This window comes from Salvia hispanica, chromosome 5, assembly GCF_023119035.1.
Source record: "Salvia hispanica cultivar TCC Black 2014 chromosome 5, UniMelb_Shisp_WGS_1.0, whole genome shotgun sequence".
In the NCBI taxonomy this organism is placed as follows: Eukaryota; Viridiplantae; Streptophyta; class Magnoliopsida; order Lamiales; family Lamiaceae; genus Salvia; species Salvia hispanica.
The window spans coordinates 21,739,772-21,811,860 of record NC_062969.1 but is presented as its reverse complement, the minus strand read 5'-3'; the positions used below and the strand labels follow the sequence as shown (position 1 = coordinate 21,811,860).

The 72,089-nt window shown below is 37.8% G+C and overlaps 3 protein-coding genes, 2 long non-coding RNA genes and 1 pseudogene across 5 annotated transcripts in view; 5 read left to right on the top strand and 1 right to left on the bottom strand.

Annotated features, from left to right (window-relative positions):
- The first annotated feature begins 19,751 nt into the window (after positions 1–19,751).
- LOC125190841 lies at positions 19,752–20,201 on the top strand. Its single transcript, XR_007170971.1, has 2 exons — positions 19,752–19,889; positions 20,032–20,201. It is a non-coding gene; the product is annotated as an uncharacterized LOC125190841 (long non-coding RNA).
- Positions 20,202–22,409: 2,208 nt separating this feature from the next.
- LOC125186077 lies at positions 22,410–24,016 on the top strand (annotated as a pseudogene).
- A 3,384-nt stretch (positions 24,017–27,400) lies between these two features.
- LOC125191011 (cytochrome P450 71A6-like) lies at positions 27,401–29,072 on the top strand. Its single transcript, XM_048088466.1, has 2 exons — positions 27,401–28,294; positions 28,411–29,072. The coding sequence occupies exons 1-2, from the start codon at positions 27,401–27,403 to the stop codon at positions 29,023–29,025; spliced, it is 1,509 nt and encodes a 502-aa protein (XP_047944423.1). The 3' UTR covers positions 29,026–29,072.
- A 14,281-nt stretch (positions 29,073–43,353) lies between these two features.
- LOC125186105 (cytochrome P450 71A6-like) lies at positions 43,354–45,105 on the top strand. The gene is made up of 2 exons (XM_048082420.1): positions 43,354–44,247; positions 44,494–45,105. The coding sequence occupies exons 1-2, from the start codon at positions 43,354–43,356 to the stop codon at positions 45,103–45,105; spliced, it is 1,506 nt and encodes a 501-aa protein (XP_047938377.1).
- Positions 45,106–48,015: 2,910 nt separating this feature from the next.
- On the top strand, positions 48,016–49,241 carry LOC125186938. Its single transcript, XR_007170534.1, has 2 exons — positions 48,016–48,847; positions 48,927–49,241. It is a non-coding gene; the product is annotated as an uncharacterized LOC125186938 (long non-coding RNA).
- Positions 49,242–70,747: 21,506 nt separating this feature from the next.
- LOC125189633 overlaps positions 70,748–72,089 on the bottom strand; it is a 2,505-nt gene continuing 1,163 nt past the window's right edge. The window contains exon 1 of the mRNA XM_048086891.1: positions 70,748–72,089. This exon is cut by the window's right edge and continues 1,163 nt beyond it. Coding sequence (XP_047942848.1) covers positions 70,748–72,089 — 1,342 coding nt within the window.

Genomic DNA, 72,089 nt, shown 5'->3' with positions numbered 1-72,089 from the left:
ACACGTTTTGGTGTTAAAGGAAAATTGAAACCACGTTTTATCGGGCCTTACGAAATTCTAGAAGGAATAGGACCCGTAGCCTATCGATTGGCGCTACCGCCAAGTCTTGGAAACGTGCACAACGTCTTTCACGTATCGCAGTTGCGAAAATATGTGTTCAATCCAAAGCACGTGATTCACTACGAAGAAGTCGCGTTGAATTCCGACTTGAGCTACGAAGAGAGACCCCAAATGATCTTAGACCGAAAGGTTCAGAATTTGAGAAATAAATCCATCGCTAGCGTGAAAGTACTATGGAGGAACCACGAATATGAAGAAGCCACGTGGGAGCTTGAAGACAAGATGATGGAACTGTACCCGGAACTTTTTCCATGAGGTACCAAATTTCGGGACGAAATTTCTTTTAAGGGTGGTGGAATGTAACGCCCCACTTTTTCAAACCCTAATTTTCGGGTTATAAAATTTTTGCATTAAATGCCTTAAATGCTATGATATGTGGATTAATTGATGAGTGATTAATTACATAATGTCTTTGTGACCTAATTGCGTATGAGAGTTGAGATTGAGTTGAATAGTCAACTTGTTGATAATATGACATGGCGTTGAAAAGTCAAAGATGTGGAAAATATGACATGGCCGCGGAATGGTCAAAGTCGTGGAAAATGTGAAGTGGAAGTGAAATTCGAATATGTGAATATTTGATGCGGAGTAATATAATTGTGGTGAATTATTTTCCCAAGGGTTGAGTGAGATTAAATAGGATTTTCATAAATATCCTACCCAATTATTTGAAATATTCGACCATCACTATTATTGGAGAAGGAATCATATTTTTCTTAGATTTAATTATTTGTTTGGGATAATTATCCGAATTAAATCCAAATTCCAATTATACTTTAATTCCACCTTGGAATTTTCGAAAACTCCACCTTTGATTATCATGAGATTTTCGAAACTCTCATATAATAAGGAAAAAGGAATTGTTTATTATATTATTTGATCCCTTATTTATTCTCTTTCATGAATAAATGTAAATATGCTCGAATATCTTACCATATCTTGTCATATCTAAGAAGATATTGCCATATCCAAATTAAATTAGGATTTGAATTTAAATTCCTTGTGGGAGAGGCATAAAAATCGCCTACTACTATTATTTGGGGAGGATTTTATTATTTTATTCTGCTCCGTGATATATTATTCTACTCCGTGAAATATCCAAATTAAATCATAGGCTAATTAAATAGCCTAAGAAATTCGAAATCCTCCCTTTTCTCAACGGTTTTAACGCCAGTTACACCAACAAATCTTTCCAAATCTTTATTTATTTAATTATTGGATTATATCTTGCACTCTATAAATACATGAGAGATCCTAAACCCTAGCAACACAAATCACGCCTCCCCCACTCCCAAAATTTCGAAACCTCTCTCTCCCACTCTCTCCAAAAATTTCTTCTACTTTCTTCAAGATTTCTTCATCAATTGAGAAGAATCCAAGTTGAAATTCAAGAGTTTATTGAAGAATCAAGGCTATAACTTGTTTCTACCATTCGTTCTTTGGAAAAGGTACTTCAATTTTGATCTTCTTTTCTTCTACCGATTAATCGGTGTTCTTGAGTCCACATGCATTTAGATTGAGTGAAGGGGAATTAAATTGATGAACTTGGGATGCATGTGATAAGTGTGTGTGTGTGACCGAGTGTGTGTGTGCGCGTGCATGCCTCGGAAGGCGTGCACATGTGTGTGTTCGTGTGCGTGTGTTGTGTGTGTGTAGAGCACTCATGCGCGACACGATTTAATGGTGAATTTGGAGTTGTTATTCGAATAAAAATGATATGCTAATCGTACCTTGATTTTGGATGATGATATTAAAGATTTATCGATGGGAAAAAGGGAAACGTGAGAACATGCATGATTTGAAATCAATGTTCAAAACTGATTTATGATACGCCTAATTTAAAGGTGATACTTCGCGCTCTCAGCGTGATAAACGAGGATAAGAGAATACTTTCGAGCTAAGCCGACGAGGTGGGCTTTCTTTTAAAATAAGGACATTGTCCTAAACTGATATTGATGAGAATGAGATATGTGTTATCATGCCTTGATTTGTTTTGTCGTGCCTATCCCTCGTGGCTATGCCACTATTGATTTAATCGAATTCGGATCCTTGTAGAGCCGCAAACTCTACTTGGGTTAGTGTACACCAATGTTAGACCGAGTGCTGGCGTACGGGTCGGCCGGTCTAGTGACCTGGATTGCGGCCGCATTCCTTGTCATGTAGAATGAGGATATAGTAAACGTCGATGTGAAAAATGTTTGCGCGACCGTGATATTTGATAAAGATTATATATTGTGGTGCCTCGGGCCTTTCTAAAGATAAAACCCCGATGGACACTTGAAAATGGCATGATAACTATTTTTGTGATAAAACTGTTTTCGGCAATGAGTCCACTGAGTATGATTATAGTACTCAGCCCTGCATGTGTTTTCCCTATGTGCAGGTTGAGTGGTGACGAGCGGGCGACGGTGTTGAGTAGGAAATAATAACATGATCTGTTGAAACTTTAAGTGTCGTTGTGTCTCCATACATAGCTTCACTTCTCTCTTAGTCACTTCCGCTATATTATAAAAACTTGTGATCTATTGGTTGGGTTAAATTCTTTTATTTCATGGGAATATTTTGGATATGGAACAGTTGAAATTATTTTGGAAACTTTGATAAGCATTTATTGCGATAGCCTTTTTGTTGGATTCCTTTGCTAAGGCATTATTCTTCTCCCATTTAATTGTTGGTGGATGAGCTTGGCTTAGCCAAGTTGGTGAACAAGTTCAATTTTAGATTGCCTAATGGAAAGAAAATGAAGGAGTCAGATGTAAGTGAATCTAGTGGAGTCACACCCCATAAAAAGTGTCCTTTGATTGTTGTAGCTACTCCACGTGATTGTTAGGTCCTTCCATTTTAATGTGATAATAATATTTTCGGGTTTTCTTCTTGATTCTTTCCCGAATCGTAGAGTCGAATCAAGCAGGGTTGTGATTCTATATATTATAGGATCCATTAAAGAGTCAAAAATCAAGAGAATTAGAAATAAAAGGTCTTTTCTCGTGAAACCCTTTTGTTCTTCACCGCCTCTGTTTTGTTCTTTGTTCATAATTTGCCAAAGCAAGTGCTCAAGCTTTTGTGATTGGATCAATGGCCTATCACTTCAGGAAACTAATAGGACTTTAAGAAAGTGAAATATTTCTATAAAGAGTTTGACCAAAATATTTAATATTCCAATAACAGAGGGAAAATCATAGCAATTTCTTAAATCCAATGACAAACGGTTACTATTTCATAATTTATGATCCAAGAGTAGAAGGGGTTCAAAATATAATTGCGAAAAATAGTATTATCTCAGCGGAAGCATCCAAGAGTAAGGGTGACGCCGGGTATGAAGACACGACGACCCTCAGAGTCCAAAATAAAATCCAACAACAATTCAGGTTCGACTCAGCACCATCCCAAGCTCGTCGCCACTCAACATGCACATAGGGAAAATACATGCAGGGCTGCTCAGTGGACTCATGTCGAAAACAAGTTATCAAAAATATTTATATTTATCATGCTCTTTCAGGTAACCATCGGGGTTTTAGCTTTTGAAAGGCCCGAGGCACCAAAATATTCCATTGTTCAAAATCGCGATTGCGCAACCAATTTTTCATAGACGTTTACCATATCTGCTAATACATGACTTAGAATGTGGCCACAAGCCAAGTCACTAGACCAGCCAACCCGTACGCTGACACACGGTCCAGCATAGGTTTACACTAATCCAAGTAGGGTTTGCGGCCCAACGAGGACCCAAATTCGATTTAAATAATAATGGCAAAAGCCACATCAGATAGTCACGTTAAAATTCAAAACACAGTATGATAAACACAATTTCACTTCCATCGATAAGATATTTAGGATATTGTCCCTGTTTAAAAGAAGTATTTTCTTCCCCTTGGTATCACGTTTTACGTGCGAGTTAGCACCTTTAGATAACACATATATCAACAATCAGTTTCAACAACCAACCTAAAAATCATGCATGCCTTGAACGTTCCTTTCCCCACTCACTCGCTTTATCTACCCTTACAACCAAGGTATGCTCACCATATCAATTTATTCATTGTGCTTTCACACATACATATTTATACTTCCAAATCCAGATCTATAAATAAATCCATAGTTATGCCCCAAACGTGCGCACACTCACACACATCACACGCACACACGCACATACACACACATGCTTTATATTCATCAATCAATTCCCTTTTCGCTAGATCTATATGCATGAGGGTTTCAAAATTTACCAACTAATTGGTTAGACATGAAAAGGTGGATCAAAAGTACCTTTTCTTGATGAAAACGAAAAGTAGCACAAATACTAGTTTGGGTTTTTCAACGATTCTTGAGTTTTCAACTTCAATTCTATCAATAGATGAAGAATTCTTGAAGATGAATGTAAGGCAAATTGAGAGAGAGTGGAAGAGAGAGTGGGCGTGAGGGAGAGAGGGAGAGAAGGAGAGAGGCGTGAGGTGTGGGGGCTAGGGTTAGGGTTAGCCACCTATATATAGATATCTCCAAGATTTGATTTCACAAAATAAAATAATTAAATATTGTGGGATTAGACGAAGAAAAGAAAAATAGCGTGAAGTTGAGGGAGAGTAGAAATAGGTGATTTTTGCCTATTAAAAATGTGTAGGATTTAATTTGAATTTTATTGGAGAGAAAGATACCATAGAATGGAAGAAAAATAATAAATCGTAACATTAAAATAGGGAGGGGTGATTTTTATGCTTCTCCCACAAGGATTAAATTCAAATCCTAATAAGATATGGAAAGATTTGCCTAGATATGGCAAGATTTGCTAGGATTATATTGAATTTAAATTCATGGAAAGAATTAAACAATTAATCAATTATATCCACAAAATAATTCATTCTCCTAATTCATAGGAGATTTCGAAATATAGAGAAGATAGAGAATAATTTGGTTTGGATTTAACTTGGATAAATATCCCGAGCAATTAATTAAATCGAAGAAAATAGAATTCCTCTTCAACAATTGATGTTGGTCGAATATTTCAAAAGGCTAGGGTAAATAGTGATGAACCTATTTAGTTTCACTCACCCTTAGAAAAATAAATCCCAACAATTAATTTCACCCCGCATCAACTATTCAAAATAGCCACGTCACATATTCAACGGAGTTGACTCAGTCAATCCAAATCTCAACTCCAAATCCACGTCACATATTCAACGGAGTTATTGAATTGACTCAGTCAATCCAAATCTCAACTCCAAATCAAAATAAGGTCACCAAAGAATTCACATAATAATTCCACCCATCATTTAATTCACAGACTTCGCTGCATTAAAAACATTAAATATAAAAATTTCAGGGTTCGAAAATTAGGGTTCAAAAAGTGGAGCCTTACAGATTTGCTGGAGAAAAGCTTCATGTGATACTGGGCTTCCGTGTTACAAACTGTGTTTGTGATTTTCGGCTTTTCTTTCATTTAATTGGACTTCATTTTTTATAGATGGGCCTAAAATGGATTGGGCCATGCTATATATAGGGGGAGCGAGTGTCAAAGAAATATTTTTTGTTATTCTAATAACTACATGCGGCATACCAGTCAACGAGATTGATCTTTGTACAAAAAATATTACTTAAAGATATCTAAAAATAATTGTTTTTGCATACATTTTTTAATAATAAAATATGAATGAGATGTATTAGTAGAATATGAAAAATAGTTATATTGAAATTGGTAGAAAAAGTTCCTTTCTATGGCGTCTCCTACCTACTTTGATCCCTCTCTTTTATGTACTCAAAATACAGTTTTTCTAATATATATTGATATGACGTGCGAACCCTAAAACGAAAAAAGGAATTAACAAGTGTAAATAGGCAACTAAATTTGGTAATTCGTACGTAATATGTGTTTCTATTTAAATTGAGAAAGTGGGGAGATTGTTTTGATCTATGCAATTATTTTGTGATACTCGATTATATTCTTTTTCTTAATGCAAACACAGTTGGAATCGTAGCCCGGTTAACGCAATTTGATGGGTCATACAAAAGTGACGAATAATTTAATTTTTAAACAATTAAATAATTTATAATCGATCCACGCTCCGAGTAGATGATTGTGGTATATTCACTTTCTCTAAGCCAATTCCCGGTGAGTAAGAAATAATATATTAAAATATGTCATGATATATAGAGATATGAAATTAATTAATTAATTTATCTATTTTGGACACGTAGACAAAACAATGTGGCAAATGAGCATACGGAGAAAGCTTCATAGAATGCGTGCACATTGATCAGGTCGTCCAGAATGCGTGCACATTGATCTAGGTACATCCATCTATTTTCATGCTCCATGATTGATTTGTAACGTTCGTAACTGCCGACCATTACAATTAGCCTTAATGGCTACCTTGAATCCTCTACATGCATTGGACTTGGCCTATAAATAGGCATGCATCTCTTGCATTCTACACCAATTCATAAGCACACAAAGAATAAGCTCTTTCCTTCTCTTGCATTGTTCTTCTGTCGAAGCTCTGCCTTCACCTCCATTCAGTTTGTCAGAGCTTTGTTGGTAGCGGTTCTGTCGAAGCTCTGCCTTCACCTCCATTCAGTCTGCCTTCACCTCCATTCTCTTTGATGGAGCCGTTTTATCTTTAGGGACGACACGCCAATCCGAGAGCACTACTGGGGCGTATCTCGTCTTGCGGAAAGAGGTCTCCTCGACTGAGCTTACACTATTTTATGGTTTATTATTTCGAATTCTTCTTTGTAGTTATGTTTCGGTTTACTTTTCTTTATTTTTGCTTTTAGGTTGTATTACGCCCGACTAGTGTTTATCTTGTAATCCAGAAAACCAACAAAAACTCGAGTTCATTATGGTATGGATGGCATAACTATTAAAATATTTTCAGCATAATTCCATTGAGTATTTTATAGTACCCAGCCTTGCATGTGTTTTCTTTATGTGCAGGTTAAGCGGCGACGAGCTTGGATGGTGTTGAGTCGAACCTTAATTTTTGTTGGATTTATTTTGAACTCCGAGGGGCGTCGTGTCTTCATACATGGCGTTATTCTTACTCTTTAATGCTTCCGTTGAATTATGACTATTTTTCTCCATTATGTTTTGAACGTCTGAATTATTAATGATGATAAGTTGTTGTCATTGAATTTGATGGTTAAGATATTGCTCTGAGTTTTCCTGTGTTACTTGAAAATTAATTATCTTGGTCATACTCTTTATCGAAACGTAGAAAATTATTCCTTTTTAAAGTCACATTAGTCTCATTATTCCCACGTAATATTTTTTTTGTCTCGGTATAAATTCCTGTCTTCGTCCTTACCCGACCACATGACGAAGGCCAATTCAGTCGGCACTTATGGTTGCTGAATTTTGATTTGTTTCCTTGTACTTTGTGACCACCTAGCTAACTGTAGAGCGATCGTAACTGCATGGAAGGATCTAGCATGTAGGGGCCATTCAATATCCTCACATATGAATAAATCATTTATTATAACATTTAATATATCTTTTTTTATAAAATATCCTCCCTAAACTCTTAAATTTTTCCATGTAATATTTTTGTTTGTCTCGGTATAAATTCCTGCCTTCGTCCTTACGTGACCACATGATGAAGGCCAATCTAGTCATGCCATGTAGCACTTATGAAGTTCAACTACGGATCAACATGTGTGATCCAACTACGGATTTATGAAGTTTTGAAGCCAAATGTTGTTTTGTGTTCAATACACCTTATAGGTCATGCATTACATATTAGTTTGAAATTATTAATTTCATAGCATGGAAAATGAAACATCAATTATGGAACACCATTTGAAACAACAATTGTACGAACGAATCGGGCTAGTGCACCTTATAGGTCATGCATTACATATGTTTCATGAAAAATAAAACATATCAAAATATTTGCAGTCGACTTTCTAATCAAATTATTAATTTCATTTGACTTTCTAATCGAATGCATCTACAAAACACCCTTTGCCATTTGCTTCTCCTCACACATTAGTCTCTCCAAACCTAAAATGATTTCCCTCTCACATTTGTTGGCTGTGCACCACATCTCGCTTTCTCTTCTTCCTCCAAAAATGGCGCCGAAGTCATTCTCCAGGGGCCCGGAAACGCCTGCCTATGTCTCCACCAAAGCTCCCGTTAATCGGAAACCTCCGCCAGCTGGGCTTAACCCCCCACAGATCTCTCCAGTCACTCTCCCACCGCCACAGTTTCCTCACACTAGAAAAAAAACTCACGATTTAGTGACAGGTCAGCGAAATTTAGGCAATTAACATATTTAGTGACAGATTAATTACTGACAGCTCCGTCAATAATAAGCTTGTCTGTAAAAAACAATTAGTGACGGATTTCCGTCACTAAAGTTACATGACAGAAATCAAAGGCTGCAACCATGGCAGATTCTGACGGACTCTTCTTTCACGAATTAGTGACAAACATTTTTCAGTTGCTAATCCGTCACTAATTCCTGAATTTCCGCTGCGACAGTAATTTCTGTCACTAATCTGCATTTTTTTGTAGTTTCATGCTGCTCCACTTTGGCAAAGTCCCCGTTCTTATCGCCTCCTCGGCTGAGATCTTGAAAAACCAGGACCTGATCTTCTAAAACGGGTGTGCAAGTTGGAAAATAAAATTAGATTAATTGTACGACCAAATTTGACTATACGGTCGTATACCCAAAAATTTGGGGCCAGCCAAACATATGGGTCATCTGCTGGGGATTGGTGCCCCTTGCATAGTGGAAGACATCCACAAACAAATAAATCAAATCTACAGATCTATTTGACTGATTATTAGATTAATTATCTACAAGTTAAACAATCAAATTGCATTCAAGAACACAAATAATTCATGTAAAAGGAATTAAAACCCTAATTCATGAATTTCCTACGGTTTAGAATTACCGATCTGATTCTTCAAAGAATCGACGATTGCTTGCGCCTTCTTCACGTGATGTTCTTCGTACTCAACCACAAATCTTCTAATCTATATCCCGAACTCAGAATCTTACCTTTGTGTGGGCAAAGCTTGTCAGAATCGAAAAGGGCTTGATTAGAAAGAAGACATAATATCAGTTTTGTCAAAAACTGATTTTTCGTCCACTCCTAGAGGGGAGCACGAAAATTAATGAGTTAATTCACTGTAAATCTCCTTTCTAATCTCCTTTTATATAGAGTTATGATGGGCCAGATTAGGGATCCATGGAGGCTGGACTTGGGACAAATCTGTTGGACTTTTACTAATTAAATTGAGCCCCAATTTAATACAAGTCCGACAGAATATTATTATCAGCCACTACAGTAAAATAATATTGACTGCCCGTCCAATCCCAAATTACGAGTAATCCGGGCTTTACCTCTTTAATTTATTATTTCCCGTGTTTAAGATATAAATATTCATTAATTAATTTTAAGTCTGCTATTTGACTTTAATTAATTAATATCTTTTTTCCAAGAGTTGTCTAGTTCAAAATCTTTATTTATTATTCTGGAAAGAATTCCAACCGGCCGGGTTTCTGAATAATAAAACCTTTTTCGAACACCTCTTGAGGATATTATCAAACTGGACTCACCCATCACACGATTCATTGCAATAACAATACTAGCACCTCTAGACATTGATCACCACTACCCAAGATATCAAGATTCTTGGATTGCGAAAAATCCGAACCATTTGATAAATCAAAGTAGTGCATAATCAATATCGTATGCTCAATGTTATGTCAACAATGATTAAGCAATAACAATCACCGAGACCACGTCTTTCAGTAAATAGCAAGAAAGACTCATCTCAACTGTTAGATCCTTTAGTGCTATACCGCACCAGTGTCGTTTATTTCCTAAGGTAAGGAAACATGCGGACTGACACTGCAACCTTTCACGATAGGTAGAAAAATGTGAAATTCTATTTCTCTTCTACAATGGACTGACTGCGTCACCTTCTGTGAACATTGTTCACGACCAGTCCACTATGCAGAAGAATTAGACTTGTTTGCTTCTTATACATTTAAATGTTTGAGAAACGTCTTATAAATGCACAAACAAACACCAATGCGATAAAATTACTTCTTCTCACTTTGGGTTAAAAGTGGATTATAGAATATATTGTATACAAGCAATTTTATCCGTGCAACATGCTCGAAATATGCTTTTCAGTATACCAATCCTAACATCATCATATTCACACAAGAATATAAGATAATGATATCTAAGATGAGTAATTACAACGGCGCCAAACAATGCGGCTGTTGAAGAGTGAGGCAGGCTACAGGCGTGCTTGTCGACAACATAGATAACTGTAGAGCGATCCTAACTTCATGGAAGGATCTATCATGTAGGCGCCATTCAATATCCTCACATATGAATAAATCATTTATTATACAATTTAATAATTCTTATTTTTTATAAAATGTCCCTGATAAACTCTTAAATTTTCCCATGTAATATATTTGTTTGTCTCGGTATAAATTCCTACCTTCGTCCTTACCTAACCACATGATGAAGGCCAATTCAGTCGTGCCATGTGGTATTTATGGTTGCTGAATTTTGATTTGTTTCCTTGTACTTTGTGATTTTTAATGCTTCTAATTTCATTATTATTTTTTATTTTTTCTCAAAGAGTTGTTAGTGGCAAAAAATGAATTCCGAGAATATTAAAAAAAACACATTTACCCTCGTAAATAATGAGTTTAGGCTAACTCCAACATGTCTCATTGAAGAAATTCAGCACACTTCTCCTCTTTTGTAATTTTAATTAAGTGATGGTGTTTTTTCTTTATGCAATTTCTTATTTTAATTTAAAATTATTAATTTTAGATTTGGCAATGGTAAATCAAACATCAATTATGGAACACTAAATCTCATCTATATAATACAAGCCTAACCCTATTTCTGAAAATATCAAGATATTTTCGGTGGAGTTTCTAACCTGAGCTTCTCAAACAGGCCTCAACTCAGCATCGCGAGCAGGCTGTTCTACAACAACCGGGATGTGGCGTTCGCACGGTATGTGGAGAGTACTGGCGGGATGTGATTTCTAGGGTGGCTCTGGGAAAGAAGTATAGTTTGGGGAGTGATTATGTTAAGGATGAAGTTCCTTAACTCGGATAATTCGCGTCGAACGTCGCGGGAGCTGTTGCCCGACGATCAATCCGGCGTCAAATTTAGGGATAAACGGTAGTCGCGGCAGCTTTGTCCGTCGATCAAACCAAACAAAGAAATTAAAATACGATAAACAGAAAATAAGATAAATTGATATTTCTTAATTGATCGAATGAAGAACAATGTCCACTATTTATAATGGTGGATACCCTAACTTAAAGAACAAGAAAATAATCCTAATAAATATGAAAGGATATAGTAGATCAATAACTAACTAAATAATAATATATGGGGAATATTTTAGGAGATATGCTCGTATCAACTTGTCACGCCCGCATTTTCTAAGGATAGAAAACACGGTTGATCGCGACTAGGGGTGGGTTAAAGAAGCGGGGAAGAAAGGGGAAAACAACAAAACTCGACCAAAGCTTGATATAATAGAAATAAGTCGAATAAAATCAGAGTATCGTTTCAATAATCAACAACTCCAAATGAAACTATCTCAGCAATACACGAACTCAAAAGAAACAACATTCAGCGGAAGCATTTCGAGAATAGAATAATACTATGTATGAAGACACAACATATTCTGAACATTTGATAGACATTCTTCACTTTTATGCTCAACACCCACCGCGCTCGTCGCCGCTCAACCTGCACATATGGAAAACACATGCAGGGCTGAGTACTTGATGTACTCAGTGAACAAATGCCAAAACAATTTGTAAAAACAGTTATGTCATGCCGCCATTGAGTGACCTCGAGGTTTTAATTTGAAAAGGCCCGAGACACTAAAAATCTCAAGCAGAAACTTTCAACGCATCCTCAAATCCTTTTCCTCATCATATTAAAACACAACCATTTCTCCTTGACTTATTTAAGAAACTGCCATATATGTTCTTTAGGGTACCGTGTAAGGTGCCCACTTTCCACGAGCACGAAAACCGGCCAACCCATTCGATGACTCACAGTCCTCATCGTGTACACTAGTCCGAGTAGGGACACACCCTTTCTAGGACCCGAATTCGATTAAACTCATAGTAGGGACTCACTCCCCACTAAGCAATCGTCAACATCATCATCTCAACAACCTAAACATCAACATCTCAAAAACCTCAACATCAACCTCAATAACATGTGAAATGAGAATGTGGTCGCAAACTCGATCACCGGACCGGCCGACCCGAAAGACGGCTCACGATCCCCAATGGTGTACACTAGTCTAACTAGGGACTCACTCCCTAGTCAGAACCGAATTCGATTTCAATAGGTCTAGTAGGGACAACTCCCTTGCTAAACAACACATAGGCATTTCTCAAAACAAAAACATGGCATGACATACCCTTTTGCAACCTCCGGTTTTCTCATAAACCGTATTTGAAACACAAATCATTTTCTCTCAAGTTCGAGCATCACATCATATCAACAAAATCGAGAAATTCACAACCACTCAAAAAGCTATACTTCGCAATAAACCACAATCACTTTCACTTCAAGCATACATATCACATCATCACGGAATAAAATTATAATTGCAATCACAGGCACTTCGTCACATAAAATGATGCTCGAAAAGATATGTTAAAACTAAAGCTCTTGAAAATATTTAGTTCGAAAGCCCACCTTGTTCGGTGAACACCTTATTTATCCTCCTGCTCCATCCTTGAAAAACGTGCATGAACAGCCCAAGATTTAATTCAGCCCATCCTTTACTTTCTCTTTTATCTTACGTGACCAGTGAACTCCCAAAATCAGAGAGCTCCAATTCCTCTTTTCTCTCCATCTAATCGACTCTCTCCAATTCCTCTTTTCTCTCTTTCGATTCTCAATCTCGTCACTTCTCTCTCTAATTCGCTGCTGCTGTCACAGTCTGCCGTCATCACCTTGCAGTCGCTGCTGAGGTCGCTCCCTGTCATCGCGTTCCAGCCGTGAGTCCATCGCCGTCACAGTCAGCCTTTGCTGCCCGTTGCTGATGCTGCAGCTCTCTTCTCCACGGCGCCGCTACCCGCCTGGTCTCTCCGTCGCCATTGCCTCCAAACTCGTCTCTTTCTCTCTCTCGGTCGAACGTAAGGCTGCACTTCCCTCGGACAGAACGCAGCGCCGTTGCTGTCACGGTGCATTGCAGCACTGTTGTTCGCACCCGATGCCTGCACCATCATCCTCCTCATCTCCTCCTTCTCTCTCTGTCGAAAATCACGGTGGCTTCAGCGCCGTTGCCGGTATCCACTCACGCCGCTGCTCTGACCCGCTCGGAGCCATGCCGCCATCGCTATCCATCGTCGTTGCTGATCATTCAGCGCTGCCGCTGCTGTCCGGTAGATGCAGCGCCGCCTCTGTGTCTCCTTTTTCATCACTGTTCGGTCAAGGAACGCCACCGCCGGTGAGCGCCAGCCACCCTCTTCCATTTCACTCTCTTCTTTCTCTCTTTCTCTCAAACTCTATCTCGCTCAATTTCGATTCTCTCTGCACTCTATCTTTCTCAATTGTTTGAAACAGAATGAATGTGGTGTCAAAAAGTGTGAACGTGAGGGTGAGGAAGACGTGTTTATACTCTATTCCATATTTTTAGAGGGTGCCGATTTTGTGGAAACAGATTTGTGAAATATAACGACAGATTTAGGGTAAGCTAATTTGCAGAAAAATAATTAAGATGAATTGAGGCTCAAAAAGAATAAGTGGGCTTCCTTAAGAAAAATAATTGGACTTGCAAAAGAATAATTGTATAAAGCCTTAATTGTAAAATCATTCTCTCGACAAAAGAAACAAAGGCGGAAATTTTTTTTCAAGTGCACAAACGACGTCCTTTCAAGAACAAATAAAAAAGACAAAAAAGTCGGGGTGTTACACAACTCCCCCATGGTTGAAATCCACCTTGTCCTCAAGGTGGAAACCACGAAACCACGAAGCCACGAAGAGTTTCAATGAGGATTGTTTTGCGAGGGGTCCCCTCGATCCTGGATCAAAAATCATGTGCTTAAGATCCGAATGCTCTGCCTCATCTAATGTAGGAATTCTGCAATTATGTAGATTCATTTTCTTTTTTGTGGACAAATCCCTCCCTTGCACCATTAGAACTCCCTGAACTAGAAGGAATTTTTGAAGAAAAACATAACCTCCTGGATCAAATATGCATGATCTTCTTTTTGCACCAAATAGAAGAATTGTACATCTCCTTTCACCATCTTCATCAATAACATCCTTGTATGCTTCACCAACCTTAAGATTCCTGAGTCCTCCTACAGCAAATTCGGCAATCCATTTAATTTCAGACCTAGCCACAACCTTCGCAATCTTAGCATTTATTTCCAAATTTGCAATAGCCTTCTGATCATCTAAACTCGATGGATTAAGCATCCTTTGGTCTTGTTCCCTCAAATCATGCCCATCTCCACCGTAAAAGCTATCTGGACTGTCGTCAAGTGTTGGAAACTGTGCGTGGGTAAGATAATCTTCCTCATCAAGACTTGCAATGCAAATATGCAGTGTTGAGTTTTGTTGGCTGTGAGGAGTACCGGACTCTCTGCCTTCGTTGACACCCGCATCTCCATTTTTCAATTCATTGAGAAGGTCTCTCATAGTAAATGCCTGATTCCCTTCCACCTTGGAATCGGTCTCCACGTCCTGGTTTGAGTGCACCACGCGGGAATCCGCATCACTTAATTCGCTGGAGATTTCTCCTTTCGACGCAGAATTCGACAACTCGGGGTTCTCCGGCCACAATTCCCTTGATCTCTCAGCATCAGGTGGCTGTCCATCAGTGTCGCTGGGGTTAGGCTTCTGGAGATCTGTCGAAGGTTGCTGATTGTGACCCATGTACGACGGCCAGTTGTGCGACATCGGGTAACACACCAGGGTGGGCGGTTCGTAGGTCGCAAATCCCGTGTTGATGAACGACGGGTGGCTGTATGTTGATGCCGGTTCCGAATCAGGCTGATGTAACAAAGGCAGCTGGTACTTGAAGTAGGGTTCTGGCTGGTTGTCGAAGTGGGGATCAACCGGCGCCGGATATTGCAGTGGCACAGGTGCAGTTGGTGGTGGTGGCCAGCTGGTGTTTTTAACCCCTGAATTGAAGCTCGCATATGGCGGATGTTCATATGCTACTGCCAGTGGCTGATGGTGGTTGTATGGCTGCTCACGTTCGTCCATCGTGTCAAATCTCTTGTTTAATCTGTCACAGATAGCCATTATCCGGTCACATAGGGAAGACAAAACGATTTCCTCGTTGGTGTGAGCCATGAGTTGCGAAGATGAAAGCACCAAATTGTTAAGGATGAAGTTCCTTAACTCGGATAATTCGCGTCGAACGTCGCGGGAGCTGTTGCCCAACGATCAATCCGGCGTCAAATTTAGGGATAAACAGTAGTCGCGGGAGCTTTGTCCGTCGATCAAACCAAACAAAGAAATTAAAATACGATAAACGGAAAATAAGATAAATTGATATTTCTTAATTGATCGAATGAAGAACAATGTCCATTATCTATAATGGTGGATACCCTAACTTAAAGAACAAGAAAATTATCCTAATAAATATGAAAAAAGATACGATAGATCAATAACTAAATAATAATATATGGGGAATATTTTAGGAGATATGCTCGTATCAGATTTTAAGGAGATTTTTGGTGAGTTTGTGGAGCTGCTGGGCATTTTACTTTTGTGGGAGTACATTCCATAGCTGAGATTGATGAGAAGGTTTGGATAAGAGAGTAGAATGAGCTGTTGAAATCAAGAACATAGAGTTAGGGAGAGGAGAGAGGGAGATGGTGGTGAGCTGGATTTTGTGGACATATTGCTTGATTTTCAGAGAGAGAATGCAAGTCATACCCCTATTGAAAATGACACTATCAAAGTTATCGTTTTGGTATGAATTTGTTAAAAGTGCTATGACCCAATTTTGTAAAGATAATGGCATGATTCATCAAACCTCTTGTGCCTATACACCTGAACATAATGGGGTAGCAGAAAGAAAAAATAGGGTTATTCTAAAGATGACCCGGGCTCTTATGATCGAATCCAAAGTTCCCAAAAAATTTTGGCCTGAAGCCATTGCGACATCCATCTATCTCATCAATCGTCTTCCATCCAAAATCTTGAACATGAAAACCCATCTCGATATCCTATCCAAACAAGAAAAAATACCCGAATACCTTAGCCTCCCTCCAAAAGTCTTTGGTTGTACTGTTTACACCCATATACCTAAACATGAAAGAACAAAACTCTCACCTTGTGCTATCAAATGTGTTTTTGTGGGGTATGGGGTGAACCAAAAGGGGTACAGATGCTTTGATCCTAACACCAAAAAAATCACTACCACTATGAACTGTAATTTTTTGGAAACCGAATTCTTCTACTACACCCACCTTAGTAGTCAGGGGGAAGAGTGATCCAGGTAGTTCCGCGGACTATCTAAGTTGGGTCATGCCAGTTCCAAGCATCTCGATTGAGGAACCAACAGATCCAGTTGTCACTTCCGCCGAGCAGGTCTGACCACAAGAGCCATCTCACCCAAGTCCTTGTAATCCTTCTCCGACGATATCCGAGGTAATCTCTAAACCGAGTACAGTTGAGATTCCAGTTATCACTGACCCCGTTGAAACAGAACCTCAAGACTATACAGTTGATAGAGACACAGGGAGATATGTGCTCCTTATCGGAGCACAAGGGGAATTCCACCAAAAAGATACTCCCCAGAGAAGATTGGAAAGAAGAGTCGTTATGGGGTGACAAACTTTGTGCAAGGTAATATGACCAAAATGGCTCGAGCTATTGAGGCTGCACTGTATGAAGAGGAGGAAATTCCACAGTCAACTGAAGAGGCAATGAAACATAAAAAGTGGAGGGAAGCAATGTTCGTTGAGATGAAGGCGTTGATGAAAAACAATACATGGGTACAGAGCAAGTTACCCGAAGGGGTAAAGACTGTCGGCTGCAGATGGGTGTTCATGATAAAAAGGAGACCGGATGGTACGATTGACAGGTACAAGACTCGTCTCGTGACGAAAGGATACACTCAGACTTATGGTGTAGATTATGATGATACTTTCTCACCAGTGGCAAAACTCAACACCGTCAGGGTACTATTCTTAGTCGCCGCTAATAAGGATTGACCACTTCATCAGTTTGATGTGACCAATGCATTCCTACACGGAGTTGCCAAAACCAGTGTACATGGACCCTCCACCGGGATTCTCAGGAGACTTTTTATATGGGGAAGTAAGCCAACTCAAGAAGACATTGTATGGGCTAAAATAATCCCCAAGGGCATGGTTTGGAAGGTTTATGGAAGTGATGAAGAAGTATGGCTACAAGCAGAGCAACTCGGACCACACGTTATTCATCAAGAAAAGGGGTGGCAAGATAACGTGTTTGATTATATACGTGGATGACATGATCATTACTGGAGATGATGAGGAGGAGATAGCCGAACTAAAGAAGAATCTATTTTATGAATTTGAGATGAAGGATCTCGGTCTTCTCAAGTATTTTTTAGGAATTGAAGTGCTAAGGTCAAAGAAGGGGATTTTCATATATCAGAAGAAGTATGTTCTTGATCTATTGACAGAAGTTAGGATGATCGACTGCAAATCCGTGGACATCCCGATGGTGCAAAATCACGGACTACAGATAAGGGAAGGGGCAAGGCAGACCGACAGGGGGAGATACCAGAGACTAGTCGAAAAGCTTATCTACCTATCCCACACAAGACCACATATTGCATGCGCAGTAGGAGTGGTTAACCAATTCATGCATGCACCTCAAGAAGAACATTGGGAAGCAGTCTTGAGAATTGTTCGATACTTGAAGGGAACGGCGGAACATGGACTTATGTTTGAAAAAAACGGACACATGAAAATACATGGCTTCACCGACGCTGACTGGGCAGGGAACCCAAATAATAGAAAGTCAACCGCCGGGTATTTTACCTTTGTAGGAGGAAATCTTGTAATGTGGACGAGCAAGAAGCAGAAGGTAGTGGCACTGTCTAGCGCAGAGGTAGAATTTAGAGAAATCAAAAGTGGACTGTGTAACATCGCGAGTCTTTCTTATCTTTTTAGTTGATCTTGAAAAGACATCAAATGGATGTCCGAATTTTTATTATTTTCGTTTAATCTTCATTCCTTTTTCGAAAATTAAAGGAGTATCTCATGTTTGCAATCGATCGAGAGGAGGCGTAATTTATGTTTAGTACTTAGCATGCCACTAAAGTACTAATTGTAAATTTTATGTAATAAATTTAAATTCAAGAAATAAAGCATATTATAAATAAAAGAATTTATTTCTTATGGGCCTAAATTTAAAAAAAAAACTACATTATTTTAGAGCCCATTCTTGAAAAACCCAAATCACTAAAAGAATTTCTTCTTGAAGCCCAAATGTCCCTCTTTACATAAGTTGCAATAGCTTTCCTCCACCTTTCTCCTGCTTGATTACTCTCCTCCCATTCAAGCCACGTAGCCATCCTCTACCACCTCTTGCTTGAATACCCTCACCTCCACCTCCCGCTTGATCATCTCTTCCAACTCCTGCTTGATTACACACGTAGCTCCTCCACCTCCACCTCCACCTCCTGCTTGATTACACTCCACCTCCTGCACACTAACTCACAAGGGTAATCCCAATCAATTCCAAATTCTCAGTTTGTGCCTCATGATATCCACGGTATACTCATTCCCATCTTTCACAAACTGCAAACCTTTAGCAAATTGAGAGAGGAAGCCGAGAGGGTCAGAGAGTAGGAGAACAGTAATTCTTGCTCCAATTATCCAAGTTCATAGTTTAATTTGGGCCTCCTTCCTTTTGCTTTGGGTGTTTGGGCTCAATTCTTTTAATTGTGGAGAAATAAGGTGGGCCAAGTAAAATAATTAAGTCTTGGACCTTTAATAATTCTTTGGGCCAATAATTTAATTTAAATCATGGGGAATTATTAAATTAAATCCCGGAATAATTTTCGAAGTACAAAAGAAATATAAATGCGAAAGGAAATAACTACGATAATTTAACTATGAGCTTGAATAATTTTTGGGAATTTATTTCGATATTGTGGTAGAAATTACAAGGCGCCAACAGAGAAATATGGGCGTGTACGGCAGACCGGCGTTGCACGCAACACCTTGGGCGGCCGCCGAATAATCGAAAATATGCGAAACATGAGAAGCGAGATAAAAGGCTTTAATTAGGAGGCATGCATTCCTATTAAATTCTAAGAAATTCTTGCAGTCTGATTAGTATTTTATGCTTTATTGTTTTTCTTTTCCTTGAAAAAGGATTTCTCCGCAAGTTAAGGTTGGAACGAGAAAATCAAGTTAAGGAAATTAAACAAACGGGGTGAACTCTTCTATCCTACATACTAATGTGGATGAAAATATAACCTTATGTTTGTTATTTGTGCAAATGATGTTGTCTTGCCATAAATGATTTGTTTTATGCCTATCTGTTTGGTTGGAACGTAAGAATCGAATTCGGGTTCGAGTGAGGGTGGTGTCCCTACTCGGACTAGTGTACACATGTGACCGTGGAAGGTGGCCACCTTCCACGGCACAAGTGGAGGCCGTTGGGAGGTGGCCACCTCCCCGGCTGGAGAAAGATGTAGGTGACCGTGGGAGAGCACCATCTCCACGGCACTTGGTGTTCAGATATGGCAAAGTATGAAAGAACTTAGACTGCGCAGTCGAACAAAGATTTTAGTAAGCTTGGGCCTTTTAAGAGAAAACTCTCGAGTGTTACTATGATGGCATGATAATATTTTCATTTTATGTATGTATATTCCGGTACTGTGTTCACTGAGTATTTTTATACTCAGCCCTGCATATATTTCTAAATGTGCAGGTTGAGCAGTGACGGTGGGGAATGCTGAGCAGAGTTTATAATTTTCTTTATATTTTAAGTAGAGACTCTCAGAGGTGCATGTCTCCATACATGTGACCGTGTTCATTCCGCTGCGTATTGTTCTTCTATAATCTGATAAATATTTATTGAAGAATAAAATTTCCATTCAAGCTTTGGTGATTAAGAGTTTGTTTGAGTTGTTTTCCCCTTTATTTCTAAGTGAATAAAAGTCATTAGTAATCCCCTTTCTATTCCCCTCCTCTTATTTTTCCACCCCTAGTCACGGTTTCCCGGCTTTACTATCCTTAGCAAAGTGCGGTCATGACAGACTGACAGAGATATTATGGCTGCGAAGACTGATGACGGAATTGGATCTCCAACCGGCCCTTCCGTGTAGATTGTTTTGTGACAACAAGACAACCATTAGTATCTCCGAAAATCCGGTACAACATGATAGAACCAAACATGTGGAGGTAGACAGACACTTCATCAAGGAGAATATTGAAGCCAAAGTAGTAGAAATGCCTTATGTTATACCCGAAGATCAATTGGCGGATATTTTGACAAAGGCAGTGAACTCTAAGTCATTTCAAGAGGTACTATAAAAGCTAAGTATCGGGAATCCCATTACCTAGCTTGAGGGGGAGTGTCAGAATAATATCGCACAAAATCGGGAGGATTATATGCAATTGATATGGGAATATATTGTGCCATTAATTATTGTAAATTAGGTTTACCATATATGTAGAGATACTCTAGCCTATATAATATTGTAATATCTGTATTCACGATACAATGAAAAGAAAGATGATTTCTCCTATGGATTTCTAACATCTCCGTTCACCAATACTTGTAGCCAGTATCCTTTTTGGTCTTTTCGCCAAAACGTGTTACTCTTAATTTGTTACAAGTTTTGATAATGCCCATACTTTTTTCACTAACTATTTTCACTCACATTATAATATAAAATTAATACTCCCTCTGTCCCATTATAAATGCAACGTTTTCCTTTTCTGGTTGTCCCATTAAAAATGAAACGTTTCCTTAAATGGAAACAACTCTATCTCTACTTTTTCATCTCTCTTACTTTACTCTCTCTTCATTAACTCACAAAACAACACTACATAAAATCTCGTGCCGATTCTCAAATGTTGCATTTTAAATGGGACGGAGGGAGTATATAAAAGTAAGATTCACATTTTACTAATTTTTTCATTTTACTTTTAATTATATTTCTAAAAATTCGTGCGAATCAAAGTATGTCAATTAATGACAGACGGAGGGAGTATTGATTAAAAAAAAGAGTATTGATTACAAAAAAAATCCTATGTTAAATAGCAAGATAGAGTGGACTTTCTAATAAAATTAATATTCTCAATTGACTTTCTCATGAAATCATTATTTTAAACTCATCCATATATTAATTATGAGAGATTTAAAAAAAAATTAAATTCACTGGAATTTTAAAATATAGGACTAATGCATGCGATTTTATTAGAAAAATGGTTCTTTAGTTATTCTCTTTATTTTTATTTTTTTCTTATTATTTCTCCTACTACAATTAAGAATTGACAAAACTAGCCCTAATATATTTACCCCAACAGATCCTGTAAACTAAACTGGGGCAAAAAAATGAGTTAGCGAATTATGCATGCCATAACTATAAGTGGTTTTAATTCAGAATTGTATGGTTAGCGAATTCTTGTAGATTGAAAAAAAAGCATCATGGAGCAAGGAGTGAAAACAAAACTAGGTAAATGTACTACTACTATAACAAGTAGTCATAAGGGAGAGAAAGAGAGATTCCATACAAATTTGAAACAACCCTAAAATTTCGACTTCCTCTCTAGGTTTGATTGCTATCCTATTCCAAACAGTCAGTTGCCACAAATCCACGCCCCTTTGGAATGCAAGGATGAAGACAACAAGGTTACGAAATGGGAGCTGTTAGCTATAGATACAAGGAGGGTGGAGCGGCGAAGGGGGTGATTTCAGATACGCAATGTGTCAGAATTGAGGGTGAAAACGATAAGGTAAAAAATATTAGAATTGAGGTGAAAATATTAAGGATAGTTTGGTCAATTTAAATATTGGAGGAGAATAATAAAAATAAAGAAAAACAAAAATGCAAAAACAAAAAATACCTTATTATCTTGATCCCATCTCTGAACGTCAACTAATAATCCCAAAATTTAAATAGTCAGCCAATTAAATCCTTCTTTTTGAAATCTCTCATTAATTACAAGGCCAATCCTAATTTTAAAAATAACAAGGTATCTCTAAAGAAATTATTGTCTCAGTGACTTTCTCATCAATTATTATTTAAAGGCATCTAGGAAACCATTTCTTTCTTACACAACAGTATCTCTAAACCAAAAATGATTTCTATCTCATATTTCTTTGTTGTGCTACTCTCCTCATCTCTCTTCCTCTTCTTCCTCCACAAATGGCGCCGAAGTCATTCTCCAGAGCCCCGGAAACGCCTGCCTCCGTCTCCACCAAAGCTCCCGTTAATTGGAAACCTCCACCAGCTGGGCTCAGCCACCCACAGATCCCTCCAGACACTCTCCTGCCGCCACGGCCCCCTCATGCTGCTCCACTTCGGCAAGGTTCCCACTCTAATTGCCTCCTCGGCTGAGGCGGCGCGTGAGATCATGAAAAACCAGGACCTGATCTTCTCAAACAGGCCCCAACTCAGCATCGCGGGCCGGTTGGTGTACAACAACCGGGATGTGGCATTCGCACCGTATGGAGAGTACTGGCGGCAGATTCGCAGCATATGCGTGCTTCATCTTCTGAGCAACAAAAGGGTTCAGTCCTATCGCGGCGTGAGGGAAGAAGAGACTTCCGTCATGGTCGACAAGATCAGAATGTTGGGTGCTTCTTCAAAGCCCGTGAACTTGAGCGACGTCATTCAGTGTATGACGAACGATGTGATTTCTAGAGTGGCTCTGGGAAAGAAGTATGGAGCAGAGAGTGATTTCAAGGAGACGTTTACTGAGTTTGGGGTGCTGCTGGGGATTTTTCCTTTGTGGGAGTACATTCCTTGCCTGAGATGGATGAGAAGGATTGATGGTTTGGATAAGAGAGTAGAGAGAGGTGTTAAGAAGATGGATAGGTTTTTGGAGAGCGTGATTCAAGAACATAGAGTTAGGGAGAGGAGAGAGGGAGATGGTGGTGAGCTGGATTTTGTGGACATATTGCTTGATTTTCAGAGAGAAAATGCAAGTCGCACCCCTATTGAAGATGACACTATCAAAGCTATCGTTTTGGTATGAATGCTTTTCTTCTTAAACCCCAGTATCTTCTTTTTATGCCTGCCCCATTTTGATTGGATATTTCTTTTGCAGGATATGATAGGTGCTGGAACTGATACTACATTTACAGTTCTTGAGTGGGTGATGACGGAGCTGATACGAAATCCAGAAACTCTGAAAACTTTGCAAAATGAAGTGAGAGAAGTAGCGGGTAGTAAGGATGTAATTGATGAGCAAGACTTAGAGAAAATGCTCTATCTGAAAGCAGTACTGAAGGAGAGTTTAAGGTTGCATTCACCGCTCCCATTGTTGATACCTCGTGAATTAAATCAAGACACAAAAGTATTGGGTTATGACGTTGCATCTGGTACGCGTGTGATGATTAATGTTTGGGCAATTGCTAGGGACCCGTCATTGTGGAAAAATCCTGAGGAATTTTGTCCAGAGAGATTCCTTGAATTGAGCATAGACATTAGAGGCTTGCATTTTGAGTTGACTCCGTTTGGGGCAGGCAGGAGGGGGTCCCTGGTTACATGTTCGCAGGGGCGGTGGATGAGATCGCATTAGCCAAGTTGGTACACAAGTTCGATTTCAGATTGCCTAATGGAGCGAAAGTGAATGAGTTAGATGTGAGTGAATCTAGTGGACTCTCAATCCATAAAAAATATCCTTTGCTTGTTGTAGCTACTTCACATGCTTAATAGGTAACGCAATGTCAGTATTTTAAAAATCGGATTGGATCAATCGGTTTACAATTATGAACTGATGTGTTGCCCAGTCCGATCTAGACATGAAGTCTGCCTAATAAATAATTCACCAGCTTGTACCAGAATAACTGCTATTGCAATTATATTGTATATGCAATTATTCCTTATTATCCATGCACTTTTATTTTATAATGCAATGCAGTAATATTACATATGTAAACATTGGTTCCATATACTTAGAGGTCTGTTCCATGTTTAATTAGTAAGGATAAATCAAATGACACAGGAACTGAAGATAATATAAAATTTCATTAAATTCTCGTGTCACTCAAGTTAGAGTAATCCTTTTTGGAACAAAGGGAATAAAAGAATATTCCCACTTCTGAAAATAACAAGACAAAGTAGACTTTCTAGCTAATCAAATTAATCTCAGTTGAATTTTTCATAAAATCATTATTTTAAGCCCACCATTATACTCCCTCCGTCTCATGTTAATTGAGACGTTTCTTTTGGATACGAGATTTAAGAAAGTTGTGTTTAAATAAAGTAAAATAAAGTAGAGGATAGAATAAAGTAAGAAAGAGTAAAGTAAAAGAAAGAATAAAGTAGATGTGATAATATGTTTTGTTTTTAGCCAAAAGGAGAAATGACTCAACTAATTTGGGATAACCCAAAATGGAATACGACTCAAGTAACTTGGGACGGATGGAGTATTAATTTGAGAGATTTTAAAAAAATGAATTAAATTCGCAACCTATTGACCATGAAATTAGATGATTTTTTGAAATATGGCGCTGAGATATGCGAATTTTTCATAATAAAGGATTTTTAAATTTTTATTTTTATCTTTTTTTCTTTTTTCTTATAATTTCACCTACAGTTGTTGAGATTTAACCGAACTGCCGCAAATATTTTTACCCTAAAATTTTGTAAATTGGGGCAAAATTGAGTTAGCGAATTATACATGTCATAACTACGTTGGACCATTCTTGCTAATTATACATGCCATAACTATAATTGGTTTTCATTAAGCATTACGTGGTTAGCGAATTCCGGTAGATTGAAAAAAAAGGCATCTTGGAGATAGGAGGCGTGGAACAACAATATCTCCTTAATATAAATACATTATTTTCTCTTTCCACCTAATCCACAAAATATCTCCTAAAATACCGTGTTGTTCCAAAAATATGTCATCTATTATGGGACACTGATGCACTATTTTTTAGCATTATAAATACCTGCAAATATACAAAGTAGGAATAATATAGCTAAAGGTCAGTATCGGATATCGAACACGAGGAAAACAAACACAAAGTGTCTATCTTCTACTAAAACTCAATTACTATCTGGAGAATAGAAAGTTTTTTGAAATTTCGAAAATTGAAAACAATAGAGCAAATAACAACTAATTGCAGATAAATCACGAAGATAAAAGTATAGAGATAAGGGGAATTCCAGGGATGTGCGTTCACAGTTATGGTTATACAAATTCCAAACTACAATACCCTAGCACAATTATTACTTTGATAGAACGAGTCACATAGCTTATGCTCATGCGATGCAAACGTTGATTACTAACATTAGGGTTGTCAATTCTAACACGTAACTCCAAAAAGCTCCTAAGACCCTTGAAAAGTCCTTACTCTCAATTAACAGTGCCGTTTGAAAGGAAGCTAACTGTAGCGTCTACTAAGTGGACCTAACTCGCTAGAACTCTCTCACAGTTATGAAGCAAGTTATATTAAATCATTTATGATTGTGTCACTCAATCATGAAGCATCAAGATTAACTTAGGTAAGAAACAAAGTAAAAACAAAATGGATATTAAATAGAAAAAATGGAACTTGTATAACCAAAGTCGTTACTAACACATCCCTAGAATCCTATGAGTTTAGTTACACGTAGTGGAATAAGATAAACACATATATTGAAGGGAAAACAATTGGAACATAAAACTAAAGCAAATAAAACCCGTAGGTTGAATCCTTGTCGTTCTTGATATTCTTGAAATCCTTATTTAACTCCTTGCACAATGACGTACTCTAACTTTTGATCTATGAGAATTTATGTTGCAAAGAGAAGCTCTCATTTGATGAAGTTTGAGGTCCTATTTATAGGGGAAAGTCATTCCTCATCCTCTGGAGCGGAATCTAGGTCAAATCGGATTCGCCGCTTTCAACGGTGGGCCGCCGCACATCCTCTGGAGGTCGCCGCATTGCAGTCCAGAGTCTCTGTCTCTTCGGCAGCGGGCCACCGCACATCCTCGGGCGGTCGCCAGACGAGACTCTTTTCCAAGCATGAATTTCTGAGGCGGGTCGCTACACTTCACTGGCCGCCCGGCGTCGGCGGTCTCCGTACTCCTTGCGGCGGTCGCTGGTCACCGTCTGACCTCCAGACCTCCAGACTTTGCATTTTGACTGCCTTTTTCGGCACAATTATACACATTTATCACAAAACACGTAAAAATACCAAAATGTATAAAATATGTAATTAGTGGACATGTAGAGTGACTTTGACATAAAAACGGACCAAATAATGGCCTTAAAACAGTGCAATATCCGAGCGTATCAGACACACCTGAAATTTCAACTTTATGACTAGGTTTGATTATTAGCCTATTCCACACGGTCAGTTTCCACAGTTCCATGACCCTTTGGAATGCAAGGATGAAGACAACAAGATTACGAAATGGGAGCTTTCAGATACGAGGAGGGTGGAGCAGCGAATAGGAGGAGGATGGAGACGGTGATTTCAGATAAGCAATATATCAGAATTGGGGTGAAAATGAAAAAGATAAGATGAAAAATAGTACTCCCTCCGTCCACAAAAAATAGATCACTTTGTGTATTTCACGGGTTTTAATGTAGAATTGGTAAAGTAAGAGAGAGGGGGAGAAAAAGTAGGTAAAGTAAGAGAGATAGGGAGAAAAAGTGAGTAAAGTATGAGAGAGGGAAGAAAAAGTGGAAAAAGTATGAGAGATAAACTTTCCATTTTAAGAAAGTGATCTGCTTTTTGTGGACGTCCTAAAATGGCAAAAATGATCTATTGTTTGTGGACGGAAGAAGTACTTAGTATTAAAATTAGGATGAAAATATTAGGGATAGTTTAGTCAATGCATAAATATTGAAGGAAAAATAAAAAAATAAAAAAAAGAGAGAGATAGAAAAAAGAGAAAAACTCAAAAAATTAGCATATAATCTTTATCCAATATTCTAGAAGATTAGAAAATTTAATCCTAAATTTAAAAAAATAAACGAATATAATCCCTCTTTATAAAAATAACAAGATATATTCAATGGGCTCTCTGACGAAATTATTATTCTCAGTTGACTTTCTCATCAAATTATTATTTAAGGGCATCTAGGAAACCCTTTCTCCTTACACATCAGTCTCTCCTAACCAAAAATGGTTACTCTCTCACTTTTCTTGGCTGTGCTACTCTCCGCATCCATCTTCCTCTTCTTCCTCCACAAATGGCGCCGCAGCAACTCTCTGAAGCCCCGAGGAAGGCTGCCACCTTCTCCACCAAAGTTCCCGCTCCTCGGAAACCTCCACCAGCTGGGCCCACTCCCCCACAGATCTCTCCAGTCACTCTCCCACCGCTACGGCCCCCTCATGCTGCTCCACTTCGGCAAGGTTCCAGTTCTCATCGCCTCCTCGGCTGAGGCGGCTCGTGAGATCATGAAAAACCAGGACCTGATCTTCTCAAACAGGCCCCAACTCAGCATCCCCAGCCGGCTTTTCAACAACAGCCGAGATGTGGCGTTTGCACCCTATGGAGAGTACTGGCGGCAGATCCGCAGCATATGCGTGCTTCATCTGCTGAGCAACAAAAGGGTTCAGTCCTATAGTGGCGTGAGGGAGGAAGAGACTTCCCTCATGGTCGACAAGATCAGAATGTTGGGTGCTTCTTCAAAACCTGTGAACTTGAGCGACGTCATTCAGTGTATGACGAACGGCGTGATTTGCAGGGTGGCGTTGGGGAAGAAGTACGGTTTAGAGAGTGATTTCAAGAAGACGTTTGCTGACTTTGGGGTGCTGCTGGGGATTCTACCTTTGTGGGAGTACATTCCTTGCCTGAGATGGATGAGAAGGTTTGATGGTTTGGATAAGAGAGTAGAAAGAGCTGTTGAGAAGATGGATAGGTTTTTGGAGGTTGTGATTCAAGAACATAGGGTTAGGGAGAGGAGAGAGAGTGATGGTTGTGAGTTGGATTTTGTAGATATATTGCTGGATTTGCAGAGAGAGAATGGGAGTCGCTCACCTATTGATGATGACACTATCAAAGCTATCGTCTTGGTATGCATACTTTTCTTTTACAATATGAAGTATGTTTTTTCGTTTTCCTATAGAAATTCTCATGTGTTTTCTTATAGTAATACTCTGATCTGTTTCACCGATTTATACTTTTGCAGGATATGTTTAATGCAGGAACTGATACTATATCTACAGCTCTTGAGTGGGCGATGACGGAGCTGATACGAAATCCTGAAACCATGAAAACTTTGCAAAATGAAGTGAGAGAAGTAGCTAGAAATAAGGATGAGATTGATGAGCAGGACTTGGAGAAAATGCCTTATCTGAAAGCAGTGATGAAGGAGAGTCTAAGATTGCATTCGCCGGGCCCATTGTTGGTCCCTCGTGAATTAACTCAAGACACAAGAGTATTGGGCTATGACGTCGCATCTGGTACGCGTGTGATGATTAATGTTTGGGCGATTTCTAGGGACCCTTCATTGTGGAAAAATCCTGAGGAATTTCATCCAGAGAGATTCCTTGAAACAAGCATAGACTTTAGAGGTCTGCATTTTGAGTTGACTCCGTTTGGGGCAGGAAGGAGAGGTTGCCCTGGTATTACATTCTCGGTGGCGGTGGATGAGCTTGCATTAGCCAAGTTGGTACACAAGTTCGATTTTAGATTGCCTAATGGAGAGAAAATGAAGGAGTTAGATGTTAGTGAATCTAGTGGAATCACAATCCATAAAAAGTGTCCTTTGTTTGTTGTAGTTACTTCACAAGTTCGTTTTTAGATAACGCAATGTCGATATTTTAAAATGGGACTAGATTAATCGGTTCAACCGTGAACTAATAAAGGGTATTTCTATTATATTGCATATGCAGTTATACCTAATATCAATTCCTTTTTATGTATATAATGCAATGCAGTAATATTACATATGTAAACATAGATTCCCTATAATTAGAAGTTTGTTCCAAGTTTAACTAATAAGGGTAAATTAAATGACACAAGAACTCAAGAGTTTAATTAATATGAGTAATTCAAGATTCTTCCAAAGAGGTTTCACATTTCTATCTTTAATAAGAAAGTGCAAAATTTTATAAATGGGCGAATCTGGAAAATTTGTTTCTCTCTATTGAGGTGGGACCCATTTTTTACTAACACACTTCTTTCCATTCCTCTTTTACTTTACTAATTTTCCTCTACAATCCCTGTCTTTTTAAATGTTTCTATTTTTTAGAGAACGGAAGAAAAATAGTCTAATCAAATTGATATTTTTAATTTAAAATAAATTAAAGGGAATCACTAATAAATGTTAAGTTTTTGTTTATATTAAAGTGAATTAATAATAAAATGTCCAAGTTAATATTTTCTGGCTTATCTATATCCGAAATTCCACTATTCACCCTAAAGTAATACTCCCTCCGCTCCTTAAAATTTGACACCACGGGTTTTAAGAAATGTAATAGGAAGTGAGTTGAAAAAGTTAGTGACATTCGGGTCCTATTTTTATATATTAGTTTTAAAATAAAATGTGAGTGAGGAATGAATTAGTGGAGTGTGGGGTCTGTTAGAGTTTGTATACTAGAAATCACGTTTCGAGTGATTGAATACTGTAAAACTCTTATTTTATTTTCCAATAAATAAAACAGATTATTTTTGTCATAATGTTGTTATGTTTTACATTTAATGGATGTTAATGCATGTTTAAATATATAAGTTAACTTAACAAAGTCTAAGTCTTTGTTTTAGTAGACCGGTTGTGGGCGTCGTCCACTTTAAGGTAACACGGTCAGTTCTAAACAAAGAAAAAGATGAATTTCACAACCTAGCTGGAATTTGACTATCCATCGAGAAAGGTTGCAATGTCAGTCCGCATATTTCTAAGCCTTACTGAAATAAGATGACATTGGTGTGGTATAGCACTGAACGGATCTAACAGCAAGACTTGTCCTTAGGCTATCTACTGAAAGGCGAGGTCTTGATAAATATTTATTTCTTAATCAATGTAGGTTAGCATTGAGCATATGGTATTGATTATGCACTACTTTGACTTATCAAATGGTGCGGGTTTTTCGTAACCCAATTATCCTGATATATTCGGTAGTGGTGATCAATATCTAGCGGTGCTAGGATTGCTATTATATTGAATCGTGCACGAGCTGAGTCTCGTTTGATAATGTCCTCAAGAGAAGCGCGAAATGAGGTTTTATTATTCGGAACCTAGCTAGTTGGAGTTTGATTACTCTATGAATAATAAATAAGTGTTTCATGCTAAGTCCACTCTTGGAATTAATAAGAAGTTAATTAATTAAGTCAATAGCAGACATTAATTAATTAATGGACATTTTAATCTTAAGCACGGGAAATGAAAGTTAAACGGAAACCCGGATTACTTGTAATTTCGGATTTGGATGGGGAGAGTTCAATATTACTTCTGTAGTGGCTGCTCGTAATATTCCAATTATAACTTATATTAAATTGTGGGTTCAATTTAATTAGTAAAAAGTAAATTGGATGAGCCCATATCCAAAACCTTCCATATATCCCTGTCTGGGCCCAAAAGGAACTTAATATAAATAGGAGAATAAAGGAGACAGAAATAACACAATTTTCATTGTTGTAATTTTCGAAAATTCTCTTCCCCAGCTGAGGAGATTTTCGAATTCCTCTCCTATTCCCAAAAGGATTTCTTCTGTCTTCTTTATTTAAGTCCTAGTATTCTAGTAAGATCAGCCCACACTGATATTGGGATACAGTTCGGGAACCAGAGAGAAGATTTGTGGTCTAGTACTCAAAGCATCACGTGGAGAAGAAGCTAGCCATCTTCAATTCTTTGGAGAATTAATTAGGTATTTTTCTGCTCCGTAGAAAAGCATGTTTTAGGTTTCAATATTCTTAAAGCATGATTAATTCAAGTTATGAGCATGATACATGTGATAATTACGCGAATAGGTTTTGTCTAAATAATCTGCTAAATAGATCTGATTATTATGTAATTGATTTATGTGAGCGCTTCCGCTGCCAACCCCTTCAATTGGTATCAGAGCCAATCTTTGGCTCTGATTATTTGGATTTAAATTTCGCGAAATTCATGTATGCATGTCTTATTTGATTTCGAAGCATGTTCTTGTGTTTTTGTTATTTATGTTTATGCATGATGAACTCAAGAACATTCGAATCATAGAACTTGAATTATTCGAACGCACGAGATGTGCGATTCGTCGGCGCTTGTGCCGGGACGAATCACGCTACATGCGATCGGAGTGGGGTTATCGATTTGAGTGGGAGGCGAGGATGACGGGCATGGGGCGACGCGCCGGCGAGCATGGACTCGCGCGCGCCACCGGCCAAACCCGACAAACCCTAGCCGGCCCCGAATCAAATTCGACCATCGCCAATGAACTAGTGGGAGCCGAAGGACGCGATCACAAGGCGACACGCTGACGAGCATGGGCTCGTGCGCGCCGCGGGTCGAGACCGCGATCCCTGGCCGGCATCTACACAGTTGCGCGGAGGAGACAGGCGCGGTGGCTCGTCCGAGAGCTGCCGAGGCGCCGGTCCATCGTGGAAAAAAAAAACCTAACCCTAACCCTACCGCCTAAACTCTAATTCGCGCGAGGCGCAACCGGAGCAGCGCCGCCATTGGCGGCGGCTGCTGGTTCACGCCAGATCGACGTGGGGCAGGGAGGTCGCCGGAGCAGCCTCCTCGGAGCTGTCGGATGAGCGATGCCGTAAGGACGGAGAGAAATCCCGGTGGTTGTACGCCGGGAGAAAGGGAGTAGGAAGCGGCGCGCATATCGCGCGCGACCGCCGGTGACGCTGGACGGCCAACTTGCCATTCCGGCGAGCCAATCGCCGGGGAATCTTCGTCAACGTTGATTCGTTCTAACCTCGAACAACGAGATAACGATGAAAGATTATTTAATGATTATTTAATTGATAAATTAATAGATATCATTAAAAATAATATTATTTAATGAAATAAAATATTTTGGGAAGATTTCCCTAGATTTTAGGAATATTTTGATTATTTTCTATATCTATGAATATTTTATATCCTAGATGATATAGATAAGAATAATTTAATAGTTTCCTAAATATAATATATATCTAGAATATATAATTAATATTCTTCCTAAATCTTGAACTTGGAAATTATATGAATTTAATTTTTCATGTCTAATTAAGATTATAAATAATGTACTTTATTTTAGATATATCTTATAGTATGACATGAATAAGAATTAAATTCTAGATTAATAATTCCTAAACCGGCTAAGATGACACATTGCTTAGCCGGCACGGGGTTTTAGGAATTATTGGTTAAAGTGTTTAATTAGAGAGAGAAAAGGTGGGTGTAAGTATTAAAGTAGATAGATAAAGAAAGATGGATATTTTAATAGGAGTGAGAAAAAGTGGTTGAGTGTATTAATTGGAGAGAGAAAATTTCTAAAAAAGGAAATGTGTCATCTTATTTGGGACAAACTAAAAAGGAAAACGTGTCATCTTAAGCGGGACGGAGGGAGTAATTCCTAAACTAAGATATTAAAGATAATAAAAGATTTAATTATCCAGTCAATTAAATACCAACATAATTTAATTAGTCTTAATCTGCCTTAAGGCTAAAGGATAATTAATTAAAACCATAACTCAAATATCTAAGCGATAATTATGAACTAAAAGTTTATATATGGTCTCCATCGGTTGGACTGCCAAATTTTGTGAAGCTGATTTTCTAATATTATCGCCACCTACAAAGTAGGGACAATAATCCTACGAAAACAGTAAGTTCATAAGGGCGGACTTCTCACATAATAAATAGAATGAACTAGAAAGTGGTTCCCAATATTATTGCCACCTGCAAAGTGGGGACAATAATCCTAAGGAACTGCGAGTTTCAGGGTTCAATCAGAATTTATGAGATAGATTGGTTTTGTTATCAGCACATGAACATTGTTATGGGAGTGTGTTGTAGAAATAAAATTCTGTAATGCTAAATCTGATGGTCGTGCTTAGGCAGCATTAGGCGTGTTGACCTCCAAAGGAGGAAGATATTGATGCGTCGGTGTTGTGACTAGTAAAATTGTCAAAATTTTAATGCGTATTAACCTCCAAAGGAGGATACAATTTATTAATTTTGTTGTTGTAAGATTTTGAAAAGTTCTATGGTTAATCTACTCAATTTCCTTACATAAGTTTATGACAAATAGTAAAATCTTCTGTTTGCAGTGCAATAAAATCCGTCAAGATGTCTTTTAATCCTCTTTCTGCCATTCTCAAAGAAAACAAACTCGAGGGCCAAAATTACATCGAATGGAAACAAAACTTGGATATCGTTCTCACAGCTGAAGAGTACAAGTTTGTGCTCACTACTCCACAGCCTCCAGTTCCCGCGGCTAATGCCTCGGTGGGAGTTCAGAATGCGCATAAACGGTGGCATAAGGCGAATGAGATGGCTAAGTGCTACATGTTGGCATCTATGTCTTCAGTACTCAAGCATCAGCATTCTGCCATGGCGACTGCCGCCGAGATTATGCAAAATCTTACAAATCTGTTTGGTACTCAGAATCGAACGGCTAAGTCTCAAGCCTTTCGGAGTATCATGACGAAGTCTATGAAGGAAGGCACGTCTGTGAGGCAACATGTCCTCGAGATGATGAGCCACCTCAATCAAATTGAGGTTTTGGGAGGGACGATCGATCCCGAGTCCCAGGTTACTATAATCCTTCAGAGTCTTCCCCCTAGCTTCCAGCAGTTCAAGCTCAACTTCGAGATGAACAAGCGGGATTATACTTTGGCTGAGCTGCTGACTGAACTTCAGTCGGCGGAGGACCTTATGGTTCAAGCTAAGGTAGCCATGCTGAGTTTGGCGCCTAATTCCTCTGGCTCTAAGCCTAGAAAAGGAAAGAAAAAGGCACCGAACCCAGTGGCAGCTAAGAATGCTAAGGGAAAGAAGAAACAGAGAGGTGACAAGAAGCCTACTGGAAAGTGCTTCAAATGTGGAGAGAAAGGTCATTGGAAGCCAGATTGTCCTAAGAAGGGCAAGGCTACAGGTATGCACCATGCTCTAGTAGTCGAGTCATGTTTGGCTTCGACATCTACTCATACTTGGGTTATTGATACTGGAGCAACTGATCATATATGTTTTGATCCTGACTTAATGCAGGTGACAAGACGGTTACATGATCGTGAGATCGAAGTCCAGCTGGGCGACGCTACGAAAGTGGCGGCCGTTGCAGTGGGAGACGTTTATTTACGTTTTTCTAGTGATAGATTTTTTATTTTGAAGAATGTTTTGTTGATACCTTCTTTTAGAAGAAATTTAATTTCAGTTTCTAAATTGTCTTTTGATGGATATTCGATTTCTTTTAATGACAATTGCGTTATTAAGAAAGATGGTTCTTATATCTGTCGTGGTATCATGGAAAACAATCTGTACACAATCACTTCTACACAATTTAATCAACGTAAATCAGAACTCAATGCTACATCAAAAATTTCTAAGAAAAGAAAAGAACCTTCAAGTTCAATGAATGATACGTACTTATGGCACCTTAGACTTGGTCATGCCAACGAAAGAAGGATTCATGCGATGGTTGATCAAGATCTTATCAAAGGTCTTGAGAAGGAACCATTTTCGAAGTGTGAATCCTGTCTCGAAGGCAAGATGACTAAGAGACCTTTTAGGTCAAAGGGGAATAGGGCCAAGGAAGTACTTGAGCTCATTCATACTGATGTGTGTGGACCAATGTCAACCGAGGCAAGGGGCGGCTATCGATACTTCGTCACCTTTATAGATGACTTCTCGAAAGTTGGATACGTCTATTTGATGCGCTACAAGTCTGAAACTTTTGACAAGTTCAAGGAGTTTAAGGCTAAAGTAGAGACGCGTCATGGTAAGACTATCAAATGCCTGCGATCTGATCGCGGAGGCGAATACCTAAGTGCCGAGTTTTTGGACTACTTATCAGTAGCGGGAATTCAATCCCAAACGACTGCGCCGGGCACACCCCAGCAGAATGGCGTAGCTGAAAGAAGGAATAGGACCTTATTAAATATGGTCCGCTCGATGATGAGTTATGCACGGTTACCTATTTCGTTTTGGGGGCATGCGTTGCTTTCGGCAACCTATCTCTTAGACCACTTACCTTCTAAATCAGTTCCTACTACCCCATATGAGTTGTGGAATGGGCGAAAGCCCAATCTAGAACATCTCAGAGTATGGGGGTGTCCGGCTCATGTATTGGAAAAGGATCCAACTAAGCTGGAATCTAGGACGGAGGTTTGTGTGTTTATAGGATACCCTAGAGGAACGAAAGCTTATGAATTCTATAGTCTCAGAGATCAGAAAGTGATTGTGAGCACTCATGCCACATTCTTAGAGGAAGACTATGTAATGAATCATAAGCCCAGCAGTGAGATAGCTCTTGAAGAGCTAACTCAAGTCACAACTTCCATTAACCAAGAACAATTACCTAGTGTAACAACAATTCCAGAAATTTCAACTAATACTCCAGATATTGTAGTGCCGCGTCGCAGTGGGAGGGTCTCTCATGAGCCCGATAGATACATTGGTTTGGGTGAGTGCATGGATCACTCCTCGGACAACAATGTACTTGATCCCTGGAATTTTGCAGAGGCGCAGGCAGATGTCGATCATTGCGAATGGGTGAAAGCAATGGATTCGGAACTACAATCAATGGTAGACAAAGACGTCTATGATTTGTCTGTCCTACCCGAAGGCTGTACTGCCATTGGGAGCAAGTGGATATACAAACGTAAACGTGGACCCGATGGACGAGTTAAAGTCTTTAAGGCAAGACTAGTGGCTAAGGGGTATACCCAAAAGAAGGCATCGATTACGATGAGACCTTCTCCCCAGTGGCCATGCTCAAATCGATCCGTATACTTTTGTCTATAGCAGCTTACATGGATTGGGAAGTATGGCAGATGGACGTTAAGACTGCGTTTTTGAACGGGAGTCTTGAGGAGACCATCTACATGGAACAACCCGAAGGCTATGTGGTAAAGGGCAAGGAACACATGGTTTGGAAGCTTAAGAAGGCCATTTATGGCCTCAAGCAAGCATCTAGATCATGGAACCAGTGTTTCGATCAAACTGTTCAAAAGTTTGGATTCGAAAAATGCCCTAATGAAAGCTGTGTGTATAAGAAGGTTGAAAAGGGAAATGTTGTGTTCTTAGTTTTGTATGTAGATGACATTCTTCTAATTGGAAACAATAAAAAGATGTTGTCATCAGTGCGAACTTGGTTGTCCAGCCAGTTCGAGATGAAAGATATGGGTGATGCGGGACACATTCTCGGTATCAAGGTTCTTAGGAACCGAGCTAAGAGAATGTTGTGCTTATCCCAAGAATCTTACATCGATACGGTACTTAGACGCTTTAGCATGCAAGATGCCAAGAAAGGTTTCCTACCTTTTAGACATGGCATCCATTTATCTCAAGAGATGTGTCCTAAGACAACATCTGAGATAGCAGAGATGAGAAGAATACCATATGCCTCGGCAGTTGGTAGTCTCATGTATGCTATGCTTTGTACTAGACCCGATATCTGCTTTGTTGTTGGCATGGTAGCAAGATATCAATCAAATCCCGGCCAAGGACATTGGACTGCCGTAAAGAACATACTCAAGTACCTTAATCGGACTAAGGACTATGTTCTAGTTTACAATGCAGCCGAGCTCTGTCCTTTAGGATATACAGATTCAGATTTTCAAGCTGATGTAGATTCGAGAAAATCAACTTCCGGATATGTGTTTACCTTAGGAGGTGGAGCTGTAATTTGGAAGAGTGTAAAGCAGAAATGCATTGCAGACTCTACCATGGAAGCCGAGTATGTGGCCGCTTCGGAGGCTGCAAAAGAGGCTGTATGGCTTAAGAACTTCCTTCTGGACTTAGGTGTGGTTACGAATATGCCCAAGAGCATCACCATTTATTGTGATAATTCTGGTGCTGTGGCAAATTCGAGGGAACCACGGGCTCATAAAGCGAGCAAGCACATAGAGAGGAAGTATCATATTATTCGAGATATAGTGCAGAGAGGAGACATACAAGTGGTCAAGATTGAGTCAGAAAACAACCTGGCAGATCCTTTCACGAAGGCATTAGCGGTAAAGCCGTATGAAAGCCATGTTGAAGGAATGGGAGTTCGACTAATTCAAGACCTCAATCCGCTTTCAGTATAAGTGGGAGAATTAGACGTTAGCACATTTTTTTGTATACTCGAAAGTGTTTTGAGTATAAGTGGGAGATTGTTAGAGTTTGTATACTAGAAATCACGTTTCGAGTGATTGAATACTGTAAAACTCTTATTTTATTTTCCAATAAATAAAACAGATTATTTTTGTCATAATGTTGTTATGTTTTACATTTAATGGATGTTAATGCATGTTTAAATGTATAAGTTAACTTAACAAAGTCTAAGTCTTTGTTTTAGTAGACCGGTTGTGGGCGTCGTCCACTTTAAGGTAACACGGTCAGTTCTAAACAAAGAAAAAGATGAATTTTACTACCTAGTTGGAATTTGACTATCCATCGAGAAAGGTTGCAATGTCAGTCCGCATATTTCTAAGCCTTACTGAAATAAGATGACATTGGTGTGGTATAGCACTGAACGGATCTAACAGCAAGACTTATCCTTAGGCTATCTACTGAAAGGCGAGGTCTTCATAAATATTTGTTTCTTAATCAATGTAGGTTAGCATTGAGCATACGATATTGATTATGCACTACTTTGACTTATCAAATGGTGCGGGTTTTTCGTAACCCAATTATCCTGATATATTGGGTAGTGGTGATCAATATCTAGCGGTGCTAGGATTGCTATTATATTGAGTCGTGCGCGAGCTAAGTCTCGTTTGATAATGTCCTCAAGAGGAGCGCGAAACGAGGTTTTATTATTCGGAACCTAGCTAGTTGGAGTTTGATTACTCTATGAATAATAAATAAGTGTTTCATGCTAAGTCCACTCTTGGAATTAATAAGAAGTTAATTAATTAAGTCAATAGCAGACATTAATTAATTAATGAACATTTTAATCTTAAGCACGGGAAATGAAAGTTAAACGGAAACCCGGATTACTTGTAATTTCGGATTTGGATGGGGAGAGTTCAATATTACTTCTGTAGTGGCTGCTCGTAATATTCCAATTATAACTTATATTAAATTGTGGGTTCAATTTAATTAGTAAAAAGTAAATTGGATGAGCCCATATCCAAAACCTTCCATAGATCTCTGTCTGGGCCCAAAAGGAACTTAATATAAATAGGAGAATAAAGGAGACAAAAATAACACAATTTTCATTGTTGTAATTTTCGAAAATTCCCTTCCCCAGCTGAGGAGATTTTCGAATCCCTCTCCTATTCCCAAAAGGATTTCTTCTGTTTTCTTTATTTAAGTCCTAGTATTCTAGTAAGATCAGCCCACACTGATATTGGGATACAGTTCGGGAACCAGAGAGAAGATTTCTGGTCTAGTACTCAAAGCATCACGTGGAGAAGAAGCTATCCATCTTCAATTCTTTGGAGAATTAATTAGGTATTTTTTTGCTTCGTAGAAAAGCATGTTTTAGGTTTCAATATTCTTAAAGCATGATTAATTCAAGTTATGAGCATGATACATGTAATAATTACGCGAATAGGTTTTGTCTAAATAATCTGCTAAATAGATCTGATTATTATGTAATTGATTTATGTGAGCACTTCCGCTGCCAACCCCATGGGTCTACTACCAAAAATGGTCAAAGTGAAAGTTGACAAATTTTTAGAGAGGGACGAAAAAGAAAATAAGTGACAAATTTTCAGGGACGGAGAAAATATCCACATTATAGTTGTTTAGCCATTACTCTTTTTTATTTTTATCCGGATGTCAATTACTCCAGCTTTCCACAAAAATATAATCTAATTTATAGACTTCATTAGTTTTAATGAGAAATTAGTAATGTAAGAAATAAGGAGAAAAAGTAGCTATATAAGTAAGAAAAATATGGAGAAAATATAGATAAAGTATGAAAAATAGGAGAAAGTAGATAAAGTATGAAAGAAAAACTTTCTATTTATAAAAGTAAAATAATTTTTTAATGGACATTCCAAAATTACAAAATGTGACTATTTTTCTTGGACAGAAGAAGTGATACGGACTGTAAGAGTATAAGTTACAAGAATAATCCTATTTTTAAAAATAGCAAGATACGGAGTATTCACACTTGTCCATCAAATCATTATTTTAAACTCATCCATATATTAATTACAAGGTCAATCCAATTTATTTAAATTATTTTCAATGTATTCTCTAACGAAATTATTATTCTCAGTTGACTTTCTCATCAAATAATTTAAAGGAATTTAGGGAAACCTTTTTCTCTCCAAACCAAATTATTATTTTAATTGTTCAATATATTAATTAAAAGTTATTCATCGATGAGATTTGAAGATATTGTTTAACTTTGTTAAGAAAAGTGGGTGGAAAAAATTAGTGGAATGTAAGCTCTACTTATTATACTCCCTCCGTCCGTCATTAGAAGTTGCAGGCACTTTTATGCACTCTTTTTGTAAAAATGATAATAAATAGTTAAAGTGGAGAAATGATAAATTAAGATTTATCATTTTTCCACTTTAACTACTCCCTCCGTCCACAATTAAGAGTCACATTTTTAAGTGGCGCGGGTTTTAAGAAATGTTAAGAAAAGTGGGTGGTAGAAAGTCAGAGGAATAGGGGTCTCACTTGAATATATTAGTTTTAAATAATATGTGAGTGGAATGAGTTAGTGGAATGTGAGTTCTCTTTACCATTTATGGTAATTATGAACCAGGACTCTTATTCGTGGACGAACAAAAATGGGAAAACTGGACTCTTATTTGTGACGGAGGGAGTATTTATTATCATTTTTACAAAACGAGTGCGCAAAAGTGACTGAGACTCCTAATGATGGACTAAGTATACTTCTTCTGGTAATGAGTCTCACATTCTACTAACACAATTTTACTCACATTTTATTATAAAACTACTCCCTCCGTCCCGGCTAAGATGACACATTGCTTAGCCGGCACGAGGTTTTAGGAAATATTGGTTAAAGTGTTTAATTGGAGAGAGAAAAGGTGGATGTAAGTATTAAAGTAGAAAGATAAAAAAAGATGGATATTTTAATAGGAGTGAGAAAAAGTGATTGAGTGTATTAATTGGAGAGAGAAAATTTCTAAAAAAAGAAATGTGTCATCTTAGTTGGGACAAACTAAAAAGGAAAACGTGTCATCTTAAGTGGGACGGAGAGATATTTAGAAAAATGGATTAAATTCACAACCTTGTGAAATTTGGGACGGGGATATGCGAATTTTTCAGGATATATTATGATTTTAAATTTTTATCTTTTTTCTTCAGTTTTTTCTCTTTCAACTAGTTAATAATTGACTAAATTACCCCTAATATTTTTAACCCCAACAAATCTAGCAAACTTTGGAAAAAATGAGTTAGCGAATTATACATGGCATAACTATGTAATGTTCGACCAGGGGTGCGTTATATTGTTAACTATTTAAGTTGCTAACTCTGTTAATTCATCAATATAGTGTATTAAAAATATCAACACGGTGACATCAAAATTTCAACACATAATATCAATAAATTATATTGAAGTTCAACAAAATTATGTGTTGACATTTTTAATACACTGCGTTGATGAGTTAGCAAGTTAGCAACTTAAGAAAATTAGCAATTGATCACACCTCAGTTCGACCATTTTTACTAAATACACATGCCGTAATTAGGGGAGTGTTATATTGCTAACTAAATACTCTCTCCGTTCCATAGTAATAGGGGTGTTTTTCCATTTCCGTCCGTTCCATAGTAATAGAGTCATTTCCCTTTTTAGTAAAAGTCAACACATTTTTCCCCATCTACTTTACTCTCTCTTACTTTTTTCTATCTTCATCTCTCTACCTTTTTTCATTTTTCACTTTATTCTCTATTTACTTAATTCACCTAACACAATTTTTCTTAATCTCCGTGCCGAAAAGTTTTGCCTCCATTACTATGGAGCGGAGGGAGTACTTAATTGCTAACTACAACTCAATAATAGTCCTTGGATATTCAAATTAAAGGTCTAGATCATTAACCACAAAATGTCAATACGATAAAAAAAAACGTCAATAAAGCTATAGGATTAATTGCAATAAAAATCAATAGGGGTATTAATGTCAAGTTAGTTATAACTAACTTTTAAAAGAAATCCCAAAACTTTAAATTCATATAACATATATCAAATTAAAGATAATTTTATAAGGATTCCAACGATATACCACATGCATATGTTCCGACGTCAAAATTTGAGAAAAATTTGAATTTTTTTTTTGAATTTTCGTATTTTTGACGAACATGTTTATGTCAATATACCTTACATAATATGTCAATATTATGCTTGTAAAATGTAAATATGAAATTGTGTTGACATTATTATGTCATCGTGTTGACGTATTTATTGACATTGTATTTCTAAACCCTAAATTTGATAGTTGTTATTATCTTTTTAATATTAAAAAATGAAAAACGAAATTACACATGGCAAATTGTAGACCACAAGATTTCTAAAATCTTATGGCCTTAAATTAGTTGTAGTTAGTAACTAAGGGATGAGTTAGCAATTGATCACTCCCCTGCCGTAATTATAAGTGGTTTTTATTCAGCATTACGTAATTAGCGAATCCTGGTAGATTGAAAAAAAAGGCATCATGGAGCTAGGAGTAAAACCAAAAGTATGTAAAATTAGTACACTACTATATCAACAAGTCACGAGGCAGAAAAAGAGAGCTTCCAGACGAATCTGAATACTCACCTACAACAGACCTTAAATTTCAACTTCCTCCTTAGGTTTGATTATTAGCCTGTTCCACACGGTCAGTTGCCACAGTTCCACAATCCCCTTTGGAATGCAAGGATGAAGACAACAAGATTACGAAATGGTAGTTTTCAGATACGAGAGGAGGGTGCGAAGGGGAGGAGGCCGGAGGGTGGAGTTCCGATACGCAATTTATCAGAATTGCAGGTGAAAATGCAAAAGATAGTGAGAAAAATATTGAAATTAGGATGAAAATATGTGGGATAGTTTGATCAATTCATAAATATTGTAGGAGAAAAAATAAAATAAAATAAAAAAGAAAAAAAAAAACCTCAAAAAATCCCTTATTTTCAAAAATTTGCATATCTTCCTCTCAGGGGAGTGATCAATTTCTAACTCATCATTTAATTGCTAACTACAACTAATTTAAGGCCATAGGATTTTAAAAAACGTGTGGTCTACAATTTGCCACGTGTAATTTTCGTTTTTATTAATAAAATAAAAAAAGATTAAAAAAAATGCCAAATTAGGGTTTTAGAATAAAATGTCAATATAGTGTTTCGGAAATACCAACACAATGCTTTGAGAATGTCAACACGATGCTTTAAGAATGTTAACCCATTGCTTATATTAACATTCTACATGTATTGACATATTTTACATAGTATGTTGACATTTCTACTTTACGAAAAAATTGAAAAATTTTTGATTTTTTTTTCAAATTTTGACGTCGGAACATATGCATATATGATATCGTAGGAATCCTTATAAAATTATCTTTAATTTGATATATGTTATATGAATTTAAAGTTTTGGGATTTCTTTTAAAAGTTAGTTATAACTAAACATGTAGTTAATTGACATTAATACCCCTATTGATATTTTATAGAATTAATCCTATGGCTTTATTGATGTTTTTTTTTGATCGTATTGATATTTCTTGGTTGATGATCTAGGCCCTTAATTTGAATATCTAATGGCTATTATTTAGTTGTAGTTAGCAATTAGATATTGAGTTAGCAATATAACACTCCCTCTTCCTCTCATATTTTAGAAGGATAGCAAATTTAATCCCATATTTAAATTTGGAACTACCTCTTTATGATATCTCTCATTAATTACAAGGCCAATCTTATGTCTAAAAATAACAAAATATCTCTAAAGAAATTATTACTCTCAGTTGACTTTCTCATCAATTTATTATTTAAGGGCATCTAGGAAACCTTTCTCTTTGCAGTTTGCACATTAGTTTCTCCAAACCAAAAATGATTGCTATCTCACATTTCTTGGCTGTGCTACTCTCCGCATCCATCTTATTCTTCTTCCTCCACAAATGGCGCCGCAGCAACTCCCCGAAGCCCCGGGGAAGGCTGCCACCTTCTCCCCCAAAGCTCCCTGTCATCGGAAACCTCCACCAGCTGAGCTCAGCCCCCCACAGATCCCTTCAGTCACTCTCCCGCCGCTACGGCCCCCTGATGCTGCTCCACTTCGGCAAGGTTCCTGTTCTCATCGCCTCCTCGGCTGAGGCGGCTCGTGAGATCATGAAAAACCAGGACTTGATCTTCTCAAACAGGCCCCAATTCAGCGTCGCGAGCAGGCTGTTCTACAACAACCGGGATATGGCTTTCGCACCGTATGGAGAACACTGGCGCCAGATCCGCAGCATTTGTGTGCTTCATCTGCTGAGCAACAAAAGGGTTCAATCCTATCGTGGCGTGAGGGAAGAAGAGACTTCCCTCATGGTCGACAAGATCAGAAGGTTGGGTGCATCATCAAAGCCTGTGAACTTGAGCGACGTCATTCAGTCTTTGACGATCGATGTGATTTGTAGGGTGGCGCTTGGAAAAGAGTATAGTTTGGGGAGTGATTTCAAGGATATTTTTGGTGAGTTTGGGGATTTGGTGGGGATTTTACCTTTGTGGGAGTACATTCCATGGTTGAGATGGATGAGAAGGTTTGATGGTTTGGATAAGAGAGTAGAAAGAGCTGCTAAGAAGATGGATAGGTTTTTGGAGGTTGTGATTCAAGAACATAGAGTTAGGGAGAGGAGAGAGGGAGATGGTGGTGAGCTGGATTTTGTTGACATATTGCTTGATTTTCAAAGAGAGAATGCAAGCCGCACCCCTATTGAACATGACACTATCAAAGCTACTGTTTTGGTATGAATGCATCTCTTTTACCATATGTATGCTTTTGTTTTCCAATATAAATACTCATGTGTTTTCTTATAGAAATACTCGTGTGTTTTAACTAGGATTTTAACCAATTTATATTTTCTTACACACAAATAGTTTTATATAGTGTTCTTAAACCATGGTATTTCATTATTATGCCTGCCCTATTTTGATTGAAAATTTCTTTCTATTTTGATTGGATATTTCTTTTGCAGGATATGTTTGTTGCAGGATATGTTTGTTGCAGGAACTGATACTACATATACAACTCTTGAGTGGGCGATGACGGAGCTGATTCGAAATCCAGAAACAATGAAAACATTACAAAATGAAGTGAGAGAAGTAGCTGGAAATAAGGATGAAATTGATGAGCAAGACTTGGAGAAAATGCCTTATCTGAAAGCAGTGATAAAGGAGAGTCTAAGGTTGCATTCGTCGGGGCCATTGTTGCTCCCTCGTGAATTAACTCAAGACACAAGAGTATTGGGCTATGACGTCGCATCTGGTACACGTGTGATGATTAACGTTTGGGCAATTTCTAGGGACCCGTCATTGTGGATAAATCCTGAGGAATTTCGTCCGGAGAGATTCCTTGAAATGAGCGTAAACATTAGAGGTATGCATTTTGAGTTGACTCCGTTTGGAGCAGGCAGGAGGGGTTGCCCTGGTATTACCTTCGTGATGGCGGTGGATGAGCTCACATTAGCCAAGTTGGTACACAAGTTCAATTTTGGATTGCCTAATGGAGCGAAAATTAAGGATTTAGATGTGAGTGAGTCTAGTGGAGTCATAATCCATATAAAGTGTCCTTTGTTTGTTGTAGCGACTTCACATGTTTTTTAGATAACGTAATGTCGATATTTTAAAATCCGGACTGGATCACTTGGTTCAACCGTGAACTGACACGTTCCAAGCTTGATGTTGAGAAGAGTTGAACTTGAAAAAAATCTCAATGATATTTAAACTATTAGCTTCATTGCGAAAATGATTCTTCTTAATATCCTTTCATTCTGTGTTATTAGATGCTATTTTTGGCACAAAAAAAGAAGAAGATATATGTGAAGTGGAGTACATAAAGTAAAAGACGGGATCAAGTAACAAAGATGTAGAGAGAATAAAGTGACAAGAAAAGTATAAAGTTTCAAAATAAAATCAAATATGCATCTCATGTTAAAATTTTTGGGCTTCCACGTGACTAATTTAATGTGTATGGCTATCTAGTCCAAATAAAGTGATCTATTAAAGATTAAGGTTGAGGCTAAAGTGTATTTATTTGTTATTTAAATAAGTCTAGATACCATATATGATTTTATATATGATGAGGTGTCGAATAGAAAATAAATGGGTTTATATTTAATAAAAATGTAAGCTAGGGTTATGGTCCCAAGACGCCAGAAGAACATTCGATATCTCTGTATTCTCTCGGCAGACTATTGCGAAGAATGTTTCTGATCCTTTGGAAGATCCATAGCCGCTGCAAAGCAATTTCACCTTTCAATTCGTTATGGATCAAGGTACGCACTCTACGGTTTATGTTCCTTCTCCATCGTTCTCGTTAATCATCGTAGAGAGTTTTATGTAAATGTTCATTCAATTATTCCAATAAGTGGTATGGGAGTCACTCTATTGATGATTCTCTGAGAATTGGAAAAAGAAGAATTAAGGTTTTAATTATTGTTTGTTCCTGTAAATCCATAAAATTAAGGTTTGGTTTTATGGATTTGTTTAATCGACGGTGAATAAAATTTAAATTCAATGTCAAAATTTTCTTCTGTCTTGATGAATTGATTTGTGTATACCTAATCTCGAAAACTAGTTTTATGTAACAAAACTCAGCGCCGCAGCATGTGCAAGTTTTATTTGATTATTTGTTAATCATTACAATGTGTTACCTTAATCTATTGACAGCCGCCGCTCAAGGTTTTTGTTTTGTTAATTCATTCACAATTGAGATCTTTAGCTTTCTTTACTGTAAAGAATTGAATTAATTCTTGTTGGTTTTGATTGTGGAGAATTCACGTGGTGTCACGACCACAACTCCCTAGTGCTAGTGAGCGTAGCTATTTCGCGACTAAACATTTCTCAGTAATCAAGGGACAAAAATAAAAAGGATGAAATCACTTAAATCAATAGTATCAAAGGCATATGGGTACATAGTCAAAACGTGTTCAGAGTATCAAGATTAAGTTCATAGCTTTCTATCACATAACTCTAGATTTGCAGCGGAAGAGTCCAAGACAAAATAGCACGTATGAAGACATGCTACTTTGGGCTACCTAACTACTTATTTAAAATGCTTGTCCCAACACCTTCGCCTGCTCGTCCACGTTCAACCTGCACATTTGAAAATAACATGCAGGGCTAGTATTTGATATACTCAGTGGGCACATTGCCAAAAATAGTTCTATCTTTAATTGTCAATGCCACAGTTGAGTGATCACGGGGTTTTACTTAAAAGACCCGAGTCACTAAAATACTTTTCCTTTAGTAAAGATTTGATTGCGCAATCACATAACATAGATATACCATATCTGAAACTGATGTGAACCGGAAATGTGGCCACATTCCACGACGGTCACTGGACCGGCCAACTCCTTTGTTAGCTCACGGTCCCCTTATGTGTACACTAGTCCGAGTAGGGTTTGCGGCCCTACTGGGACCCGAATTCGATTTAACTTAAATTGGCATAGCCAAGCAGATAGGTAATCATAAAACAAAACATGGCATGACAACATACTTGAGCAAAGATTCACATTTTCATACTGAAATCACGTTTTGAAAGAAATGCCCACCTCAAAAGCTAAAGCTCCTTCCGAAATTTCCTTAACTTGGTCTTAGACGACGTGTGAAGACGTCCCTTTAGGAAATAAAAATAATACTTACTTAGATTTTGAGATATCCATTAAGCTTAAACATGGATGCATCCTAAGTGCGTGGTCATTTTATTCCTTTTCCTTAATTCATAAAAAGTCCTTGAGCACTAAATAAATCTTGCGATTTAGTTTGGTGTGGAGGTCTACCAATTATTCGTTTAACGAAAGAGCGTTACCTCCTATATATTTTATTCAAGCACTAACATAGACTCGAGGTCTTTTCATCATTTCGTACCATAACTTATTCGAGCGTTAATACTAAAGTCCGGGAATTAAATTTATCATCATGGAAATAATTTAGCGGACCATTACTTAACCTCAATTATTTGATTGAGCAACATAAGTGGGCTCATGATTTAATTAGGCTAAAGCCAACTCCCATTTTATTTTAATTATTAGCCCAACTTCTTAGATTATTTAAGAATTAGTCCATTCTTTAGAATAAAACCTTAGCCCATGCATGTAATTAATAGAGGCCCAAGAAGAGGCCCAAAATACTCCCTTTCCCCCAATTCCATCGACCTCTCTCTCTCAATATCACAAGACAAAAATCCCTAAATTGGAGAATTGAAATCCCCAACTTCTTCCCCTTCTTCCTCTCGGCGGAATCGCCGCCTCACTTGGTCGCCGAATCACCGCCGGCTTCAGCTCCTCGGCGTCATGGAGTCGCCGACGGCTCGTGCCAGCGAGTCCCGCCGTCGCGCGAGGTTTTGGAAACGGCGCCTCTATCCAACGCCGCCATCCGCCTCCGGCGGCGTCCCTCTCTGTCTTGCTCACTCCACCACCGCTGCTGCCCGCGCGGCGGCTCGCCGTCGCCTCGCAGCCCTCCGTCGTTGTCCAGATCGGGCAGCTCAAGCATAAATTTTTTTTTAAAGCTAAGTTCTTTCACTCCTTTCATTCCTTAGCATTTCGTTTAAAAACTTGGAGCAGTAGCAATGTGACTAACGACTTGATTGTGGAGCTTAACTCACTGGAATGAGCTTGAGTTGTTTATCTTGTTATGTTAAGTGTTGTTTCTATGATTCCAAGAGTTGGAGCTTTACTGGGGCTTTACTAATCTGCAATTACCCTTTGAGTTTGGCTAAGAAATGTTGATCCCTTGATTATTAAAGCTTGCTACTTGTTGTGAGGCTGAAAATTAGTGTAGTTAACACTTGTGCTACTAAGTTCTTGTACTATGTTATGATTGTTCTAAACATGATGCAAGATAAGGTGATGGGGTGTGGAGGTGTTTACATGGATGAAAAGGAGTGACATGGAGGGTGTTGATGATTTACCTGTTGTGGTGAAAGGGACCAAAAGGAGGGATGGAGTGCTCCTGATCTTAGCTCGCTCACTGCCCTCTTTTCCTAGAAATTTCACTCTCAAATTTTCTCAAAGAAATTTGCTGGATTTGTTGTGTGTGTGAAGGAGTTCATAGGCGGTGTGGAGGGGATTTTATAGGCTGATTGTGGTGTACTATGGGGACTTAAATGGGGCTGTTGTATCACTTGTTGTTATGCTGCAGAAAATCCCACTTTAATGATCCCATTGCCCCTCCTTCTTGGCTGCAAATTTGGCATTATATGGGTACTTAGTACTAGTTATTAATTGGGGTTGTTTGATTGCAGAGAGGCAGGGGATGTTGTGCCAAGGGGCTGCATTATGAAGGGTTTGCAGGCTGGAAATCCCCCTGTTTTTGGCAAGTTCTTGGTCTTCAAGGAAAAAGAAAGGTTTGTTTTCTTTCCCTCCATAAGTGTTCTATTAATCATTCTTGTCCCATGGACATTAAAGCTTGTTTACATAATGTAGGTGAGAGGAAAACTTATCTCCCATCCAACTGCATCTCGAGTGGGCTCGGATTCACCGAATGGCCGACGGGCTGCCCGAAACGGGCCCTAAATCGGGCCTGGAGGAACAAGGCCGAGAAACACTCCACAATTTCATATATATATTTTTCTTTTCTTTTCTTTGGGACTTGATCCATGCAACATATATATGTATTTTTTTTTGTTGTTTATTAGTTAAGCTTGTTCTATGTATTGAAGCATTTGAACATTAGTTGCTCGTTAATTGTTTTTTTTTCGAGATTTCTATTCGAAAATTCGTGATACTTTACATTGCAAAGTCCAATTGTTTAGTTCTTGCAACTAAAAAGAATTAAATCCCATAACAAGGGCTCGAGTTCCAATAACCCTTCGTGAAAAGAGAACTTACATCTTTAGTTCGACAATAACAAAACGAAAGAAAGGAATTAAGGGTGCGGGTATTACATTCTACCCTCCTTAACAAAAATTTCGTCCCGAAATTTTGCTTATGCTACTCAAAAAGCTTTGGGTACTTTTCCTTCATCTTGACAATGATGCTTCCTCGTAACCATGATGCTTCCATAAAACTTTCACTGTTACAATAGACTTATTCCTCAATTCCTTAACCTTTCTATCCAAGATTGCCTCTGGCTTCTCTTCATAGCTTAAGTCTGGTTCCAAAACCATCTCCTTTTGGTGGACTATGTGTTTTGGGTCGAACACATATTTCCTCAATTGAGACACGTGAAAAACATTGTGCACGTTCCCGAAATTTGGTGGGAGTGCCAATCTATACGCCACAGGGCCGACTCCTTCTAGAATCTCGTAGGGTCCGATGAAACGTGGTCTTAGCTTGCCCTTGACGCCAAATCTCGTAATTCCTTTAGACGGGGATACCTTCAGAAAAACTTTGTCTCCCGCCTTGAACTGCAGATCGGTTCGGCGAGCATCTGCGTAAGACTTTTGCCTATCTTGAGCTTCCTTGATTCTCTCCCGGATCTGGCGGACGATCTCTATCATTTCCTCTACAGAGTCCGGTCCAAGCGTCTTTCTCTCACCGACATCATCCCAGTAAAGTGGTGATCTACATTTCCTCCCATACAGTGCTTCATATGGGGCCATGTTTATAGTTGCCTGATAACTGTTGTTGTAAGCAAACTCTATAAGTGGCAATACTGGCTCCCATTTTCCTCCGCGGTCGAGCACTACGGCCCTTAACATATCTTCCAAGGTCTGGATTGTCCTCTCAGACTGCCCATCAATCTGTGGATGGAATGCCGTACTGAAATTCAACCTGGTGCCCAGCTCTTGCTACAGGCTTATCCAAAACCTAGAAGTAAATTTCGGGTCACGGTCTGATGTGATCGTCACCGGTATTCCATGTAATCGTATGATCTCTTGCACATAGATTTGAGCTAACTTGTCCGATTCGTAAGTGATACGAACTGGTACGAAGTGAGCGCTTTTGGTGAGACGATCTATACTCACCCAAATAGCAGTATTTCCTCGTTGTGACTTTGGCAATCCTGTAACGAAGTCCATCGCAATGTGCTCCCATTTCCACTCGGGAATCTCTAGGGGTTGCAATTTCCCATAGGGTCGTTGATGTAGAGCCTTCACTCGTTGATGTAGAGAACTTACATCTTTAGTTCGACAATAACAAAACGAAAGAAAGGAATTAAGGGTGCGGGTATTACACGTGGAGAGTTGGTAAATTGAGAACTCCATTCATGGTTGTTGAATGGTTGTCGGCGTCGAGTTAATTATTGTGATTACAAACGCATATAACTGTTTCGATTGATAAATTGTATTATCAATTCATGATTTTATGCCAGTTTAGTTGAGAATTGATATTCATGTTTATGCTTATGTGTTCTGTTGTTTGGTTTACGTTGAGGATTTGCAAATTGTGTATTCTCTTGTTAGAAAATTAGAGTTTCGTTCTGGCTTGTCTTGATGAATCCATAAAATTTAGAGTTTGTGTTTTATGGATTTCTTTGATTGTTTTGATGTTGTTTCTGGCTGTTATATTCATTGGCTTCGTTCTTGGAAAACATAAAATATTTGGATTTTGTCGATTTTAGTGAAAATCGGATTTGAAAAAATTATATGGAATCCTATTAGGAGTCGGCAATTTGCGATTTGCTAGGGAGCTATTGTGCTGGCCGTAAGGATTTAACGACTTGCTGAGTTTGCAAGGTATGCGAACCCAGCGCCTCGTTGGCTAGCCACTGTATTCCGGAAAATTATCATCGACTTGCTTGCAAGCGTTTGTATTCAGTTTTAAAATTTTAAATTCAATAATTTTGGTGCATCTCATGTTCCTTTTATTGATGTGTGTGTTTTAATGGGGATATTAGTCGGACCAAAGGAAGATTAATATTTGGCACGAGATCACACATACCTTTGGTGATAAATATGTGACAATTATTCAGCTTTCGTGTAAGTAGTGTGATGCCCAAAGGTGGACACTATTTGACATGATTTTATTGTTAGTGTGATCACTATAAGGAAGTTGTCACTTGCAAGTTCACATAATTGTCAAAAGATTTTTTTTTTTTAAATAAAAAATAAAAATTAACTCCTATACGAAGGAGGAAATTACAAATAAACTCCTAACAATGGGGGAAATTACAAATGACGTCAAGAGGGCTTGAAATCAGCACCTCATACATTGATGTCTAAGCTCATTGCCGCTAGGATAAGGGCTCTGGACCTCATAATGTTTTACTAATGTTCAAAGTAGATTAGTCGAAGCAAGACGTTGCAAAAGTAACCTCTCTTGTCTAGACTTCTTTATTGCGAATATTAGGACGGTGATGTGTGTGTGTATTTTAATGCGTATATTAGTCGGCCCAAAGGAAGATTAATATTTGGCACGAGATACACATATACCTGTGGTGATTAATAGGTGACAATTATCTAGTTTTCGTGTAAGTAATTGTGATGCTCAAAGGTGGACATTACTTGACATGATCGTATTGTCAGTGTTTGATCACTACAAAGAGGTTGCCACTTACAAGTTTATATTACTATCCAAAGACTTGATATGAATATTGTGTCGGTACCTCGAGATGTTACCTTCTTATTTGAATTTTATTACGTGAACATGACAATTATTTCGGTTTTGATTTTCTATTATGTCATGATATCTACCCCTACAACTTCTTCCAACATGAACAATATGTTAGTGTTTAATGGGTCAAATTTTAGGATTTGCAAATTGTGTATTCTCTTGTTAGAAAATTAGAGTTTCGTTCTGGCTTGTCTTGACGAATCCATAAAATTTAGAGTTTGTGTTTTATGGATTTCTTTGATTGTTTTGATGTTGTTTCTGGTTGTTATATTCATTGGCTTCGTTCTTGGAAAACATAAAAAATTTGGATTTTGTCGATTTTAGTGAAAATCGGATTTGAAAAAATTATATGGAATCCTATTAGGAGTCGGCAATTTGTGATTTGCTAGGGAGCTATTGTGCTGGCCGTAAGGATTTAACGACTTGCTGAGTTTGCAAGGTATGCGAACCCAGCGCCTCGTTGGCTAGCCACTGTATTCCGGAAAATTATCATCGACTTGCTTGCAAGCGTTTGTATTCAGTTTTAAAATTTTAAATTCAATAATTTTGGTGCATCTCATGTTCCTTTTATTGATGTGTGTGTTTTAATGTGGATATTAGTCGGCCCAAAGGAAGATTAATATTTGGCACGAGATCACACATACCTTTGGTGATAAATATGTGGCAATTATTCAGCTTTCGTGTAAGTAGTGTGATGCCCAAAGGTGGACACTATTTGACATGATTTTATTGTCAGTGTGATCACTATAAGGAAGTTGTCACTTGCAAGTTCACATAATTGTCAAAAGATTTTTTTTTTTTAAATAAAAAATAAAAATTAACTCCTATACGAAGGAGGAAATTACAAATAAACTCCTAACAATGGGGGAAATTACAAATGACGTCAAGAGGGCTTGAAATCAGCACCTCATACATTGATGTCTAAGCTCATTGCCGCTAGGATAAGGGCTCTGGACCTCATAATGTTTTACTAATGTTCAAAGTAGATTAGTCGAAGCAAGACGTTGCAAAAGTAACCTCTCTTGTCTAGACTTCTTTATTGCGAATATTAGGACGGTGATGTGTGTGTGTATTTTAATGCGGATATTAGTCGGCCCAAAGGAAGATTAATATTTGGCACGAGATACACATATACCTGTGGTGATTAATAGGTGACAATTATCTAGTTTTCGTGTAAGTAATTGTGATGCTCAAAGGTGGACATTACTTGACATGATCGTATTGTCAGTGTTTGATCACTACAAAGAGGTTGCCACTTACAAGTTTATATTACTATCCAAAGACTTGATATGAATATTGTGTCGGTACGTCGAGATGTTACCTTCTTATTTGAATTTTATTACGTGAACATGACAATTATTTCGGTTTTGATTTTCTATTATGTCATGATATCTACCCCTACAACTTCTTCCAACATGAACAATATGTTAGTGTTTAATGGGTCAAATTTTAATGGGTTGGAAAGATAATATTCTAATTACTTTGGGTTGCATGGATCTAGATTATGTGCTAAGGATCGAGCTATTTGTTTCTCGTATGGATAATAGTACTCTTGATCAAAGGAGAAACTATGAGAAATACAAATGCTGGAATCGCGTAAGTTTAATGATCATTAAGTATAGCATCCTAGAAGCCTTTCAAGGCACTACATCTTAGAATATTACTAAGGCCAGTGAATACCTTGCCAAATTAAGAAGCGTTTTGAGAAAAACGATAAGGCTGAGACAAGCATGCTTGATCTCAATAAAGTATAAGGGCAAGGGCAACATAAGGGAGCACATTATGCAAATCTCTCACGTTGCTTCACTTCAGTTTGAATTTTAAAGAATTGTTTGTGCATTTGGTGTTGCATATCTGGTTAATATCTCAAGAAATAAAGTAAAAGGACATTAACAGAGTGTATTGAGAATGCTACTATGCATAAGGTTCATTAGAAAAGAAACAACATAAGGATAATGATAGTTGTTTCTTTTTGTGGTAAACATGGATATAAAAAGGAGAATTGTGACAAATATCACGCATGGCATACAAAGGAAGTTACAATTCTTGTTTGGTATGTTTTGAAGTTAATTTGGATTTAGTCCCTAATGATATTTACTGGGTAGATTCTAGTGCTACTACTCACATAAGGTGCAAGGTTGTCTAAGCTACCGAAAGTCAATTGATGTTGAAAGATACATCTATGTGGGATATGATAAATTGGTGGAAGTAGAGACTATTGGACATTGTAAATTGTTATTAGAGAATTGAATTATTCTGGTTTTGGTTTTGAAGGGTACTTTATTTCTGTTTCTGCCTAGGACAAATTTGGTTTCTCTTGTTCATTCAGAAATAGTTAAGTTCTTTCTTCAAATAATTCTAGTATTGTGAGCATTGTTTATCAAATGCATATAACAATCTTTACATGCTCAATTATGTTACTTCATATTCAGAAGCTTTACATGTTGAATCAAAAGGGACTAAGGAAATTAAATAATGAAAATTTGGTTAATTTATGACACAAGTATTTTGGTTATATTTTAAAATAAAGGATTGTGAGACTTGTGTCAGATGTTATATTAAATACACTTATCTTTTTCAGAACTTGATTTGTATGTTCAATGTATCGAAGGAATACAGACAAAACATAAGATATTAGGTGCCAATAAAGCTATACATTTTAAAATTGATATATACGAACATTTGTGGTTCATTCCCTTCGGTTTCTTGGAATGATCAACAATATTTTATATCATTCATAGACGAATATTCTTGTTTTGGGCACCTACATTTAATCTATTAAAAGTCTGAGGCCTTATACAAGATCAAAATATTCAGGGCTGATGTTGAGCTCCAACTCAACAAAAGCATTAAGAAAGTCAAATCTGACCGTGGTGGCGAGTACTACGACAAAAATGACTGCTCAAGTGAACAATGTCAAAGACCTTTTGCCTTCTATTTGGAAGAGTGTGAGATCGTCCTTTTGTACACCATGTCGGGATCACCTAGCAATAGTGGTGTAGCCAAAAGACGAAATAAAACTCTTAAAGATATGTGAAGGATTATGATTTATCATTCTTCATTGTCGCATTCGCTTTAGGAAGAGACATTAAAGACTTTAGCATATATTCTCACTTTGGTCTTCCAGAAAAATTTAGGGGTTTTTAAATTTTATGATCCCACAAAAGAAACTAATATTTGGGACGAGAAAATATAGTATTCCTTGAGGATGTTGAGTTTGGGGGGAAGAATGTGTTAAAGAACATTACTTTTGAGGAGGAGTCTGTATAGATACCTACTACTACTTCAAACAATGATCAGGTATCAATTACTATCATTGAAGAAGATGTTGGGGATTAGTGCCCCTTGCACAACAGAAGTCATGCATTCACAAATAAATCAGATCTACAGATCTATTTGACCGATTATGGGATCAATTAATCACATGTTAAAAAACCAATTGCACGCTAGAACATATATAATTCACAAATAAGGAATAAGAACCCTAATTCATGAATTTCCCATGGTTTAGAATTACCGATCTGATTCTCTAAAGAATCGACGATTGCTTGCACCTTCTCCACAAGATGTTCTTCGTACTCAACCATGAATCTTCTAATCTGTATCCCGAACTCAGATAATGACCTTTGGGTGGGCAAAGCTTGTCAAAATCGAAAAGGCCTTGATTAGAAAGAAGAGAGAATATAAGTTTTGTCAAAAACTGATTTTTCCGTCCACTCCCAGAGTGGAGCACGAAAATTATGAGTTAATTCACTCTAAATCTCTTTTCTAATCTCCTTTTATATAGAGTTATGATGGGCCAGATTAGAGATCCATGGAGGTTGGACTTGGGCCAAACTTGTTGGACTTTTACTAATTAAATTGAGCCCCAATTTAACACAAGTCCGACAGAATATTATTATCAGCCACTACAGTAAAATAATATTGACTGCCCGTCCAATCCCAAATTACGAGCAATCCGGGCTTTACCTCTTTAATTTATTACTTCCCATGTTAAAGATATAAATATCCATTAATCAATTTACATCTACTATTTGACTTTAATTAATTAATATCTTTTTCCAAGAGTTGTCTAGTTCAAAATCTTTATTTGTTATTCTGGAATAAATTCCAACCGGCCGGGTTTCTGAATAATAAAACCTTTTCCGAACACCTCTTGAGGATATTATCAAACTGGACTCAACTAGCACACGATTCATTGCAATAACAATACTAGCACCTCTAGACATTGATCACCACTACCCAAGATATCAGGATTCTTGGATTGCAAAAATTCGCACCATTAGATAAATCAAAGTAGTGTATAATTAATATCGTAAGCTCAATGTTATATCAACAATGATTAAGAAATAAATATCACCGAGACATCGTCTTTCGGTAAATAGCAAGAAAGACTTATCTCAATTGTTAGATCCTTCAGTGCTATACCACACCAGTGTCGTTAATTTCCTAAGGTAAGGAAACATGCGGACTGACACGGCAACCTTTCACGATAGGTAGCCAAAGCCTATCTAGGTTGTGAAATTCAATTTCTCTTCTACAAAGGACCGACTGCGTCACCTTCTGTGAACATCGTTCACGACCAGTCTACTATGCAGTCAGACTTATTTGCTTCTTATACATTTAAGTGTTTGAGAAACATCTTATAAATGTACAAGCAAACATCAATGCGATAAAATTACTTCTTCTCGCCTTGGGTTAAAAGTGGATTGTAGAATATATTGAATACATGCAATTCTATCCGTGCAACATGCTCGAAATATGCTTTTCAGTATACCGATCCTAACAATCTCCTGCCAAAACTCTCTCACTTATACTCTAAGCAGGTCTCGGACCATGATACATCGAACTACCATACTTTTCACCTCATGTATAAGTAACCATAATGTCTCGCTGTGCACTTAAATCCATAATTAATTTCATACTTCCTCTCTATGTGATTGCTTAGCCTTATCAGATCGTGTTTCCCTTGAGTTAGACACATGACTAGAGTAACCATAATAAAATATAATACTCATAGGCATACTCGGAATCATGGTCAAAGCTATTAGGAAGGTAATGAGATGAACTACTACCTTAGCAGTTTCTGATGAAACCACACTTGTAATTTTCATGATAGAGTCTATGATTTGATCACACTCCTTCATGACTCAGTTTTCAACTCCTAAAGTGAACACATATTCAGAGCATAACTCAATCACCGATCAATTATAAAATCGAGTCGATGTAGCCTAAAGAACATAACATGGATGCCTGGTAAACTAGATACTGTTTAGTCTTCTTCAACCGAATCCAATGTCCTTGGTCATGGTTAAAATGCTATCAAGCTTCTATGCCAACGGCAAAGCTAATATCTAACTTAATATACATCATATCATACATGAGACTTCCAATTACAGAACTTGTCTCATTCTTCTTGATCTCATTCAGTGTCGAAAAACACTTGACTAGAGACAAGATAATTCCATCAAGAGAAGTAAAACCTTTTCGTGAAATTTTCAATGCTAAAGGTGTCTAAGTATGATATAGACGTAGGATTTCTTTAAAAAAACTTAACATTCCTTTTCTAGAAATCTAATGGCTTAGATGCTTAGAATGTAACTAGTTTATCTTAAATCCATCATCCTTAAACTGGGTAGACGACCAGTTTGCTGCGCTAGATAACCCTCTGAGTTGTTTATCACCTTTTATAGATGTCATCATCGTAGAGTACCAAGAATACCATATATAGTGCACGTTCAACTTTCTGGTACTTGTATCTCTGTTTAAGGGCACTTGTCAAATTAAAAACATTTGACAAAATTAATGAAACACATATTCTATGGTTTAGATACTTGCCTAAGACCATAAAGGTCTACATAACCATTAAGATGTTCCATGCAGATGATCTCCTCAAGACTTATACTAAAGAAAGCTGTCTTGACAATCAAAATGCATGCATCCTAATTTATGTAGGCTACAATAGAAAATATACAGATCGACTATGGTAGAATGGCAAGCAAGATATTGATTCTCTCTAGGTGTAACCCTTTAGCCATTATTCTAGTCTTTTAAGATCTATGTTTACACTAGTCGATCCACTAGCTCCCATTGGCTCAAATAGTCTATGGGTAGTATCGCAAGTCTTGCAAACATTCTTGTCAATCTTAGATTATTATTCAGAATCTATCATCTTATCAAGAATGATTATCTGAATGAGTCAATGCGTCCTTGTAGTTACAGGGATTAGATTCAAGTCGATCTAAAACTGAGTCTAAAGACTCTTAGATCCATAAACTTGTTATGTTTGCAAGAACGCTCCCACTACGACATGACTCTTATAATCTTAGGTACAAATGTTGATTTTCTAAGTGCATAAGTATCTAATGGTATGAATTCTTGGTTAAGATGGAAAATAGATATTCTCATTATCTTAAGAATTATCATGCTTGTTAGGCTTGTAGTTCTTCTCATAATCTTCACCAAAGAATCTAGTATTCGTGTAAACAAAAACCTATCTTGCCGTGAATATTATAGAACCTATACCTTTTCTATCCATTGGGACAATCTGAAAACATACCTCAGTACACAACTCCAATTACTTGGATACCTTTACCAAAGCATGTTGTGGAATAACTCCACACCTTGAGATGTGCTGGACTAGACTTACCTCTAGTCCACAACTCGTGTGTTGTAGAAGGTACTGATGTTATGGTAGTTTCTTTAAGATATAACTCGTTGTTTCCAACGTATATCCCATCAATGATAAGGTGTTATTGAGTGAAACTGTTCCCTGATCGAACTTGTCTTAGAGAGACTTCGATATCTTCTTATATGACTATCTCATTCTTTAGAAGAATGCTTGGAGTAGTCAACTAGGATTTAACTCCCACTACTGATCTTAACTCATTGCTCATCTCCCATGGTGTAGACCATTGAGACTTGCTAGTCTCTCTATGTTGCATCTCTATAAGTATTCTGAATCCCTTGAACCACTAAAGGATCCTTACTTATAGTGCATCAACCAGACTTACTTGACTTTCAAGCTATTTAACAAGTAAGTTGTTAAACTCTCGATAGTCACTTGAGTTAGACAAAATTAGTTTGAACAATTACTAAGCACTTTCTTGGCCTTATGTCTAAGTGCCATAAATACTTTATCATTCATTGTATAAGAAGTTGAACGGTTGTTCGAAACTCAATCTTGTTGCATTTATATTGTTTAGATACTATGATGTATAATTTGTTTTTCTATGGTACTATGATAGATATTCGAATCACATTTCTTAATAATGCACGCATTATAAAATGACATCGAACATCGCTTAATCATAAACAAGTTTAGAAACTGAAACTGAATTCTTTCTAAACTAAACTGTACCAATAAAACAAAACTCTAACATCAAAACAAAACAATTAAGTGAGCATAAATAAAAAGCTCCCACTACAACAACTGCCCAACTGGATTAAGATCTCTCCTTTAGAAGTTGCATTGTTATCTAAGTCATTGTCCTTCTTTAGAAGAGGTCAATCCGACTTACAATGCATCTTCAATTTTCCTTTTCACCTAATTTATCTTGCCTTTCTTGCTTTCAGCAGACATTGATGACAATTCAGCTCTTCCCTCATTCCATTGCTAGTCTTCTGTTCGATTGAACTAAGACATAGGAAAGATGTAGCTTTAATGAATTTGTCATCTATCATGTTATTTTCCTCTATTAGTAATAAAGTGAATATCATGTAGAAGGCTTCCAACTTTTAAGTGACAAAACACGTCAAAATACAAAAATGTATAAAATATGTAATTAATGGACATGTAGAGTGACTTTGACATAAAAAATGGACCAAATAATGGCCTTAAAACAGTGCAAAATCCGAGTGATAAGGGTCGAATCGCACAGAGATGGACACGTTCGGATAATTGTAGTGATAATCTGGAAGGTTTTGGTTAGCTACTACGCTTTTGGGGTTGAGTTTAAAACTAGGCGTGAAATTAAAGATGGTACTCTAGTGACTAGTAGACGTGAAAGTGACCGACATGTGGTTGTGTACGTGAAAATAGGGGACAAGGTGTCTCAGGGACATGTGGAAAGTAGACAGTAATTAAATAAGGAAATTTAGAACAGCATGAAATATGTGTTGGCTGGGTGGAAACTCTGACAGGTCTGGAAGGTAGAAACTTAAAGTAAAGGACAAAAGAAAAAAGTAACTAAAAGCAAAAGTGGTCCTAGAAAAAGTGGATTGTGATGTTTTCTTCTTCAACAAGTATGCACAGAAATTATATGAACACAAACTCCATGGATAAACTCAGATTCACAACTTCAAACATAAGATCCATCAATTAAAAAGCTTAAACTTGAAGATTAACAGCTAATAACTCCAGATTATTCCTACTGGCTAACATTCAAGGTGGTAACGGCAACGCAAAAAGAGAAACTCATGCACGAAAACTTAAACTGAGACATGAACTTGAAATTCCAATTAACAAACTCCAGATCCAGTCTACTCAAACGAAGACATGCGTAAAAACTTAGAAAATAAACGCGATAACTAGATCTAATTTTCCTAGACAGAATGAAGGAGATTCAAACCAAAGAGAGATGCGTAAAACAAACTTCATAACTAAAACGTTTGGATCTTAACGAAATAATTCAAAAGGCAACAAGATTTAAGTTTGCAACAGATCCAACGAAGAAAGCAAGTAAAGATTAAATTAAGAAAGCGATTAAAGATTGTTTTTGCCACTCCGGATGATGAAACTGCTACTACTACGAGACAAACTGGCTGGAACGGTGGATGATGACTCTTCGGTGGCTGTCTAGAACTTCAGGTGACCATGGCTGTGGCGAGGAATGAGAAGAATGTGGACAATGCTGAAGGAACTGATCTTTTTTGAGAAAATTCTAACAAGTGTAGTGGTTGGACTACGAACTCAGAACTCCTCTCTCTCCAAGTGGCTTCTTTTATAAGGAGGCTTGCCCTTACTTTTAGGGTAGACTTCCTTCACGAAATGACTCTCTTGCCCTTGTTTATGGTTGATCATCCCAGCAATCCTTCTTCTTCATCCCAAGCCTTTTCTCTAGCATGCATCCTGGTCAATATTGCACCCTTCTAGCGCTCTTTTCACTTGAGTTGCCCGAACCGTCTCCTACTGACTTGGACCTCCTTATCTTGCACAATTAAGCAACTTCTTTGCGTATAATACATGAAATTCACGACATACCAAACAGTAACCAAGGGTTACATACGACTTATCAATATATTCAATGCACTCTCTAACGAAATTATTATTCTCAGTGACTTTCTCATCAAATTATTATTTAAGGCATCTGGGAAACCCTTTCTCCTTACACATCAGTCTCTCCTAACCAAAAATGGTTACTCTCTCACTTTTCTTGGTTGTGCTACTCTCCGCATCCATCTTCCTCTTCTTCCTCCACAAATGGCACCGCAGCAACTCTCTAAAGCCCTGAGGAAGGCTGCCACCTTCTCCACCAAAGTTCCCGCTCCTCGGAAACCACCACCAGCTGGGCCCACTCCCCCACAGATCCCTCCAGTCACTCTCCCGCCGCTACGGCCTCCTCATGCTGCTCCACTTCAGCAAGGTTCCTGTTCTCATCGCCTCCTCGGCTAAGGCGACTCGTGAGATCATGAAAAACCAGGACCTGATCTTCTCAAACAGGCCCCAACTCAACATCCCTAGCCGGCTTTTCTACAACAGCCGAGACGTGGCGTTTGCACCCTATGGAGAGTATGTTGGATATTTTAGTGTAATTGGGTTAACTTGATTGATCAGTATTATCATAATGATACATCATATAAGTATGGAAGTGCGGAATGCACACTTATTTGAATTCATTATGATGGACGGGGGTTCGGGGGGCAGCGTCCCCGGGTAGCAGGGTCCAAGGGGCCACAGCCCCTGGCGGGGTCCAAGGGGCAGAGCCCCTGGCTGGGGTCGAGTTGTATAAGAAATTCATCCGAAAATGTAATTTCTGAAAGTCAAAGGTTTTTCCCCAACATATGCACTGGTTCAGCAACATATACACTGGTTCGTCTTCTTCTTAATCTGATCGATTCTTTTGGTTCTAGTATCTCTCGAATATCAACATACAGAAAGCTCTGATTTCTCTGAATTGTATCCGATCAAATATTTTGGTTGAACCACCGAAATTGATTTGATCTGAAAGTGATTTATCACGACATTCAGATTATCCGTTATTGTTCTATATTCAAAATCTCCCTAACAAAGATCAAAATCAATAGAAAATGTCGAACACGGGAACGATGAAGGAAGGAACGAAAGGTTTCACGAAGTTGGATAAATTTGCTGGCCAAGATTTCAGACGCTGGCAAAAGAAGATGCATTTCATTCTGACGAATCTCAAGGTCGTGTACGTTCTGAGTACTTCCATACCCGAGGCTGTTGAAAATGAAACTCTGGAACAGACGAGGAGGCGGATGAAGTGGGAGAACGATGACTACATATGTTGTGGTCACATCTTAAATGGTATGTCTGATTCTCAATTTGATGTGTATCAAAATGTTGAGTCTGCTAAGGAATTTTGGGATTCTCTCGAAGCCAAATATATGGCAGAAGATGCCTCTAGCAAGAAATTTCTCGTTGGTAACTTTATTAACTATAAAATGGTTGATTCGAGGCCTGTCATGGAACAATATAACGAATTGTTGAGTATATTGGGACAGTTTTCCCAATATGATATGAAAATGGATGAATCCATTTCTGTCTCTAGCATTATTGATAAACTGCCACCTTCTTGGAAGGATTTTAAAAATAATCTGAAACACAAGAAGAAAGAGTTGAACTTGGTCGAACTTGGAAGTAATTTCCAAATTGAACAGTCCATACGTGATATGGAAAAAAGTTCTGTTGTTAATGCTAAAAACATGGTTGGTTCTTCTGTTAACATGGTGAAAGAGGGTGAATCCTCAAAGGCTGGTAAAGAGAAACGTAAGTTTCAAGGGATTAACAGTAAGGATGGGAATAAGAAGCCTAAACTGGCTTGCTGGAAGTATGGCAAATCCGGGCACTTCAAGAAGGATTGTATGTCTGGAAAGGGTGGAGGAAAATGGAAAAACGAGGCTGGTTCAAGTGGATCCAAGGATCCTGAAAAGCAATCAGGTTCGTTTTCTGTACCTAATGATCATTCTGTTGAGAATTATTATGCATCAATAATCTCTGAAGCATTTTATGTGCAGGATGATGATCTCTCATGGTGGATTGATTCGGGTGCAACATGTCATGTATGCAAGGATCGTCAATGGTTCAAGGATTTTAAACCAATTGAAGATAGATCTTCCTTGAAGATGGGCAACGTTGCAACTGAACCAATCAAAGGAATAGGATCTGTTAGCCTAGTATTTACTTCTGGAAATTCCTTAGTGTTAGAAAACGTTTTATATGTACCTAGTATTCGTAAGAATTTAGTTTCTGGCATTGTGTTGAATAATTGTGGTTATAAACAAGTGTTAGAAAGTGACAATACATTCTGTCAAGGCATGGTACTTTTATTGGATTCGGTTATCTATGTGGCATGTTTAGGTTGAATTTAGATGTTTCTTTTATTAATAATTCTGTTTGCATGACTTCTACTACTTTAAGTAATCATGCTAGTAAATCAGAATTGTGGCATGCTAGACTTGGACATGTACATTACAAGAGATTGAAAGAGATGTCGAAAATGAGTTTAATACCAACTTTGGAATAAGAAACCACCAAAACTGAGTTATCTCATAGAACCCAATGACTATGTATCCGTGCACTCTATTATTGAGTCAAGGGATGCTGATTTTGGCAATGAGGATAGATTCACGTCTATATCTAAACCAGGAGACATGATTGCAAGGTCTAGTAACTCTGGTGTAACTGAAACAGTGATCGACACCTCCTAATGCTAGGAGAAGTGGTAGAGCAAGAAAAGCTAAGTCTTTTGGAAATGATTTCTAATTGTACTTACTAGAAGGATCAAGAAATGAAATTAATTTTCAATACCAATATTGCTTTACTATTGGTGATGATCCAAGGACCTACAAAGAAGCTATGGCTTCGAGGGATTCTGCATTTTAGAAAGAGGCAATCCAAGAAGAGATGGATTCTATAATCCAAAATGGTACTTGGAAACTAACTGATTTACCACCTGGTTGTATAGCTTTGAATAGTAAATGGATCTTCAAAACGAAGATGAAGGTGGATGGAAGCATAGACAAATATAAAGCTAGATTGGTTATCCAAGGCTTTAGACAAAAGGAAGGAATTGACTATTTTGACACCTATGCTCCTGTTGCTAGGATTTCCACAATTAGATTATTGTTAGCACTTGCTGCTATATATAATCTTGTAATTCACCAAATGGATGTTAAGACTGCCTTCTTGAATGGTGAATTAAATGAAGAGATTTATATCAAACAACCAGAAGGCTTTGTCATGCCTAGTAATGAACATAAGGTTTGTAAGTTGGTAAAATATCTTTATTGACTAAAGCAAGCCCCCAAGTAATGGCATCAGAAGTTTGATGACGTGGTTTTGTCGAATGGTTTTGTATTAAACCAAGCAGACAAGTGTGTATATAGCAAGTTTGATGCTACCGGTAAAGGGGTTATCATTTGCCTATATGTGGATGACATGTTGATCTTTGGTACTGACCAAGATCAAGTTGATAAAACAAAAGAATTTTTGTCATCTAAGTTTGAGATAAAAGACATGGGGAAGGCTGATGTGATTCTTGGAATTAAGATCACACATGGAGAACGAGGAATTTCCATTTCTCAATCACATTATATTGAGAAGGTGTTGGAAAAGTTTAACTTCAAAGATTGTTCTTCAGTTAAGACTCCTTTTGATCCTAGTGCAAAACTCGTGCCTAATAAAGGAGTTGCTGTGAATCAGCTTGAATATTCAAAGGCTATTGGATCACTAATGTATGCTATGATTAGTACTAGACCCGATATAGCCTTTGCAGTTGGAAAATTGAGTCGATATACTCATAATCCAAGTTTAATCCATTGGCAAGCAATGAATCGAGTATTTAAATACTTAAAAGGAACCATGGATTATAGGTTGACTTATTCTGTATTTCCTTCTCTTCTTGAAGGTTATTCGGATACAAGTTGGATTACCAATATGGAAGATCATTCTTCCACAAGTGGTTTGGTATTCCGTCTTGGAGGTGGTGCTATATGTTGGGCATCAAAGAAACAAACTTGTATCACGAATTCAACAATGGAATCGGAGTTTGTGGCATTAGCAGCAGCTGGTAAAGAGGCTGAATGGCTAAGAAATTTAATATATGAAATTCCATTGTGGCCTAAACCGATATCACCTATATCTATCAGATGTGATAGTGCAGCTACCTTGGCTAAGGCATATAGTCAAGTGTATAATGGAAAGTCAAGACACTTAGGTGTGATATCCGTGGAGTTTGTGAGAACTCATGATAACTTAGCCGATCATTTAACCAAAGGGTTAAGTAGAGATCTTGTGCACAAATCGGCTATAGGGATGGGATTAAAGTCCACTACAAGTCTCTGATATTAAGATACCCAATTCCAATGTAGTATGACACTAGATGCAGAATTCAATGTGGAAGACTTAATATTTGGAGATTGGAACACATTTGAAAATCGTCCAAGGTATGTGTTCGGACCTACAAGTTAAGGAGGTTGAATGTATTATATATTCTTAATAGTTCTTTTGAAAAATTGCAAATGTAGGTGCAAGAATAAAGGAGCTACCTATATAAGCATGAAGTTTAGCCGCTTCAAGAAGCTGAGACTTGGTTTCGACATGTTTATAAAGGATAAGGACATAGGCTAGTAAATAGTGTCAATATAGAACATATTCGTATGTAAACTTTTGTGTACATTATCTTCGTGTATTCAAGTGAGTTCCCAGGGTTCAATCCTTAGAGACACCCGGGGTATTCGAATATTTGAAATGTGTAATGTACTAAGGTGGAATTCAATCGTTACGATATTTCATTTATGCAATAGTTTGAATGTTTGAGATGACTTGTTTTAGTTGATCAAGAATTGCACTAAAATAGGGGAGGATTGTTGGACATTTTAGTATAATTGGGTTAACTTGATTGATCAGTATTATCATAATGATACATCATATAAGTATGGAAGTGCGGAGTGCACGCTAATCAAATTGATATTTTTAATTTAAAATAAATTAAAGGGATTCACTAATAAATGTTAAGTATTTGTTAATATTAAAGTGAATCAATAATAAAATGTCCAGGTTAATATTTTCTGGCTTATCTAATATCCGAAATTCCACTAATCACCCTAAAGTAATATCCACATTATAGTTGTTTAGTATTGCTCTTTTTTATTTTTATCCGGATGTCAATTACTCCATCTGTCCACAAAAATATAATTTTAACTATGGACGTCACGGGTTTTAATAATAAATTAGTAAAGTAAGAAAGAAGGAGAAAATGTAGCTACATAAGTAAGAAAAATATGGAGAAAATATAGATAAACTATGAAAAATAGGAGAAAGTAGAAAAAGTATGTAAGAGAAACTTTTTATTTTAAAAATGAAATACTTTTTTAATGGACATCCCAAAATTATAAAATGAGACTATTTTTCTTAGGACAGTGACTCATGCTAAATATGCAATAAATATGTCACCCACAAGTGTATGGAGTATGAAGCACGTGGCAAGTTGAAATTATCGATCCTCGAAGACTAAATGCCGGCTTGAGTACTACGATGCAACTTTGAACACTATCTAGACTAATAGAAGGGGTTTTTTTGGATTTTTCTTAACTAAGATCGAAGAACAAGCAAACAAATAGCAAATTAGGAAAATAAAGCAAATAAAGGGTAGAATTCACTCAAATTGGGAAGGTAGGGATATGGATCCGTTGGTATGGATCACGGGTGTTCACCTAGGGATCATGCTCATCTAAATGGTCTTATGTGTGGCTAGGAAGGTTGGGTTAATTGGTTAGACCCCCTCTCGGGTGCACCTAACGCGTTGATCGGCTTCTAATGTCGGAGTCTCCTCCCTACACTTCGAAACCGACTCCTAAAACCTACGGACCCAAGCCCTCTCTCTAGCTATGCCTCTCTCGAGCACATACAACGCATGGAGTTGTTGGTTATTTAACAATCTAATCAAGCATCTCTCAATGGCAATAATTAGAACAAAACCTATCCAATTGGTAGCTAATCAATTAGACAATGAAACAAACACAACAACCAACAAAACCACCACAAAAGATATAGATAAGCATAAAACAAGGTTTAACCCATGGATCCCATACAAACTTCACCAATATCCCTAATAAAGACTTAGTCACTCATAGTGGAAGCTAAGACAAAGGAAAATACAAAAACATCAAAGGAAAACATAGTAAGAAAAGGTAATAGAACTCCCTAAGGTGGACTTGATGTTGGGGAGAATCTTTCTTCTTCAATCACTTGAAGATGGAAGCCTCCTTGCCTTCAATCCTCTTGTATCTCTCGATTTTTCTCTCAATTTGCCGTGGGGAAAGTTGGGGTTCGAAAATGAGTGAGAACCCCTTTTATATTTGAAGCTGTCAAAAACACCCGACCGGGTGATTTGCAGGTGGCAAAACACCCGACCGGGTTTTCTCTCTGGAACCCGCTAGTTGCACGAAACACCCGACCGGGTTTTCCGAGAATGGAAAACACCCGGTCGGGTTTCTTCTCTGGAATCAGCCATTTGCTCCATTTTGCTCCGTTTTGACCTGTTTTTACTTCAAAACTCCGACAAACTCATTACTTCATCTAATTGATGACTATATGAGTGAAAACCTATTATAAACACCTTAATTCAACAAAAACATGGGTTAAACACCTCTAAGACCATCCTAAACTATGAGTTTGTCAACTCCCCCAAACTTAAACACTTGTTTGTCCTCGAACAAGAAGAAGAAAATAAGAAAACAAACTCATGTAAGGATGTTGGAGTGTCATCATTGCCTCAGTAGAAATAAAGTAATCAACAAGTATCAATGGCCTCGTAGACAAGTATAACATTATAAAGTATTGCTTCAAGCTACTATCATGTAATCAACCTTGCCAATTTGCCCTCACAAGGAGAAAATGCAATGTGCATTTTAGAAATTTCACTCACTCTCAAAGTGTATAGGCTCATGACATAACTCTCAAATCATCAAATCATGCATAGTTTACCATATGCTTGCTCGAAATCTACACTCTCCTCTACTACGGTGTGATTAAAGATCTAAGGTCCGAAAGGTCTTTTCTATAGGTTGTAATGTAGGCTCTTTGGATAGGTGAGGTAATTTTTGGCTAAAGTGACTTTAATCCCCAAGATATGACATATTCAACTTCACCAACTTTCTTCCCCAATCTTAGCTAGTACTAGGCTTTGCCTAGACTCTTCCCATCTACCAACATTCCACTTTTGTTCAATACCTCTTTTTCAACATTCAAGGCACCCCTTTTTCACCAAATGTCAATTGCTCACCATTTTTCGCTTTCATTTTTTTGTCTTTTCTTTTCTTTTTCCCCCTTTTTTTTTCTTTTTCTCCATGCTTTGCATGGTATCATCACTATTTTTTTTTTCTTTTTCTTTTTCTTTTCTAACTCAACAAACTTGTTTTTCATTTGCCAACACCACTTCCACATTTCTCTTTGATTTTTCAAAAGTACCACATGACAATTTCAACCCCTCGGTTTGTCAAAGAAAAGGTTTATAGGCTCAAAGTGGGCTAACAAGGATTATTAACATAGCGGGTGAACTAGGATTTGGCTAATAAAAATGGCCTAACATCCTCCCTTATCTCTATAGCCACTATGTAGACTCAAGGAGATCGCGAGCAAGTTCTAGAAACATATGACATGCTTGAGATAAAACACACATTTAGTGATAGTATAGGCTTAATTCTCACAAGGTCATTTTGGCAAAAGACAAGGCACCATGCGATTCACTTTAGGCAATTTGAAATGAAAATTACATGTTACTTAGCCATATCAACAAGATTTTCAAAAATTTTTGCACAAAATAATCATTGGCAACTCCTCCAACAAATCCTCACACTCGTTCAAACATCACTTTCTCTCACCCTACTATCATTCTACCCAAGGAAGATTATTAAACACACTAAGAAAACAAGAAAAACATTCCTAAAAAGAAACATAAACACAAAAACAACACAAATGGAACAAGGAAAATATTCCACAAAATCCACAAACAAAGAAAATCATAAGTTAGGTTACATGCCCAAATATCATCATCAAATATAGTTAAAAGAATAGGGGTACATGCCGGGTATCATCAAATCAAATCAACGAGAGAGAGAAAAGTAAAAGGAAATCCACTAGACACCCCCCAAACTTATTCTAAGCAAAGCTAGGATAAGTTTGAAAGAGAGTGGATCTTCCATGGACCTTCACTATCGAAGCATTGAAGGGGACCTAGCCGTTGAAGCAAGTCCCGACATGGTTGTTGTGCAACCTTGTAATCTAACTTGGCCAAGGCATTCCATTTGTAAATCTCTTCATCATTTCGAAGGTTGACCCCGCATTTTTGTACCTACAAATAGAGAGCATTAGATGGCAATGTAACCAAAACCTAGAGAAACTATTAACCACACAAAGTAAAAGTACTCCCCCAAACTTAGCTCAAAGTTTAGCATACAACAAATTAAAACCATGGAGTACTTTTCACTAATCTCTATCATCAAACTAATAACTTTAAACACAAGTGTAGGTATCACCCCCATTAAGTGCTTATATATCAACAATCAAATCATATATCATAAAAAAAAAACTAAGCACAAAGTCTCAATTGAAGTTCAAGAGATTCACAAACTCATCCTATCCTTGTTTTAACATGTAAAGCTCAAAGATTTCACTTCATATCCTCATGCTTGTAGCCAAATTCTCCCCCAAGACCAATCAATCACAATTGTTAACAATTCAAACCAAAATTACTCACAACTACACCATCCTTTGATAGTATTATCATTCAACAATCCAACTCTTCATCAACATTAAACAAATGAGCAACAATGTCCAACAAGGCAACATATCAACACATTCAACTTCACATTATGCAAACAAGTTCTAAATTCTCACCCATTCTAGCAATTCTACAACAAATCCACTCTTAATCCTCAAAAACCCACAATTATGCACCAAATTCATCATAATCTTCCATAAATCACTCAATACTCAACAATAATCCATGGGTAAAGAAGAAAAGAGGGAGAAGTTCATACCTTTGGGGTTTAATTGAAATGAAATTTGAAAATTAGCTTCTTCACCTTGTTCTCACCAAAATTTCCACCGATTAATCGGTTTAAAATGTGTAAAAGAGAGAGTAGAAGAGATATTAAAGTGTAGAAGTGAGATTGGAAGGGAGAAATTAAGAGGAAATCACCGGAATTCGGATTTGGGGGTTAGGGTTTCGCGAAGGAGGAGTGCCGGGTGTTTCTGTCGGGTGAGAGCCGAGTGTTTCTGCGACTGCCAGTTATATATTCGACAAAACACCCGACCGGGTTTTTCAGAAAATGAAAAACACCCGGTCGGGTTTTTCCACTGGACTCCAACCTTTTTTTTTTCTTTCCTTCCATTTTTCACTCTTTTGTTCCCATTTTCCTGTTCCAACACACTAAAACAAAGAAAAAACCTAAAAATGAGAGAAAAACACATTGACACAAAATAAAATTGTACCTACTAGGGGTTGCCTCCCCCATAGCGCAATTGTTTAACGTCGTTTGCCCGACGGTCTTCAAGCTTTCACTTAATGGTCCAAGCTCACTTGGATCACCTCATTGGGGCCCGTCCTAGCTTTTGCGGCCAAATAGAGCTTGTTTAGCCGCTTTTTCCACCAAATAGGCTTGTCATTTTCTCCAAGGTCAACTCCATGAGATTCACCATTTGCCCATTTTGGCACCTCCTTCTTTTGCTCCCCCAAACTTGTTTCATTCTCAAGCTCAAAGAACCAATTAGGGACCAAGATCTCCTCCAAGGGCTTCTCAACTTCAACATCCTTAGACACTTGTATCACCTTGCACTCTTCAATTTCCAAAGGCACCTCTTCTACTCTCTTGGATTCTTCCATTTCATGGCGTTTCATCTTGTCTAACATAGAGAGGATAGCCGTCTTGTTTCCATGCCTAAGGGTGAGTTCTCCCTTGGTGACATCAATTAAAGCTTTCCCGGTTGCAAGGAATGGCCTTCCAAGAATGAGAGGAACATTAGGATCCTCCTTCATGTCCAAGACTACAAAGTCCACGGGGAAGATAAAATCATTCACCCTTACTAAGACATTTTCAAGAATTCCATTGGGGAACTTGACGGACTTATCCGCCATTTGAAGGGTGATGGTGGTCGGCTTCAAAACACCAAACTTTAACTTCCGGAAGAAGCTTAAGGGCATAAGATTTATGCTTGCCCCCAAATCACACAAGGCCTTAGTTTGCCTATCATTCCCGATCACACAAGAGATGTTGAAGCTTCCCGGATCCTTCATCTTTGCCGGCATCTTTTGTTGGATGATTGCACTACAATTCTCGGTCAAGCTCACGGTTTCATAGTCAACCAACTTCTTCTTCTTTGACATAATCTCCTTCAAGAATTTGAGATAGCCGGGCATTTGTTGGAGTGCCTCAATGAGAGGTATATTGAGGTGCACCCTCTTGAAGATCTCAAGGAACTTTGCAAACTTCTCATCTAATTTCTTCTTGTGCACCACTTGAGGAAAAGGAATTTTGACTTCCATGGGCTTGGGAGGAATAATTGTCTCGGGTTGACCCTCGGATGGCATATTAGGTGACTCCACCTCTATTTCCTCTTCTTCTTTCTCTTCTTCGGGTACTTCCTTAGCTTCCACTTCGGGCATAGGAGGACTCTCATAACTTGTCCCACTCCTCAAGTAGATTGCCTTGCAATCTTTCGGATTTGGAATTGTAGTGCTTGGAAATTGCCCCGGTTGATGAATTTGTCCAACGGCTTGAGCAATTTGACTCACTTGATGCTCTAAAGCCCCCAATCTTGTGGTGACCTCCACTACCGCCGTCTCAACTTTATCAATCCTCTTGGTAGAGTGTTCCATAATCCCATCGGTCTTCTCCATTATAGCT

Bases quoted from the DNA above. Each gene is read 5' to 3' on its own strand.
- LOC125186105 (XM_048082420.1), top strand. From the start codon at position 43,354: ATGATTGCTATCTCACATTTCTTGGCTGTGCTACTCTCCGCATCCATC. The intron at 44,248-44,493 runs GTATGAATGCAT...TGTTTGTTGCAG, and splicing joins CTATCAAAGCTACTGTTTTG to GATATGTTTGTTGCAGGAAC.
- LOC125191011 (XM_048088466.1), top strand. From the start codon at position 27,401: ATGGTTACTCTCTCACTTTTCTTGGCTGTGCTACTCTCCGCATCCATC. The intron at 28,295-28,410 runs GTATGCATACTT...ATACTTTTGCAG, and splicing joins CTATCAAAGCTATCGTCTTG to GATATGTTTAATGCAGGAAC.